Source organism: Rhinoderma darwinii, chromosome 4, assembly GCF_050947455.1.
Source record: "Rhinoderma darwinii isolate aRhiDar2 chromosome 4, aRhiDar2.hap1, whole genome shotgun sequence".
In the NCBI taxonomy this organism is placed as follows: domain Eukaryota; kingdom Metazoa; phylum Chordata; class Amphibia; order Anura; family Rhinodermatidae; genus Rhinoderma; species Rhinoderma darwinii.
Window position 1 is genome coordinate 346,277,064 of NC_134690.1, and position 72,089 is coordinate 346,349,152.

General features: G+C 43.2%; 1 protein-coding gene across 1 annotated transcript; it reads left to right on the forward strand.

Annotated features, from left to right (window-relative positions):
- The first annotated feature begins 18,645 nt into the window (after positions 1–18,645).
- Positions 18,646–37,551, forward strand: TTLL2 (tubulin tyrosine ligase like 2). The gene is made up of 2 exons (XM_075864468.1): positions 18,646–18,714; positions 34,988–37,551. The coding sequence occupies exon 2, from the start codon at positions 35,020–35,022 to the stop codon at positions 36,739–36,741; it is 1,722 nt and encodes a 573-aa protein (XP_075720583.1). The 5' UTR covers positions 18,646–18,714; positions 34,988–35,019; the 3' UTR covers positions 36,742–37,551.
- The last annotated feature ends 34,538 nt before the right edge of the window (positions 37,552–72,089 follow it).

Here is a 72,089-nt window from a genome sequence, read left to right on the forward strand (position 1 = left end):
ATCCTTACTTGTTGCAGCCGTTTTGCAAATATTGTATATCTTATCTGACTCAGTGGAGCTTGCTGAACATTTTGAGACCAGAATTGTGTAATTCGGCCACTGTTTTCTAATGCAGCCTGCTCAAGCAACAGATGCCGGGGCCTCAAATTTTAGGACGCTGCCGCGGTTGATCTGCGTCACTGACAAGAAGGAGGCCCAGAGAAGAGCCAAGAAGGAGGTGCAAGGTCCAAGACCCTTGGACTGGAGGCAGATGCAGCCAGGTTTAATACAGCTGGAAAGGAGAAGCGTGTAGACAGCAGCGGATAGGCTATATTACTAAAACTAGTATTCAATATAACACTGAGACTATGTGCCTTGCCCTCGGTGCATAACATCACTGGGCTGGATTAAATTTAGCTTTTCTGTGTTAAAAAACTTAGCCTGGCCATGGTTTGCAGCTCCCTGTTATATATCTACTTATGTCATTTGCTAAAACTTCTTAAAGAGACAGGAACATTTTAAAGTATACATATTGAACAAACACCTTTCCAAAGGTAAAGAATCTCCTTCCAAACGAGTCAATACATCCTCTACTATATGCTGATCTTCTTTAAAGTGACAGTACCGCTCCGGTCGGGCTACCCTACCTGGCAATTAGCAGTTGCGGTCTGATGCAGACCCAGACGCTAGAACCTCAATTTCACCCATTCACGAACCGCAACCAGCATGGCACGACCTTGTGGTGGATACAGTCTGCACCTCTGCCATCTTGCCACACCCAGGTATTTCACCGCCATACTATAACGCTTAGCTCTACAAATATTAGGGAAAAGCAACTCAGATGTCTATTTAATATGATCGGTGCCATCCAAGGCGATTACTGCCAGATAAAGCATTCAATCTGAACTAATTCAAGCCCGAATACCAGGGCTGAGCATGGGTCATGCTGTCTAATTCACAAAGGAAGAAAACCAGGCAGGGCTCATCCTCTTAGCATAGTTTACATGAGCACACCGCGAGCCACCAATATGGAAGCCAGCGGCTGACATCATGGTAGTGTCAATTCACAAGCGCCCTCTGAAACAGACCTGTCTGCAGATGTCCCTCCTGCAGGGTTTGCAAATATCAAAATGCTGTTTTCCACGGAACTGTCTAATGCCCCATGCACACGACCATGACCGTAATCACAGTCCGTGATTACAGGCACAGCCGGCCGCGGACAGCCACCCGCATTTGCGGGTCGTGCTCCCATATAAAGTATGGCAGCACGGTCCGTAAAAAGAAAAAAAAAGGACATATCCTATCTTTTGCGGAGCCTTTCAACAGCACGGATACCTTCCCCTAAATATACGGGAAGGTGTCCGTCGGTCATAGAAATTAATGGGTCCGTAATTACGGTTTCTAATTATGGACGAAAACTATGGTCGTGTGCATGGGGCCTAAGGCATTGGCAGACTTTACTAAAAATCCTCAAGATGTTGGCTCTCGTATCTCTGATCTAGGAGATAAATGAATGACATGGCGGATGCTCTGAAGGGGGATAAATTCCGCTTAGATGATCTGTCAGAGATTTGATATAATGTAGCTTAAGCTGGAAGATATTGAGAATAGAGCCCGTCAGGCTAATATACGTGCCCTAGGTATACCTGAAACAATCACAGCTCTGAAGGACACAGTCCGCAACCTTTTCCAGGCAATGCTACCATGTTCAGGATTGACTGCATCCACAGAGCTTTGGGGTGCCAAAAAAATCCTAACATAACAAGGGACATTATTCTTAAAGAGGCTCTGTCACCAGATTTTGCAACCCCTATCTGCTATTGCAGCAGATCGGCGCTGCAATGTAGATTACAGTAACGTTTTTATTTTAAAAAAACGAGCATTTTTGGCCAAGTTATGACCATTTTTGTATTTATGCAAATGAGGCTTGCAAAAGTCCAAGTGGGCGTGGCTAGAGTAAAAGTCCAAGTGGGCGTGTATTATGTGCGTACATCAGGGCGTTTTTACTACTTTTACTAGCTGGGCGTTCTGACGAGAAGTATCATCCACTTCTCTTCAGAACGCCCAGCTTCTGGCAGTGCAGACACAGCGTGTTCTCGAGAGATGACGCTGTGTCGTCACTCACTTCCTGCCCCAGGTCCTGTATCGTGTCGGACGAGCGAGGACACATCGGCACCAGAGGCTACAGTTGATTCTGCAGCAGCATCAGCGTTTGCAGGTAAGTAGCTACATCGACTTACCTGCAAACGCCGATGCTGCTGCAGAATCAACTGTAGCCTCTGGTGCCGATGTGTCCTCGCTCGTCCGACACGATGCAGGACCTGTGAGTGACGACACAGCGTGATCTCTCGAGAACACGGCTGTGTCTGCACTGCCAGAAGCTGGGCGTTCTGAAGAGAAGTGGATGATACTTCTCGTCAGAACGCCCAGCTAGTAAATGTAGTAAACACGCCCCGATGTACGCACATAATACACGCCCAGTTAGACTTTTACTTTAAACACGCCCACTTGGACTTTTGCAAGCCTCATTTGCATAAATACAAAAATGGTCATAACTTGGCCAAAAATGCTAGTTTTTGAAAAATAAAAACGTTACTGTAATCTACATTGCAGCGCCTATCTGCTGCAATAGCAGATAGGGGTTGCAAAATCTGGTGACAGAGCCTCTTTAAATTGAACTACCCTGAAATCCAAGACTAGCAGCTGCCATAAACCACAGGCCCTACCAGGTGTGGAACCATTTGTCCAATATTTCGCTGACCTGTCTCCGGCAACTCTGACTCAGAGTACCCCTGGAGTCTGATATGTTGTTGGTAACGGCTGATGTGGAGTCATTATATACAAGTATCAGACACCAGGATGGGGTGAATGCGGTCCGCTTCTTCTTGAGGATGAGCAACTGGGACAGCGAGACACAAAATTTGATTATTGAATTGTTAGAGTACATCCTTACTCACAATCTTTTTGTTTTCAAGGATACTTTCTATGTGCAAAAGCAAGGCACTGCGATGGGTGCGGCATGCGCTCCGTCATATGCGAACCTGTTCCTTGGATTTTGGGAGAGACAGGTTCTGCAAGGTGGCGGCGCGCATGCCGCCGACCATGTGCAGTGCTGGCTACGTTACATAGATGATGTACTCATCATCTGGCAGGGTACAGAGAAAGCATTGACCAACTTTATGCAAATGCTGAATGCTAATACATTCAACATTAAACTAACATATACCCTGGATAAAAATAGGGTAGATTTTTTGGATGTGACCATTGAGACAGCTATGGGGGGATTCCTACAAACAGACGTATATAGGAAGGAAACATCAGTCAACTCTCTCCTGCACGCCACTTCAGCGCACCCATATTCTACTACAATGGCTGTCCCAGTTGGTCAATTCTTGAGAATGAAGCGGATCTGCTCTTCTGAGGAAAAATTTGAGAAACAATCACAAGACCTCAGAGAAAGATTCCAAGCTAGGGGATATAGTAAAAGGAGCATAAAACAGGGATACAACCGGGCCAAAAAAACAGAACGAAAGAACCTTTTACACCCGATAGGTAGAAGAAAGAAAGATCAGTCGGATAACAACATTAGATTTATTTCCACTTTTAACAACCAGTGGCAAACAATGAGATCAATCTTAGAGAAACATTGGCTGATCTTACATACAGATCCTGTTTTCTCTAAAGTCTTACAGACTAATCCTCAGATGACGGCCAGGAGAAATAAAAATCTGAAAGATATACTAGTTAAAAGCCATTATGTACCTCTACAACTCAACCCCTTCTCCTCACGAGGTCCGATCCAGGGATGCTATCCCTGCGGTGAGTGTGTGGCATGTGCCAACATAATAAGGACAACCTCTTTTACTTCGGTAAAAAATGGACGCAAGTTCAATATCTTACACTACATATCATGCAGCACGACCCATGTTGTGTATTACGCAACATGTGGTTGTCCAAAAGTATATGTTGGCCTTACCTCCAGACAACTTAGGATCCGCGTCCGCGAGCATGTGAGGGACATCCGGGCTGCAGAAAGAATTGATGATCTGTCATTATTAAAAACGATACCCAAGCACTTTAAATCACATCATAGATGTGATCCTAAAACTTTTTTAGTGCGAGGCATTGACACGGTACATTGTGGTGTCAGAGGGGGCAATGCGATTAAAATTCTAGCACAAAAAGAGTGCCGATGGATTATTACCCTTGGTACTCTGACCCCCTTTGGTCTAAATGAAAATTTGAGCTTCTCTCCCTTCCTATAGATCATACTCTTCCACTAGAATCTCTTGCGGTTTTTAAGGCGATTTTATATTCATATTTTAATATCTATCTGTCCTACCTGTAAAATGTTACTAACTTTTTGTTCCCACGTCCACGTTTAGATCTGGTCGTATCCTGTATATGAGGACTGTTTGTTATCGGACGACCGTGAATGTACTTCAAACGACAAGAAGATTTTTCGATTAACTAATAGCAGACATCCGAATGTGAAATTAATAATGTGTACTCATACTACACATTAAGGTGCAAAGTAAGACGGTGGGATGATATCCCGGTCTCCCTCTGGGGATGAGGCCCCGAAAAACTGCCTCTCTATATCGACACTCATATCTGTATATCATACGTTCTTCGCAGTGTGTTGTATGTAAATTCCTTGTCACACTCTTTAGTATTTTCACTATACTGTCATATTAATTATTTTTAGTCATTTATGTAAATTTCATTTATTGGTGTGCACTTTGTATTTTTCTTTGTATTGTTTTGCATGTATTTCCCTTACTGCACTTATCAGTATTTCATTATACTGTCATATTAATTATTATCACCATTATTTAATCTTTATAAATTTATAAATATGAAAATTTCATCTACTAGTGTGCACTTTATACCTTTTCCCCCAATCCCCTCCCTTTCTCCCTCCCCCCTCGCTCCCTTCACCCTTATATCCGAGCGGTTTTGGTCCCGGTCGTTATGAATTGATTATCCGATGATTACCTGATAGATAAATAAATATTTTCATGTGCTTTATATATTAGTATGTCTCACATATATTTATGGAAACATGTATTCGCACTAACTTTCCTCTTTTGCATTTATTATTATTTTTATTATTCTTTATTTTATTTTATTTTATTTTATGCTCAGGAACTCTAAGAGTAAACTTAAGTAATTGAGGCAGATATGATTGCTTGTATAGGGATTATTCTCTGAATGTGCTGTTTAGAAGTACCTGGGGTTTGTACTGAGAGGAGTACCATCTAATTATAGATTAAACTCTGTGATAAAATACAGACCACATCGCTGGGGTTGCGCATGAGCAGAGATGCCGGGCGCGTGTCTCGGCCCCCTCTCGTCTAGACACCCACTGTGCACTTGCGCGATCTCCATGGAGACGCGTCTTTGGAGACGCGCGTGCGCAGTTTGGGAATGACGACTGGTGACCGAGATCCCGTGACTTCCGATGCAATCTCGCGCATGCGCCATGGACCAATGATGAGGTCTGACATCCGGAATTTCACTTCCTTTCCTTCTTTGCGACTCGGGACGCGGGGCAATATAAAAAGGCGGACAGGATAGAGCATAGATTATACCCCCTGAGGAAGCTGAGACAGCGAAACGCGTGTTGGGGTGGTGATTTTGCCTGCACGTGGACCACGAACTTTAGTGCTCTAACCATGGGTGAGTGGACTCTTTCCTGGCTTTATCTGGGGATCCAAGATGAATAGCTTTGCACACTCTGTACATCCTGCTTATGTATTGCAGGGACACTTGATGGTACTCCTTTCGGCTCTTGGGGATTTGTGTATAGTACATTTAAATTATATTGAGTTTTGATGTCTTTTTCCTCTTGAGCAACCTTTTGACCTCTTTTGAGGCTGTTTCAACTGTAGGATACATACAATTGAGGAAAGGGTTTTCTGACTTGAACCCCCTCTCCCTCCTTTTGGAGTGATACAGTTATAGTAGTGTGAGGTTTTAAAAATTAGTACCTGGCAGCTGCTATTACAATTATCTACTAGTTACCATCACACTACATACCTGTATCCTTCTGTGCTATTTACTGTCATACTTATGTCCCCATGGTTACATAATATGACTTGATATTGTATTTTACTTGCCAGTGACCCACGTGCCATTTCTTCTTTTTTAGAAAACCTCGCCATGTTTTTTATTAAGTGTTCGATATGTAAATTATATGTAATAAAATTCGTTTTTTGTACTTTACATATGGCTTTAAGGACTCTTTTTTCTCTAGTTATGCTATGAATCAGCGAGTCTGCTATTTTGTGATATTTTGGGGGTGCTTTACACCAATGTTGGCTGCACCTAACCAGTTACCTGTCCCTGTGAGACATTTGTTTATAGGTACAGAGCTAAGGCTCAAATCTGCTACAGGTAGGGGTTTCCCTTTCATATTGCTTGCAAAATACGTGATAAGGAGTATCTCATCAAGAGCTTGACGGGCAGCTGTGAAATTCTAAATTCGAGAGGGAATAGCTGCTCACACCATTGCAAGGCAAGAATCTCTGTCCCAGAGGCCGATACACTCCTGGCCCACTAAAGCTAAAGGTGAATCACCAACTGATGTACACTTGACTGTACTCTGTTGAACCCTGGATTAAACACGTTTAAAGTAGCTTGACTTCTCTAATACTCCAGTTCCCCTATGTGCCTTGAACGTTCTTTAGTTGCCCTATTATAAAAAAAAATCTCTGTGGTATAGCCTACATATGTTATTGATTTGAATGTGTCTTGGGTTTTTCTATATATTTCTCCCATACTATTCCATTCATGTGAGAGAGTTTTCACGCAGACTGTTTTCCTGGTTTATTGCCTTTTATTTGACATTCAAGATTTTCCTTAAGGTTATATACCTATAATATGTCTCCATAATTAGAAGTCTATTTTCCGTCAGTAGCTGATAGCATATACCCACTATAAGTTACCATAGCATTTACGCCCTTCAGGTCCCCTGGGAACATCTAATACAATCTGGCTTTGCTGCAAACATGCATTTCACATTACCCCCACACCTATGGCGTAGCAGGGTTTGTTGTCAGTTACTACTACCTGTCTTGCACACCCTGTTGATATTTTTGACAATGTTTTCCCTATTATTATTGTTTGTTAACACCGGTTTCTTTTATAGTATTATTGTTGACTTCTCTCGCTCACATGTACATGCCTACACTTGAGATGCTCTCCTGCTACGGATTCTAAACTCCCTTCCTCCATTTAATCGAGTATTCAACTTTCTTCTATACACACGTATTATGTTTAGAATAATCTCTCACAATGTCAGATGTTTTATTTTACCACAATAGGACGTATAGCCTTTCTGCAATATGATATATTAAAACTTGATATTATTTGCATCCAAGAATCACATTTCACTCCTTTCCTCTTGACCTAAATATTTTCATAGACGCTACACGGTGCTTCACCATGTTCCTTTGCAGTCCAAAAGCAGAGGAGTAGATATAATTATTAAGAATTCATTACAGATCCCTAGTGTTGGTATATTGATTTACTTGGTCACCATATTTGCCTTGTCACTTCATATGCTCCTAATGTACAACCAGTTACTTTTAAAAAAAATGCTGTGTGGAGTTGTGGAAATACTTCAGTTATACAAACTTATATTGTGCGGAAACAGAGCTTTTTGCTTACTGAACGTGATGGACTACTGGCGAGAATATAATGGCCCTACCAGAGGCTGCACCTATTTTTCGCTGGTACACCATCATTATATGAGGATAGACTGAATTCCAGCCTCCACACAGTTAGATCCTTTTCATTTAAATGCTGGACACGTCTCTTGTGCTTGGTCTGATCATTACCTTGTCTTAATAGAATTAAGTCTGTCAGGCCCTGCAAAATGCCCATACTGATGGCGGCTAAATAAATCCCTTCTAACTGACACATGAATTACAAAGCGCATTGCCTATATTTTGCAAGACTTTATTTTGTTTAATTTAGCATCAGCAGTAAATTGGACTGGCCATAAAACTATTATTCGTTGTACCATTATCGAAATTAATAGCCTCCTAATGCAAAAGTAATAATGGGCTAGGTAATGTCCAAATGGAACAACCTCCCTTTTATAGTACCAAGGCAGCTCTATGATAGATATTTATATACACAAGAAAACAGAGTCTAAAGCCAATTTTTAACACAAGGTATCACAAATTTTATTAATCATATATAAAACAAACATGTTAAAAAGGTATATGAGTGGAGGACTCTATGTAAATAAAAACACAGAAGCACCAAGAAAACCAGGTTAGATTTTGTTGTAATCCCTCTAGTGAGGGCAACTCACAGGGTAATATATTCTCTAAAATGTCATTGGATTAGTCTGTATGTTCATTATGGTACAGGACATAAACGTCCAGCAAATGCTTATTTGTATAGAACAACAGATATAACCTATAATCAAGTGAGTCAAAGGTCTTACCCATAAAAGTAGTCACTGGTAGCCTGGTGGTCTCTGTGTACTCCCCGACGCGCGTTTCGCGGTATCCGCTTCCCCTTGAGGCTAAATATTATAGGTTGGCAAAGGCAAATAAACTTGATAAGATGTTGGCTTCTAAGCTGAAAGCTCGCCTCCCCTTAAAGATTTGTTGGGACACTTATCCTCCAATCTCAAAACTGTTTATAATCAATTCCAAGCATTTTACCAAAAACTATACTCTCCCCTCAATTACTGCCTACCATGGATAAAACCTCTGTTCTTTCTCAATTACCCATTCCAGTATTAGAGCCTGCAAAAGCTGAATGAGGACATCTCGAGGAACTGGACTTGGTCATTAGCTCACTTAAAGACAAAAAGGTCTCAGGCCCTAAACGGCTTTCAGCCCCTTACTATAAAAAGTTCAGAGGTACCCTGTTCCCGCATATTAAAAAATTGTGTAACCATGTACTTCCGCTGGACATGCTCACTGCTTTACTATCATTTCAAAGCCCAATAAAGACCACAAACCCCCAGCTAAGTACCACCTTATATCGCTTCTCAATATTGACCTCAAAATATTCCCCTCTGTATTAGCCTTACGCCTTAAAGAGGCTCTGTCACCAGATTTTGCAACCCCTATCTGCTATTGCAGCAGATAGGCGCTGCAATGTAGATTACAGTAACGTTTTTATTTTTTAAAAACGAGCATTTTTGGCCAAGTTATGACCATTTTTGTAGTTATGCAAATGAGGCTTGCAAAAGTCCAAGTGGGTGTGTTTAAAAGTAAAAGTCCAAGTGGGCGTGTATTATGTGCGTACATCGGGCGTTTTTACTACTTTTACTAGCTGGGCGTTCTGAGGAGAAGTATCATCCACTTCTCTTCAGAACGCCCAGCTTCTGCCAGATCATGCTGTGACGTCACTCACAGGTCCTGCATCGTGTCAGACGAGCGAGGACACATCGGCACCAGAGGCTACAGTTGATTCTGCAGCAGAATCAGCGTTTGCAGGTAAGTAGCTACATCGACTTACCTGCAAACGCCGATGCTGCTGCAGAATCAACTGAAGCCTCTGGTGCCGATGTGTCCTCGCTCGTCTGACACGATGCAGGACCTGTGAGTGACGTCACAGCGTGATCTGGGAGAAGCTGGGCGTTCTGAAGAGAAGTGGATGATACTTCTCCTCAGAACGCCCAGCTAGTAAAAGTAGTAAAAACGCCCCGATGTACGCACATAATACACGCCCACTTGGACTTTTACTTTTAAACACACCCACTTGGACTTTTGCAAGCCTCATTTGCATAACTACAAAAATGGTCATAACTTGGCCAAAAATGCTCGTTTTTTAAAAATAAAAACGTTACTGTAATCTCCATTGCAGCGCCTATCTGCTGCAATAGCAGATAGGGGTTGCAAAATCTGGTGACAGAGCCTCTTTAATCAGTTTCTCCTGGTATTGGTACACTCGGACCAGGTGGGCTTTATTCCTAGTCAGCAAGCCCTACATAATGTCCATAAGCTCTGCAACATCATAACTTGGGCCAACTCAAATTCTTATTCCATTTCCTTTCTTGCCATTGACATACAGAAGGCCTTTGACAGCTTTCCCTGGTCCTATCTGTACCAAGTGTTGCAATCCAGGTATCCCTGGGGTCTTTTTACTGGCTCTCCAATCTATTTATTTCAAACCGGCTGCTTTTCTAAACGACTAACTGATTCTTCGTCCCCTATTGCCATACACAGAGGAACCAGACAAGGATGCTTGCCTTCCCCAGATCTATTCACCCTCGCAATTGAGCCATTGGCTATTTTTATACGCACAAATCTAAACATTTTTAGTGTGGCAATAGGGGACCGGGAATATAAAGTCAACTTGACAATGATATGCTCCTGAACATCACTAAACCACTGACAACTCTACTTAACCTCTCCTCAGTTCTATCATCTTTTGCTAGGCTTTCCAGTTTGAAAATAAATACCTCTATATTTAAAAATACTCTTCTGTAATGTCCCCTACCAGTAAACTGATAGAGCTGAATTTTGGTTTTAGGCTATGGGTCACTATATCCCTTATTTGGGCATTAACCTCTCTAAAACCATCAAGTGGAATTATCTTGCTCTTTTACCTAAAATGGCCAAAGACCCAGAGTCTTGGAACTATCCCACATTATCTTGGGTTGGTAGGATCCACACAGTGCCCAGGGTCCTCTACTACTTTAGAACCCTTCCAACTCCAACACCTGCAACTCAAAGTATTTATTTTCATTTGGGCAGGAAAAAGGACATGTATATCTAGAACAACCATGTGTTTATATAAACGGGTAGGCGTCGGGGATTCCGCTCGAGGAGCCCCTGATGTCACTGTCCATATATGGACAGTGATGTTAGGGGCTATGAAGGGGGATTCCGCTCCGAGAGGAGCCACTGACATCAAAGGCTTCTCCAAGACAGGAGTCCCCGGCCAGGAAGCTTGTGCTGCTCTGGCCCAGGACTCCATATTTGAATGCTGAAGCAGGGAGATGACGGTTCCTTGCTTCAGCATTGGACTCAACTGCATCTGCGTCCTAAGGATGCAGATACAGTTGAAACCGGGACATACCACAAGTGTAAAGGATCTGCCAGGCACAACTTCTGTGTATACGCCCATAGGTAATCAGTCTGCACCTGAGTCTATGTCTCTGAGACTGACTCCATCTTCCACCACTCAGAATGGCAGGCTTAGGAGCGGGAGAGCCTATCGCAGCCTGGCCAGACAGAGCTAGCTCCCGCCCTCTGTCTATTTATACCTGCCTTTCCTGTTCCTCCTTTGCTTGTGATTCTTCTCGTGTGGTTTCCTGGCCCAGCTACAGCTTCTGACTATTTGATCCTGCTCCATACTGACCCTGGCTTACTGACTACTCTCCTGCTCTGCGTTTGGTACCTCGTTCACTCCTGGTTTGACTCGGCTCGTTCATCACTCTTGTTGCTCACGGTGTTGCCGTGGGCAACTGCCCCATTTCCCTTAGCTTTGTGTACCCTTGTCTGTTTGTCTTGTGCACTTACTGAGCGTATGGACCGCCGCCCAGTTGTACCCCGTCGCCTAGGGCGGGTCGTTGCAAGTAGGCAGGGACAGAGTGGCGGGTAGATTAGGGCTCACTTGTCCGTTTCCCTACCCCCATCGTTACAACAAGTGTCACTTTGGAGTCTAGGCTTATTTATTTTGGTGGTGTGATTAAGACAGAGAAAAAAATACTAAATTTTTCTGTTCAAAATGTAACTAAAAATGTGTTCAAAATGTTGGCAACTATGAAGATCCACCCATACTTACCTTGCACTCTTCATCTGATGTGCACATGTTGGACTGACATTACTCACAATGAATGGACTAGAGAGCAGGCTGTGCTCTTGGATCTCTCTTAGATTCTGAATTGGAAAAAATGTAAAAGAGCAGTATGGGGATTTTTTGGCGGTATAAAATAAGACACTGTATGGAGATATGCCTGGTATGAGAACGAATCACAAGAGGAACACCAATCCACACGTGCGAGGTTTCATTCTATGATTCTTTGTTTTGGGTTTTTTCAAATTTCGTAGATACTGCCTTAGGAATCATTAACCCCTAAATGAAAAAGGCCTTAATGACCTGCTAAATTTGTCATTTTTTGCCTCTGCATTTCAGCAGCCTTAACTTTTTAATTTTTTCATTGACGTGGCTGTATGTGGTTGTTATGGCCGAGGTCACGGACCGCAACCTCCACTTATCTGCCTTCCACAGATCTTCCTCTTCCTGCCGGCATCTCCCTCCCTGGAGACGCTGGCACATGCGTCTGCTCTGTCCCGTAGTGCTCACTAGAGGGCACTTGCTGGTTTCCGGCCTTAAAGGGCCAGCGCGCGCTTATGTAAATAATGAATTTATTATTCCCAGATCACCCTGAACTATAAAAAGGGCCCTACCCTTCTGATCCTTGCCTGAGCGTTGTTTGTAATACCCATGTTAGTCTTAGCAAATGGTCCCTTAGTGTTATCCTGTTCCCGTTATTCCCATGCCCTGCTACCTGTATCCTGTATCCGGTGCTGTGTTATTGTTCCCTAGTCTGTTTAGTGACTTGGAGTCGTGTCCTACTAAACCCGTTGCCATCAACCATGTCCGGCAAAACCTACTGAAACCGTTGTCATCCACTACATCTGGCGCAACCTACTTCACCCATTGTCATCTGCCACGTCTGGCGCAACCTACTGCACCTGCTGTCATCTGCCACGTCTGGTGCAACCTGCTGCACCTACTATCATCTGTGCCAGAGCCCATGCCACCATCTGGACTATTTCAGGTACCATTGCGCTACGAACTTGTATAGACTTTTGCATAAACTGTGACTTGGCCAGCTACCTCTCCGCTACGACGTAGCGGCCTAGTGGGTCCACATACCCCTTGATTGTGACACTGGGCAGTTTTCCTATATTCACATCGTAAAAATAAATTATAACACATACACAGGTTTTTTTATGCAGTTTGGGGTAGAAAAAAAATCACTGTGTATGTTTTATAATTTATTTTTACGATGTGAATATAGGAAAAAACGATTTTCGTCATTGTTTTTTTTTTTTATCCCGTTCACCTTTCACGCTAAATAACCTGTTAAATTGATTCTTCAGGTTATTACGGTCATGTAGATACCTAATATGTGTAGCTTTTTTGTTTAGTATTGGCAATAAAATGTATTGTACGCAAAATAATTTTATCAAATAATCTTTTTTTTAATCCCACTAAGGGACAACTTTATTTATAACTCTATTTTTACTTATAATGTATTATACTCCTGTATGCTAATACATGATCTTCTGTGTCACTTTGACACAGGCTGCTATTAGGGCAGCACATAGTGTGCCCTAACAGCAGGCAGCGTCACCAGTGACGCGATTGAACAGGGGAGTCCCCTTTGATCATGCCACGGACACGGACCGTGGCGATCAAGGCGTTAAGCAGCTGGGGTCGGAATGTTTTCCGTCCCCAGCTACGTTCAGCAGGCTGTTCTAAGTTCAGGAGCTGTCAGTAACAGCTCCTGTTTAGAGGATGAGCGTTCACAGGAGCGCTCATCAGCCTCTCGTACAGCGATGCCAAAAGACGTCGCTGTAGATGAAGCACCTGCACCGCCTGCCATGAGAAGACAGAGGGTGGTCGTTAAGGGGTTAATCATGTTAGACTACCCGATTTATAAAGGAAAAGATGCAATGAAAAATTCAAGTGGCTATTTTTATTTACTTACCATTTTTTGCAGTATAAGAAAGTGCCACTAGATGGCCACAATGACCAAAATGTCAATATAGCAAGAACTTACAAGTTAGGCCCCATGCACCCGAACGTATTGTTGTGGCCGCAATTCACCCGCAAATCTGCGGGTGAATTGCGGCCTTATTCATTTCAATGCGCCCATGCACACAACCGTGGCTTCCACGGTCCGTGCATGGCCCAGGAGCCTGGACCGCAAAAAGAACGGACATGTCTTATTACCGCCGTGTTTTGCGGTCCATGCTCATACAAATTAATGCACGCGGCCATGTGCACGGCCCACAATTTTCGGCTGATAAGTTTCTAAGCCTCTGGACACATCTGTGCTATGGCTTTTGTTTATATAACAGAAGCCATATCGCTGTGCCGGATCCGTCGTATATGTCCTATGACTCCCCCTCTTGGAGTTCCGTCAAGGTTTTTCTCATTTTTGCGCTGGGTAGCGCTGCATGCTGCACTATTCTTGACATCAAAAGTGACGAAAAGCTCTCACTGAATTTTATAGCGCAGCTGTAAATATAGCCTAAGGTCTAGTTCACATCACGTTTTAGCCATTCGCTTTAACGTGTACGACAGGAGCTCCCGATGTACTGTACATGCAGAGTGTCCTTTTGGCCAACGTCAGGCTGTTTTTTTTTAGAGGATAAAATAGCGTAGTGGACTACGCTACTCCATTCTGAATAACATGCGGTATATGTTTTTTAAACATAGGAGCCTATGTGTGATGGATGCCACTGTATGGCATCTGTCAGAGGGACTGTATATGTTAAACGTCTTAGGGCCTGTTCACATCAGCGTTGGCTTTCCGTTCCGGGGTTCCGTCGGAGGTTTCCATCGGGTGAACACCGCAACGGAAAGTCAAGCTAAAACCACAGTTTCCGTCACCATTGATATCAATGGTGACGGAAACATTGCTAATGGTTTCCATTCGTCACCATTCCGGCAGGTTTCCATTTTTCCGACGGAATCAATAGCGCAGTCGACAGTGCTATTAATTCCGTCGGAAAAACGGAAACCTGCCGTAATGGTGACAAGCGGAAACAATTAGCAGTGTTTCCGTCACCATTGATATCAATGGTGATGCAAACGGAAGCTGTGGTTCCCGTTTGACTTTCCGTTGCGGGGTTTCCACGACGGAAGCCTCCGACGGAACCCCAGAACGGAAAGCGAACGGTGATGTGAACAGGCCCTAAGGCCTTAGCCTTTATAAACACAACAGGATTTCCCGGCCGGGTGACGGCCGTTCATAAATCGGCCGTCACCCGGCTGCATTAGGAACAATAGACCCCTAATGGGGCTATTCACACGACCGATTTTTTGACGGCCCGGGAAACCTGGACATTGAAGTCAGTGACTTCTCCTGGAAGGGGGGGTGGGTGCAACCTACAGGGGGCTGTGTGACATTACCTACAGGGGGCAGGGTGGCATTACCTACAGGGGGCAGGGTGGCATTGCCAACAGGGGGCTGGGTGGAATTACCAACAGGGGGCTGTGTGGCATTACCTACAGGGGGCTGTGTGTTATTACCTACAGGGGACTTGGTGGCATTACCTACAGGGGACTTGGTGGCATTGCATACAGGGAGCTGGGTGGCATTACCTACAAGGGGCATGGTGGCATTACCTACAGGGGGCAGGGGGGCATTACCTGCAGGGGGCTGGGTGGCATTACCTGCAGGGGGCTGGGTGGCATTACCTGCAGGGGGATGGGTGGCATTACCTGCAGGGGGCTGGGTGGCATTACCAACAGGGGGCTGGGTGGCATTACCTACAGGGTGCTGTGTGGCATTATCTACAGAGGGCTGTGTGTGGCAACAAATTTAAATGAAATTCATCCGATTTTAAAACGGACAGGGAAAAAAACGGATGCAAAATGGGTCAAAATCGGCCGTTAAAAACGGCAACTCGGCCCGGAACGGAATCGGAACGGATGCAAAACGGATACAAATACGCACACGGACGGATATGTAAATCTGCCACGCTCGTGTGAATGTAGCCTTAGGTCATAGCTAAAAGCACCAAACTGTTTGACGCAAAATATTGGTGTAAAGTAAATCAGCCATGATGTTGGTGCTGTAAGGAAGAGGGAATTGTTTAATATGTCTTTAATATTTCATGTGCACCATTTTAATAAATTTGTTGCAATTTGCAGCATTTTCACCATCTCAAATAATTATTTATTTTACAATGCAACTGATAAATCTTCCCCTATATGTATTATGCATAAAATATGTTATAAGATCATAAACAGCACTTTAGTTTTATCAACAGAATTGCTTGTGCTGCCAGGGGAATGTTAGGGTATGTGCACACGACCTCTTTTCAGACGTAATGGAGGTGTTTTACGCCTCGAATTACGCCTGAAAAGACAGCTCCAATACGTCGGCAAACATCTGCCCATTGCTTGCAATGGGTCTTACGATGTTCTGTGCAGACGAGCTGTCATTTTACACGTCGCTGTCAAAATACGGCGCGTAAAATTACAGCCGCGTCAAAGAAGTGCAGGACACTTCTTGGGACGTTTTTGGAGCAGTTTTCTCATAGACTCCAATGAAAACGCCACGAAAAACGCTGCAAAAAACGCGAGTTGCTCAAAAAACGTCTTAAAATCAAGAGCTGTTTTCCCTTGAAAACAGCTCCGTATTTTCAGACGTATTTTGTTAATCGTGTGAACATACCCTTACATTTCAGCATGGATGCCCTGAGTTCTTATTTGCAGGCCAAAGTCTTTGCACAACCTACAGCCTGCTAAAGGACATTTCTATTTTTGCAATTCTAAAATATTTAAAGGGGTTTTCCAACCTCTAAAAAAAACTTGCAAATGGATGTAAATTTATTTTAATATAATTATTTTTTACATTTAGGGGTGTTTCACATGCCATCGACCACCAGGTTTTCTCACCACGTCCTGTTGTCATTGCACAGCAATGATATGTTGTCAAGCACCATGTGACTGTGGTAGCCAATTATTGTTAGCAACGGTGACGTCCATAAGGATGACACATCACTGATCCGTCCAGCAATTTGCTGTCACAATTACTTGACAACAGATGATACATTTTGTAAACAGTAGCCAGAGTCAAGGGTTAATTTTGCCAAATACATTCTAACTGATGTTATATCATACACTATAAAGGGAAATACAAAATTAATCAGCACCAATTAAAATAATTAAATGGACATGTCGCTGCTAATCTGCTGTGACTGAAATGCTGTATTTGGGGGTACTATATCTTTAGAAACTAGTAATTGCACCCTATGGGTATGTTAACACAGGGCGGAATACGCTACGTAAAAGCACACAGCGACACCATAGGAAAATCCGAAAGGAAAATTGCACCAAATCGTGGTGCAGTTTTTTGGCCGTAATGTCCGCTGCAAAAAATAGCAATTAAAAAAAAAAGCCTCATTCTTACCTACTTACCCATAGGCATCACGACGCATCCCTCTGCCATCCTGCAGCCCGGCTTCCTGGGATGACGTTTCATCCGATGTGACCACTGCAGCCTGTGATTGGCTGCAGCACTCACATGGGATGTGTAACCGCGGTCGCAGACTTCTATCATCCTGCAGACATCTTCCTCCCAGAGATGCCAGCACATGCGGCCATCCTGTTCTACAGTGACCACTAGGGTGCGCACTCTAACTAATTCCCGGCCTTAATGGGCCAGATCACACACATGTTTTAGATTGACTGATTGCTCCCATGATCACCTTGGACTATAAGAAGGGCCCTGCCCCTTCCTTCACTGCCTGAGTGTTGTTGTGTTTACCCGTGTTAGTCTTTGCAAATGGTCCCTTAGTGTTTTCCAGTTCCCAGTGTTCCCGTTCCTGCTACCTGTATCCTGTATCCCGTGCTACCTTGCTCCTGTGCCGTAGAGAGTTGGAGTCGTGTTGTGTCGTACACTACGCTTGCTGTATTTCACCGTGCCTGGTGTCTGCCTGCTGCCAAGGTCCCATCCAAGCCTGCCATCACTACTGTCGGTATTGCCACAGGTACCTTTATTCGAACTATTGACTTTGCCTTGGTATTCTGTTTTGCCAGCTGCTATCCCGCTACGGCGGTACGGCCCAGTGGGTCTACACACCCATCATGACAGGATGAAACGTCATCCCTGGAGCCTGGGCTGGACACAAAAGCAGAGAGTTGTGGGTAAATATATACATATTTTTTCCGAGTTGCAATTTTTGCTGCGAAATCGCTGCTTTTCTGCCACAAAAAAAAACCCCAATATCTGCTATGTGTTTAGGTTTTACCTCCCCATTGAATGCAATTGAGAAAACACACAACAGAAAACCAGCGATTCCGCAGAATAAATTGACATGCCGCGGATTAAAAGACCGCACAGCAGATCAATTTCTGAATGGTTTTTCTGTGTTTTTTTTACACAGCGTGTAATACGCTGCAGATTTTCCGCAATGAAATCCGTGTTACGCTACCAGTGAATCCAGCCTTATGCATATGCAGTTACTACTTTGCTCTTGTACTGAAATCTCAGGGACTGTGACATACAGCAGCCTCTATGGACACACTACATAACAATGCTTCGACAGAAGCCACCGTATGGACATGCATGTGTCAGCAAACACAGCCCCTACATATAGCTGTGGCTGCCAATATCTCAGCTTCGTGACCGCATTGTAACTGCATATATAATACAAAGCGTCAGCAATTTTAATCCTTTGTCAACTAAATTGATAAATCAAAATAATAAGAAAAAGTCAGAGGAGCACTGCAGAGTCCATGAGATGCCGCCACCATGCAATCATTAGTCATATGATCATAATGTCTTAGCTTCTAAGCATTTCCTTTCACTTGAAAGGACCTTTGTCACTTGTGGTGACCGAACCTCTGTCTCATAGCAACCTTTCTGGAGTAGCGCAGGAGGGCGGCACTGTGCAGGCTGTCAGGGAGAATTTAAAGAGCTGCTACTTCCAAAGAGCTGATCACTTAGTGCCACGAGGAGGGACAGGAACCAAGACGCAAGGCCAAAGATTAAGAAGAATAGTTAAGGTGATTGCCCAATCTGCTTATCTTCTTGTATGCAGTCATAGATCTTGATAATAGAACTATGTTGAAATTTTGCCTAATAGCCATAATAAGGCTTTGTATTTTTTTAAGGGCATCCTATGTTTTATAAATATATTAGTATTGTCATTTTAACTACAATTTCCATGTTTTTGTTTCTTTGCTAGTTACAATTAATGTGCAATATTTTTCCTTTGTTAAGTTGGTCATAATGATATAGACACACAACATATATGCATGATAGATCCATTGAAGTCTATGGAGAGTCTGACACCATAGTGAAGAACTACAAGGTTCACAGCCAATTTAGGTCTTGTGCACATGGATGTATTATGGCTCTGAACAACATCTAATTGTATAGAGCAGTATTACGACACCCATATCAGTCTATGAGGCGTTACTGTTCCGCACTGCTTATGATTTAATACAAAGGCATGCTGATGGCAAAAAAAAAAAGTTGCAGCATGTTCCATCGGACGCTGTATTAGAAGCATTGCTTCTAGGTGAGAATATCTCTTTAAGATGATGCCTCACAGGGGAACCATATGGCGGCACATTAAGTGCTTATGGCTCCTTACAGTGCATAGAGCATTAAAGTCAGTGGAACAACAGCTTTAAAAAAAAAAACTTTTAAGAAAACCTTTTTCCATATGACCTATTAGGCAATTCTGAGTTAATAGAGGGGGTCTCATGTTCAGGATGTTCATCTTTTGCTGAGAGTGGAGAGCAGTTACAGAGAGCGTCTCTCGCTCTGTAGGACCTGTCCTGTGCAACCCATTTAAGGGGTTTATGAAAACCAATACAAGACTGAGTCTATAAGCTCAATAAAAATGTAACAATATATAAAAATGAATCCACACTGATTAACAAATAGGATCAACCCCCCAGGAATATCATATATCAATACTGTACAAAACATTCCATTGTCAATACATATATCATAAGGTTACTACTAAAGTACAGTATGTACAGGTAGTATAGGTGGAAAAATAAAAAGGCTAATTTGTTAGTGGCTAGCCTGTAGGCATACGAATAATAACAGTATTACTAAATAACATGATTCTTATTAAACTCCCGTTTTAATGGACAATATATTGCAATATATTGCCACATGTAAAGTGCTAAGTGCAAAAGTTAGTAAAGAACTCATCACAATCCCCCACAATAATTCATCACCATCACCACTACTAACCAGTCATTTCTAATTCCCTGGAATTGCGTCCTACCCCAATGCGCATTTTGGCAAGCGCCTTCGTCTGGGGATCGTCGATGGGACATTTTTTCTTTAATAATTCTTAGGCTTCATTCACATATGTCGGATTTGGCATGGATTTCATCCAAGGAAGAAATTACTTGGATATCTGCCGTGGATCATGTAGTAATTAAATTTTGTTTTGAAATATGCATATCCGACACGTGTGAGCAGACCCTTAGTGTGTGCAAGTCTAGAGGTAAAGACGATGGTACTTCAATGGTACTTCCATTTGCATAAACCGCACAAAAATATTTGTTGCCCATAATGTATACGTATTAGGCAAGTTACTCCCAGACAAATGGCAGAGAAATCAAATTTCCCACACCTTGTCTCCTCTGGAGTGTTGATATAATATAGGCAGGGACGTAGCTAGGGGGGGCAGGGAGGGCCCCGGGTTCAACTAAGAGGGAAGGCCGGGGGGCGCCAGGGCTGCACAGTGCATGACGGTGGCCTGCTGCCTCATTGAGAGGGCGTGGTGGCGCCACTGAAACCAGCCGCTGCCACCCCCTCCTGCACTTTAATTGTACCTGCCTCTTTCAACTATGCAAGTGGCGCGATTACTTCCTTGCGCCACTTGCATCGTTGAACACAAGCCGTGAAGACGTCATCGCGCCGCTTGCATCTATGAAAGGTGCTGATTGGCCCTATCAATCAGCGCCTTTCAACGAAGCAAGCGGCGCAAAGAAGTATTGGGGCCGCTTGCATTGTTGAAAGACGCAGGTACAATTAAAGTGCAGGAGGGGGTGGCGGCGGCTGGTTTTCAGTGGCGCTGATTGACAGGGCTGCGCGATGACGTCATCGTGCCGCTCGCGTCTATGAAAGGCACTGATTGGCAGGGCAGAATGACTTGCCCTGTCAATCAGATCCTTTCAACAACTCAAGCAACGCCGTTCAACCCCAGCAGACCTGCTCAGAAGAGAGCAGTTCTGCATTACCACATGATGGCGCGGGAATGGGATTAAGGTTAGCATGTTCATTTTTTATTTCTTTTTTTAATTCTAATAAAAATGTGAGTGGCATTATCTACAGGGAGGGCTCTATCTACAGGGGTCAGCTCTGTCTACAGGGGGGCTTAGATACAGGGGTGGGCTATATGTGGAGCACTATAGGGGGAGCTATATGTGAGGCACTATATACAGGGGTGGGCTATATGTGGAGCACAAATTATAGGGAGAGATATATGTGGAGCACTATCTACAGGGGTGGGCTATATGTTTTACACTATATACAGGAGTGGACTATATGTGGAACTCTATCTACAGGGGAAGCTATATGTAGGGCACTATATACAGGGGGGCTATATGTGGGGCACTATCTACAGGGGTGGGCTATATGTGGGGTGCTATATACAGGGGGTCTATATGTAGGGCACTATCTACGGGGGGGGGGCTATATGTGGGTACTATCTACAGTGGGCTATATGGGAGCAATATCTACAGGGGTGACTATGTGTGGGGCACTATCTACAGGGGCTCTATGGGGTCACTATCTACAGGGGATCTATGTAGGGCACTATCTACAGGGGACACGGTGTGTGTGTGTGTGTGTGTGTGTGTGTGTGTGTGTGTGTGTGTGTGTGTGGGACACAGTATATGGCGCTATTATATTTAGGGGCACATTGTCTGGCACAATGAAAACTTTATCTGCGTTTATAGGTGCACAAATATTTGAAAAGTGAGAAGCTGAAGACATCTGAGCGGCAAACTGCAGAAATTGGCTGTGGCCGGGAGAAGTCGTCATAGAGGTCTGGAGCGGATAGAGGAGAAAAGAGAAAAAGACAACTAGAATCTGACGTCACCTGTGAGTCACTTAATCTAAATGTTTATTCTGCCTCTAATCTGTACTGTAGTCACTGTATGATCTGCAGCGAGATGATGGGTGGTATGATTTTTTTTTGTGAAACTGCATCTCGCAACATATCCTTACCATTGTTCGGGCCATGCTGGGAGCTGTATACAATTTAGCGCAAACCTGTTCGGCAGGGTTTGCACTAAATTGAGCTGTATTTGTGCTGATGTTGTATTTATGTACTGAGCTTAGTTCTGGTGCTGTATTTATGTACTGAGCTTGGTTCTGGTACTGTATATATATATATATATATATAGACAGAGAGAGAGAGCTTGGTTCTGGTGCTGTATATGTGTATGAGCTTGGTTCTAGTGCTGTATACATATTGAGCTTGGTTCTGGTTCTGTATTTATGTACTGAGCTTGGTTCTGGTGTTGTATATATGTTCTGAGTGTAATGTCGGGGTAGGGACACAGACAGGTGAGCCCTAATCTACCCGCCACTCAGTCCCTGCCTACTTGCAACGGCCCGTCCTAGGCAACGGCGTACAACTGGACGACGGTCCCTACGCTCAATAAGGGCATGACAGACAAGGGTACACAGAAGCTAAGGGAAATGGGGCAGTTGCCCACGGCAACACAGTGAGCAACAAGAGTAGTGAACGGGCCGAGTCAAACCAGGAGTGTACGAGGTACAAATCGCAGAGCAGGAGCGTAGTCAGTAAAGCCAGGGTCAAAATGAAGCAAGGTCAATAATCATAGCAGGAGCAGCAGAGCCAGGAAACAGGAAAGAATCACAGGCACTGGAGGAGCAGGAAATGCAGTTATAAATAGACAGAGGGCGGGAGCTAGCTCCGTCTGGCCAGGCTGTGATAGGCTCTCCCACTCCTCAGCCTCCCAGCCTGACTGGTAGAAGATCGTGTCACTCTCTCAGATTTAGGAGCAGGTGCAGACTGATTACCCACGGGCGTCGACACAGAAGCTGTGTCTGGCAGATCCTTTACAGTACCCCCCCTATTAAGAGGGGCCACTGGACCCTTTCTAGGTGGACCTGGCTTATTGGGGAAGCGAAGATGGAACCTCCTGAGCAATACCCCAGCGTGAACATCCCGGGCGGGTACCCAAGTCCTCTCCTCAGGCCCGTATCCTCTCCAATGGACCAGGTACTGGAGGGAGCCTTGGACCATCCTGCTGTCCACAATCTTGGCCACCTCGAATTCTACCTCTTCAGGGGTGAGAACAGGGACCGGAGGTCTCCTCGAGGGAGCCAAGGACGGGGAGCAGCGTTTAAGGAGGGAGGCATGAAACACATCGTGTACTCGAAAAGACGGGGGTAACTCCAGTCGGAAGGAGACAGGGTTAAGGACTTCAATGACCTTGTACGGCCCTATATGTCTTCTATCTGCCTGAGTCTTTTGTATGCTCTGGGACGCCTCTAGGTTCTTCTGAACCTGGGCCAAGACTGTGCACAGTTCCTGATGAACGACATCTACCACGGGATTGTTGGAACTACCAGGTGAAACGGAGGAGAACCGTGGATTAAACCCAAAATTACAGAAAAAGGGGGAGACCCTGACGAGTTACTGACCCGGTTATTAAGGGAAAATTCGGCGAGGGGAATGAAGGAGACCCAATCATATTGACAGTCAGAGATAAAACACCTTAAATATTGTTCTAGAGACTGATTAGTCCTCTCAGTTTGGCCATTAGTTTCAGGATGGAAGGCCGAGGAGAAGGACAGATCAATCTCCAAGTTTTTACAGAAGGCTCTCCAAAACAATGAAACAAATTGTACCCCTCTGTCAGAAACAATATTGACAGGAACCCCATGGAGACGCAGGATGTGTTTGACAAACAAGGTAGCTAACGTCTTAGCATTGGGTAGTTTCTTGAGGGGCACAAAGTGGCACATCTTACTGAAACGGTCTACTACAACCCACACCACCAACTTGCCTTGAGATGGAGGCAAATCGGTGATAAAATCCATGGAAATATGGGTCCAAGGTCTCTGGGGAATGGGCAAAGAACATAGTAAGCCCGCTGGTCGGGACCTGGGAGTCTTGGACCTAGCACAAATTTCACAAGCGACGACGTAGGCCTTAACGTCTTTAAGCAACCCAGGCCACCAATAGTTTCTGGCAATGAGATGCTTGGTACCCAGGATGCCTGGATGGCCAGATAGAGCAGAGTCATGATTTTCCCTTAGTACCCTTAGCCGGAGTTGCAGGGGAACAAACAGCTTGTTCTCAGGAAGGTTCCCGGGAGCTGAAACTTGATCAGCCGCAATTTCGGAGACTAAGTCAGAATCAACAGAGGAAATGATTATACCTGGAGGCAAAACACAAGCAGGATCTTCCTCCGAAGGAGGGCTGGCCATGAAGCTACGCGACAGTGCATCAGCCTTAATATTTTTAGATCCAGCCCTATAGGTGACCAAAAAGTTGAATCTAGTAAAAAATAACGCCCATCGAGCTTGTCTCGGGTTTAGCCTCCGGGCAGATTCTAGGAAAACCAGATTCTTGTGGTCGGTAAGGACCGTTACCTGGTGCCTAGCCCCCTCCAGGAAGTGGCGCCACTCTTCAAATGCCAATTTAATGGCTAAGAGTTCGCGGTTGCCAATATCATAGTTACGCTCAGTGGGCGAGGACTTCCTGGAGAAGTAGGCACAGGGACGGAGATGGGTGAGGGACCTGGTACCCTGGGACAAGACAGCACCCACTCCCACCTCGGAGGCGTCAACCTCCACGATGAATGGCTCCATTTGGTTAGGCTGAATCAGCACAGGGGCCGAGATAAAGCACTTATTAAGGACCTCAAAAGCCTGGACCGCCTCTGGAGGCCAGTGGAGGAGGTCAGCACCTTTGCGAGTAAGATCCGTAAGAGGCTTAGCGATGACCGAGAAGTTAGCAATAAATCTCCTGTAATAATTAGCAAACCCCAGGAAGCACTGTAACGCCTTCAGGGAGGCAGGTTGGACCCATTCAGCCACAGCCTGAACCTTGGCAGGGTCCATGCGGAATTCATGAGGAGTGAGGATTTGACCCAAAAATGGTATCTCCTGCACCCCAAACACACATTTTTCGGTTTTAGCAAACAGTTTTCCCGAAGGGCCTGGAGCATCTTCCTGACATGCTCAATGTGGGAGGACCAGTCCTTGGAAAAAACAAGTATGTCATCAAGGTACACTACAAGAAATCCCCCCAGGTAGTCTCTCAAAATCTCATTTATGAAATTCTGGAAGACCGCGGGAGCATTACACAACCCAAAGGGCATGACGAGGTATTCAAAATGGCCTTCGGGCGTGTTAAACGCAGTCTTCCACTCATCCCCCTCTTTGATGCGGATAAGGCTATAAGCCCCCCGTAGATCAAACTTAGAGAACCATTGGGCCCCCTGAACCTGATTGAAGAGATCAGGAATCAAAGGAAGGGGATACTGGTTCCTTACAGTGACCTTATTCAAGTTTCGGCAGTCAATGCACGGCCTAAGACCACCATCCTTCTTCCCTTCGAAGAAGAAGCCAGCACCTACCGGAGAAGTAGAGGGGCGAATGTAACCCTTGGCCAGGCATTACTGGATATACTCTCTCATGGCTTCACGTTCGGGACAAGAGAGATTAAATATCCTACCCTTAGGGAGCTTAGCTCCTGGTACCAAATTGATTGCGCAATCGAATTCTCTATGAGGAGGTAACACTTCGGAGGCCTTTTTAGAAAAAACATCAGCGAAGTCCTGAATAAACTCAGGTAGAGTGTTCACCTCCTCTGGGAGAGAGATAAAATTAACAGAAAAACATGACATCATGCATTCATTACTCCATTTGGTAAGATCCCCAGTATTCCAGTTAAACGTGGGATTATGCATCTGCAACCAGGGAAGGCCTAAAACCAAATCGGACGATAATCCCTGCATCACCAGTACAGAGAACTGCTCCAAATGCATGGAGCCAACAAGGAGTTCAAAAACAGGGGTATGCTGTGTAAAATAACCATTAGCAAGAGGAGTGGTGTCGATACCCACTACCGGGACAGGTTTAGGCAAGTCAATCAATGGCATAGCTAGAGACATAGCAAATTCCACAGACATAATATTAGCAGAAGACCCTGAATCCACGAAGGCACTGCAGGTGGCAGACCTACCCTCAAAAGAGACCTGAAAGGGAAGCAAGATCTTATTAGGTTTTAATATATATGGTAAATACCTGTGCGCCCAAATGACCTCCCCGATGGTCACTTAGGCGCAGAAGTTCTTCCGGCTGCTTATTCTTACGCCTAGGACAGTTGTTCACTTGATGCTTGTCATCCCCACAGTAGAAGCAGAGACCATTCTTCCTGCGGAACTCTCTACGTTGTTGGGGAGACACGGAGGCCCCGAGTTGCATAGGTTCATCCGAGTTTTCCGTGGAAGAATGAAGCAACGGAACCTCGGGGGCAATCATGGGGGGGTCAGAGGGCACAGAAACGTTCCAGTCGTCGTTCCTTGAGACGTCGGTCAAGACGTACCGCTAAAGCCATAACCTGATCTAGGGAGTCAGAAGAGGGATAGCTAACTAACAGGTCTTTCAGGGCGTTCGACAGACCCAATCTAAACTGGCACCTCAAGGCAGAGTCATTCCACCGAGAAGCTACACACCACTTCCTAAAGTCAGAACAGTACTCCTCAACGGGTCTCTTACCCTGACGTAAGGTCACCAGCTGACTCTCGGCAAAGGCAGTCTTATCAGTCTCGTCATACATGAGCCCGAGAGCAGAAAAGAAAAGATCAACAAAGGAAAGTTCAGGGGCGTCAGGAGCCAAGGAGAAGGACCATTCTTGGGGCCCGTCCTGGAGCCGGGACATAATTATACCCACTCGCTGGCTCTCAGAACCTGAGGAGTGAGGCTTTAAACGGAAATAGAGCCTACAACTCTCCCGAAAGGAGAAAAAAGTCTTCCGGTCCCCTGAGAACCGGTCAGGCAACTTGAGGTGGGGTTCAAGAGGTGAGGTGGGGGGCACTACCAGGGTAGCATCATGCTGGTTGCCCTTCTGAGCCAGGGCTTGTACCTGTAGGGAGAGGCCCTGCATTTGCTGAGCCAGGGCCTCAAGGGGGTCCATAGTAATGTCAGGGACCAGGGTATAAAAGGTATATGGGCCTGTGATTATGTAATGTCGGGGTAGGGAGACAGACAGGTGAGTCCTAATCTACCCGCCACTCAGTCCCTGCCTACTTGCAACGGCCCGTCCTAGGCGACGGCGTACAACTGGGCGACGGTCCCTACGCTCAATAAGTGCATGACAGACAAACAGACAAGGGTACACAGAAGCTAAGGGAAATCGGGCAGTTGCCCACGGCAACACAGTGAGCAACAAGAGTAGTGAACGAGTCGAGTCAAACCAGGAGTGTACGAGGTACAAATCGCAGAGCAGGAGCGTAGTCAGTAAAGCCAGGGTCAAAATGAAGCAAGGTCAATAATCATAGCAGGAGCAGCAGAGCCAGGAAACAGGAAAGAATCACAGGCACTGGAGGAGCAGGAAATGCAGGTATAAATAGACAGAGGGCGGGAGCTAGCTCCGTCTTGCCAGGCTGTGATAGGCTCTCCCACTCCTCAGCCTCCCAGCCTGACTGGTAGAAGATCGTGTCACTCTCTCAGACTTAGGAGCAGGTGCAGACTGATTACCCACGGGCGTCGACACAGAAGCTGTGTCTGGCAGATCCTTTACACTGAGCTTGGTTCTGAGGCTGTATATATGTACAGAGCTTGGTTGTGGTGCTGTATATATGTATTGAGCTTGGTTCTGGTGTTGTACATAGAACTATATTGCTTGTAAAATGTACAAATGGTTTTATGCTCGAGTTACACAAAAAAAAATGAGGAAAACAAATGACACCTCATTGATTTATAGAGAAAACAAACATGGCGAGGGGGAAGGAGATGTCAGGAAAGAGGTTCGGGTGGGCGCCAAACTGAATCTTTGCCCTCGGTACCTAGCTACGCCTCTGATATAGGTGCCATTTATGATAACTCTGTTCTGTCAATGGAGAAATGAGAGTGGCTGTTATGATGGCCTATAGGCTTCCTCACAGTTTGATGGTCTTCTTTTGTCCCCATTGACATAATACAGGTATCATTTATGGCACGGGGAGATTGCCTGTGTCTGCTCTTCCATGTAAGCTGAAAAAACAGTTCAATTGAAAGGCAACGACATATTATGAGCTAAGGTTTACAATCTATGATAATTGCAGCATTATGAGGCTGGATAAATATGAGTGCATTAGCCCCCATACAATACATATAGTCAATACTGATCTTTTCAAAATGAAAAATTTGTTCATAATAGAAATGTGGTCGGAAAGACCCCAACAAAAGGCCTTGTTGGACTTTACATATGGTGTCATCAGCATGGGTGGGCTAAAAGGGACATCTATCTCGATCCGCCATTATTTTCTCTTTTGGATCTTAGTTTTAAGTGACAGCATTAGACTAACTTTAAAGTTAATTAAAGCATACTTTTTTCACATAACTTTTCAGAATAAGCTGTCATATTGTGTACATGAGGAATAACACTATTGATGGCCTTATTTGATATTCTGCATATTTTATTTGTATTCTGCCTTGTTTAGCCGTTTTCCCCTCTACAGGCTCTATCTCTAATTCTCAGTTTTTTCTGAGCTAGTGGACAGAGCCTAACTGCTCTCATGTCTTCCATACAGTGCACATATTGAAAAGGAGAAGCCTGCTCTACTATCTCTATCACATATATAAAAAGCAGCACCAACATGGAGGAGATTATACATCAGTACTGAGTTGTGTGACTGAGAATTCAGCTCTGGGGTGAGATATATCTCAGAAAAGGAAACTGCAGCACGTCTGTGTGTTTTTTTCTCACTCTGCTCCTGCTCCCCTCTCCAAAGACTTGTGCAGACAGCGTGTCTGCGTCTCCTCTCTCCATTCCTGTTTCCTCCTGCTGCTCCCCCATCCATACACTTCTATGGCAGCGTCTGTGTCTCTCTTTGCTCCGTCCTCTTGCTCCTCCCTCCTCTCTCCATAGACATCTATTGGCAGGCAGTGAAGAGACAAACCCCCACTTTCTGCAGTCCATCAATTCTGCTCTGTAACTTGGGACGAATTTTTGCTTGAAAACAGATGGTGGACAGCAGAATACAGTAAGAGAGACACCTAATGGCAGTAATTTCACACATAATTTACATGGTTAAAAAAAACATTTTAACAGTAAGTTACAAAGTCGATATATATCAGATATAGTATTGGATTAGCGTAAAATGTTTAAAAAGTTAGTGTCCATTCAAACCTAAGTTATTTTTGTATAATATTATAATATTATGATGTCTGACAGCAGTGCCATAGGTACCATATTACAGCCTTATACAACTCGGAGCCCCTATGCAATGGCCCTTAGGGTATGTTCACACGCAGTGATCAAAACACGGAGCTGTTTTCAAGGGAAAACAGCTCCTGATTTTCAGACGTTTTTTAAGCCACTCACGATTTTCGCAGCGTTTTTCGTGGCGTTTTTTATGGCCGTTTTTGGAGCTTTTTTCGGTAGAGTCAATGAAAAATGGCTCCAAAAACGTCCCAAGAAGTTACCTGCACTTCTTTTTTCACGGGCGTTTTTTTTACACGTAAAAAATGCCGCGAAAAACGCTCCATTGGAACATATGTTTGGAGGCGTTCTGCTTCCGATTTTTCAGCCATTTTTCGGCCGTTTCCGGCCGGAAAAATGGCCGAAAATAGGCCGTGTGAACATACCCTTAAAGTGCTAGTACCCTTCATTATTTTATCTCAGAAAAACCTATAATTTCTTTAATAAGTTTAAAATACATGCTATGTGGGGACAATGCCATGTTCAACCAGTGCCGATTTTAGGGTGCAAGTCTATTGCACCTGATGACATATATGCATTGTAAAGTCTACCTATTATTAATACAGTGGTTAAAGTGGCTCTGTCACCAGATTATAAGTGCCCTATCTCCTACATAATCTGATCGACGCTGTAATGTAGATAACAACAGTGGTTTTTATTTTGAAAAACTATAATTTTTGAGCAAGTTATGAGCAATTTTAGATTTATGCTAATTAGTTTCTTAATAGACGACTGGGCGTTTTTTACCTTTTGACCAAGTGGGCGTTGTAAAGAGAAGTGTATGACGCTGACCAATCAGCGTCATACACTTCTCTCCATTTATGTCCATTTGTACTCAGCACAGCGTGATCTCGTGAGATCACACTGTGCTGCCACATACACCCACATTAACTTTACTGAAGTGTCTTGAGAGTGAACAGACAGTGCCTCCAGTGCCTCCAGCCATGTCTATTCACACTCCCGACACTTCGGTAAAGTTTTTGTGGGACTTGCTGACACAGCACAGCGTGATCTCGCGAGATCATGCTGTGCTGTCATTCACAGCGTGATCTCGCGAGATCACGTTGTTGTGATTAAGTCCCACACAAACTTTACCGAAGTGTCAAAGCAGTAGCGTTGTGCCTATACTTGCACAACAGAACTAGGTGAGTAAACCAGCTCACTATGCACGGTTATCTATATACCTTCAAAACAGTATTACCTTAGAGGAGCGCCGTTTTCCTCTTCTCTTCCTTTTTTTCCTTTCACATTCCTTGGGAATAGGACTTGGTTGCAATTGCATTTTATGCAATCTCTATTCCTATATCACTGTTATTCTCCACTTGTGCTTACCATATGGCAGCCTGGTCTGAATGCCACAACAGTCACATAAAATGTTATGCTGTTGGGAAAAAATTCCAGTCACATAAATATGTTCATCCTATTTTAAAGGAATAATGTAACTTCATTGGAGCTAGTGACAATATCTTTGCACTCCATTTCAGTCTTTACATTAATAACCCAGGTTTCCAAGAACGCAGTGACCTTTTCAGTTTAAGAGACAATGGAGGTCACTCTGCTCTGACGTAAGTAGACATGACTAGGCGAGAAACTCCTTTTTAAATTCCAGTGACATTTGTAAAGGCAAAAGTCACCGCACTTGAGTGTATCGAAGGAAGTTCCTTATTAAGGTTTATGCGTTTTCTAGTTATGGCCCCAAACTATTTACATAACATAATTTATACTGGTAAGTCAACACACAGGTCTTATAATAGAGAAATGCACATTCATTGCTAGGAGTAGACTATTTGTTTATAGAAATCAAACAAGAATTGTTTCTGCCAGATGCATTGTCACTGCGCTAAAAGAACGAGATATGAAACAAACTTGTATATAATTATTATCAAATATAATGGAAATAATGGATATCAGCAAAAAGGTAGGGCAAATTATGTTTGATCGGGGTGAATTACCAGATAGTATGAAGGAGGCATTGATAATCTGGATTCTTAAGACAAATAAAGATCCTTTGGATATGGGTTCTTATAGGCCCATATCACTTCTCAATGCCGATTATAAGTTGATTCCTAGTGTATTGGCTGATAGATTGGCTGGGGTTTATGGTTCATTGATTTACCCCGATCAGACAGGCTTTTTGCCCGGTAGGACCACCTCTTGGAATTTGCGTAGATTATATTGGAATTTTTCGTGTCAGCCAGAAGAAGGGGGCGGTCTGGCTGTGGTTTCGCTTGATGTGGTTAAAGCCTTTGACCGGGTCGAGTGGACCTCCATCTCGACCGTCTTAATTAAGTTTGGTTTTGGTCTGAATTTTCGTTCATGGATTAGGGTGTTGTATGAGCGGGCTGGGGCAAGGATGGGGATAAATTGGTTGGCAATCTGAGAGATTCAATCTACATAGAGGGACAAGAATGGGACGTCCTATCTCATCCTTTTTTCTTGCCCTGGTAATGAAGCCAATGGCTCATGTTATAAGAATTAGATCTGACATTAAGGGTATAATGTATGGGTCTGTAAAGGAAAAAATTTGCTTATATACTGATGATATTTTGTTAATGTTGGGTGAGGCAAAGGACTTGCTGAATAAAGTGATTAAGATTATAAAAGAATTTGGGCAGTAATCAGGAGTAAGGATGAATTGGGAGAAATCTGCTTTTCTTTCTTTGGATGCTACTTCAGATACATTAGCAAATCTCCCCATGCCTTGCTTTACCGCATTTAAATATCTGGGTATAGAGATATTGTGGCGAGTAGAGGAGTTTGAGATATTAAACTTGATCCCTCTGTTAAAAATAATGAGAAATAAGGACAAGATATGGAGTAAACTGCCCATTTCAATGGCGGCCAAAATCTCATTGATAAAGATGATCTGGCTTCCACAAATACTGTATTATTTGCAGATTTCCCCTGTTTGGATTTATGATAAAGTGTTTATAACCTTAGATAGGATAATAAGAGAACTTGTATGGAAGGGGAAGCAAGCAAGAGCGAAATTACAGTTGCTAAAATTGCCGAACAATCAAGGGGGACTGGGATTACCAGACTTTAGATTATATTATATTATATGTCTCAACTGCAAGAATTGAGGGGAAGTAATGTAGGATTGTTAAAGAGTTCACTGAAGAAGCATCACATGTTATGTCACAAATCGTATGATATTTTTTCAGTTCTTGAAGCAAGGGTATTTACTAAAAATGTTGATAGTAAATTGATCATGGGGGTAATGGTACAGAAAATATGGGAGAAGGTAAAAGATATGTGTAATATTAGAGGATATTTTGGTTTTACACCAATTTGGAGTAATAATTGGGATGAATTAAACATTTTAGAGAATAAGGAGTTTTGGTGAAAACAGAATATATTATATCTCACAAGTATTGAGTGGTAATAGAATTAAAACCTTTGCTGAGGTGCAGCAAGAGTTTCACATTGAATCTAGATTTATTTTTTATTATATGCAGTTGAATCACGCTGTTAGTGTGCAGTTGGGATTGGTGGAATTTAGGAGAGAGTTTTCTCCCTTTTTTAATTATGTTACTTTGGCAGAAATTAGAAAGGGATTTATATCAAGAACATATGGCATGTTAAATACGATTAGAGCTGATGAGTATCTGGAGCCCAGTTTTATTAAGTGAAAGAAGGATTTGGGTGATTTGGAGGAAGAGCAATGTGTGAGAGCCTTGCGTTTGGCCCCTTTGGTATTCAGAAATCCGACACATAGAATTTCTCAATGGTATACAATACATATGTTGTACTATACCCCAAAGATTATGAGTACATTTTCCAAGGGGGAACCTTATAAATGTCCGAGGTGCCTTAGAATTAGAGCGAATATGATACATATGTTCCGGCGATATCCAAGATTAATAAGATACTGGGAACAAGTGGGTCAGGTTTTGGGAGCAGCTTTTGGGATCCCGTTTTCATTAAATATTGAAAATAGTATGTTGGGTACTGATACGGGACTGGAGGGAGAGTTACAACTGAAATTAGTTTGCTTGAAGAGTAATTGCCTCAAATTGGAAATCATTTAAGACCCCATGAAAGAAATTAATGAATATGGCAACGGTGTGTTATAAAGTGGAAAGTAATAAAACGAGAACTGCAGGTGATCCGTGGACCCCTTGAAGGGATTAGTTCAGTTTGTGAACATGTATTAAGTAATAGGGATGCTTTGTTTTTGGTTTTTTTCCACTCCTCCAGTGGGATATGGCCCATCCACGCTGGCATGGGGGGTTAATATAATGTTATACATATGTGTAATATGCATATAGGCATGAACGTTATACTATTGATGCAATGTTGGAGTTATGGAATATTTGCTGATATGTATACTATGTAAGTTTATTCTTATACATATGATGAAACAATAAAGAAAAAGAACAGGAATGGAAATCCAGCCAATACAAATAATTATACAATTATTTAGCCCATAAGACAATGAAAAACATTTTATACAAAGGTACATATAGCAACCCACAATAAGATTTACTGTAAGGTGTGTAAAAAGCACTCAAGCAAGATACGACCTGCCGGACTAAACAGACTATATATGATCGATATAGATGTTCCACAGAAATATGAATAGCCAATACAACAATGTGACATCTACTACAATGAAGTACCTACCCAACCGAAATTTCGGTCTGAAATCGGTAGAAGTCCAGTAGGGAGGGCTCACAAAAAAAACAAAAAACTGCTCCATGCGTATCGCCATAAAGGACCTAGCTTCCCCAGTGGTCCTCACAAGGCTATTTCAAAGAATCCAATACAATAGTCCCATAGTCCAATAGTCCCTGGAAGGAAAAAACACTGTTAAAGGGTTCGATGGAGCGCGACACAATTTTTTGGGTCTCTGATTTATACGATGTCTGAGACATTGCATGGGTACCATCTTACAGCCCAGTACAACTCAGAGCCCCTTGTGCAATGGCCCTTACATTGCTAGTACTCTTCACTATTTTATCTCAGTCAAGGTTATCCGACTTGGTAACATTCTTTTGGAATATCCTAAAACATAGAAAAAAGGCCTCAGCGGCGACGTGTTGTATTCCTGGCATCATGGCACCCATCGCTGACAGTTCAGCAATCGGCGTGGAAAAGAATAGATGAGTACTGATCCTTTCTTCTTTCTGTAGAACATTTGCAGCTGTTCCAAAACAATATTAACAAGTCGGATAACCCCTTTAAATAGTGTAAATAACTTTACACATTTCTGGCACGCCAATATTGTTATTTACCCTGAATCCAACATTTTGGAAATTTGGGCAGAGCCGGGACATGACAACTATGTAACACTGTCATGAGCTGACTGACATAGTGCATAATCCAGCATTTCCTGGGCAGACTCATCATGAACAGGGTTCTTGAATGTCATGCGGCTAATTTACTATAGCATAGGGCATCAGTAGATTCCTGAAATAGCCCACTCAAGTAAAACTTTGAGGGTAAGAGTTGGCTAAAGTTGTTCAGCTGACAACTTTCTCTCATGACTCCCAAATAAACACCATGGATAGGCTTACCATCTTATAAGGGGAATCAGAGGGACCTGGAGGGACCAGCCACGTGAACATTGGTTTGGAAAAGAGGATACTCCCTTCAATGCTACAGAATATATTATACTTTTTGTTTCAATGCAATGCTAGCTTTAACATTCACAATATTCTGTTCACAATGACGAGGCACAATAAAAGATACTGTACATGGGCTAATGCAACCAATCAGATCAAGTCTTTCATTTTCTAACCTGCATTGAAAAAAACAGAAGATGGGAATGTATTAGCCATGGTCAATATGGTTAACTGCTCCGTTTTTTTTTTGTTCATGATTTTACTGTTTCATTTGTTACTCTTTTGCAGATAACAGTTAATGGTGAAGTTTAAATGTCACTATGGCAGAGGGGGATGATGAAGACAACACATTGCAGGCTCTAGTTTTTCGTCTTCATGTCAGCGCTCCACGAGTTGTACGGGAAGTCTTACTGGAACGTGGATGGGAGGAATTTGACGAAGTGAAACAAAGTGAAACAGAGTGGAACCTGTACTGGAGAACTTCAGCATTCCAAACATCCGACCATGATAACATAAAGCCATGGCAACGGCTTAATCATCATCCCAGGACAGCACAGATGACGAAGAAAGACTGTTTGGCCAGACATTTAAAACGCATGAAAGGAATATATGGATCAACCTACTTTGAGTTTAGCCCTGTTGTATTTATTTTACCAAATGACTACACAAAGTTCTTAGCTGAATATACCAAAGAAAGACATGAGAAGAAGTCGAGTTATTGGATCTGTAAGCCAACTGACATGTCAAGAGGCAGGGGAATATTTATTTTTCAAGACATCAAGGACTTGGCTTATGACTGCACTGTCATTGTGCAGAAATACATCACAAATCCTTTACTAATATCTGGCTATAAATTTGATCTACGTATTTACGTGTGTGTAACATGTTTCTGTCCACTGACTATATACATCTACCAAGAAGGACTAGTCAGATTTGCAACAGAGAAGTTCAATCTCAGTTCACTTGATAATATATTTGCTCATCTAACTAACACCAGTATTAACAAATACAGCACGTCATACTCAGCAGAAAAGGAGAGAGTTGGAAGTGGGTGCAAATGGACACTTGGTCAGTTTCGATCCTATCTTCGCAGTTTAGAGGTTGATGAAGTGTTACTGTGGCAGAGAATATATAATATAGTGACCATGACCATATTATCCATTGCTCCATCCATACCCCAGTATCCTAACTGCTTTGAGCTTTTTGGTTTTGATATTCTCATTGATGATACATTGAAGCCATGGCTTTTAGAGGTGAATTATAGCCCTGCATTGTCTTTAGACTGCCCGAATGATGTAACTGTGAAAAAAAGTCTGATCAATGACATTATTGATCTACTCAACTACAAATCCTCCCATTTGCAAAGAGACAACAGCACACAAACCAGTACCATGTCAAATTTTTTACAACCGACTACCAAGCGAATATCACATGGATATCATAGCATTACGCAGCATTCTGCTGACTTAAAAAAAAGCAATTCAGTGAAAAAAAGTAACTTAAAAGAAAACTATGATCAACTTGAGGGTCCTAGAAGTGCTTATTGTCAAAATTATAGACTACACAACGATAGCGAAGAAACATTAGTCCAAAAGGATCTAAACGGGATATGTTGTAATTGCAATTTGATGGAAAACGCTTTACTAGGATCAAATGAAGTTATTGTGAACAGAGAAGTTGTGGCAAGTGGGAAGACAACATTGTGTCCTCGAAAGACATTGACTTCCAGACTACGAGAAAAGATTAATATGCCTAAAAGATTAGGTGCTTCATTAGTTTTGAGCACTTCAAGAGCCAAGGCAGGTGGAAACAATGTGGTGAAGACTGCACATTGGAGATCCACTGACTATCCTCGTTTTCCTTTATATTATATTTCAGATACAGACAAAATGCCACCTGCTCATGTAGGAGATTTTCTCCTCATCTTCCCCTTCAACCAAACTTCATTTCTTGCATCAAAAAACGGAGCAGATATCAAAATCATAATTCAAGAAATGTTTAAAGTAATGCAAAAAATTTCAACAAACATTAAGGTGGCCTGAATTTTGTGACACATTTTTGTTTACCAACACATTTTCTATAAGAGAGAGGCATCGCTCGAAGCTCATAGGCCCATATATTGAAAATAATTAATTCAAGCAATTCCACAGTCAATTGAGTTTCAGTTGTGTTAGCGTGAGGAATTTGCTAGATAAATTTCCATGAAGGAATAAGTGTAGCATACCCCCTGCAAATTCATGACATTATAACCACTGGACTGAATTACTTTTATGTCTCAGTGATCAAAAGCCCTTCTGACCATCATTATGTGAGTGAGGAGAAATATAAATAATGTTTTACAGGGGATTTAGATGTACTTTAGTCTTGGTATTGCCAGCTTAATGAGGGCACATTTTTTCATTAAATGGATTATTTTGTTTCGGCCTTAATTCTACAATGATTTTATTTTCCGTTGTTACTATAAAAAAGTTAAAGGCCTTTCATAATGAGTTGGTGAACAGCATGTTGTTTACTTACACGGCAATGCTGCCCCTATACACTATACATATATGAATATATAAAAATAATAGAGTAAGTCGTTTTCATTGTGGATATGACGGAATCAGTGGTCGACACAGACAGAAGGAGTCCTGTGCAAGAACATTATATGGGCCGCTTGCTCTTAGATAAATCGGCATAGAGCACTCCCTTATTTTTCAATTACAAATCCCAAGGAATGAAGTTCAATAGCTCAGTCCCTTACATGCAATGTAGTATACAGTAGGAAGCTATATTTAAGGAGAAAGAAAGTTCCCTTACCTACTGGACTCCTCTCTAACTGCACAGGTTGCACATATGGTATGTCCGCTCCTTGACGGAACTGTGCGGAGATTGTATTTCAACGTGGATCAATAAAGAAGTCATTTTAAGGAGAGAAGAGAGTTCTGGATTTTTTTCTAAGTTCCAATTATGGAATCCAGTGTTTGAGTACCTCTGTGCACAGTGCATTTTCCCTTAGCTGTGGCAGTACAAGTTGATCTGGTGCCCCAGGCGGAGATACAAAAGAACTGCACTGTTCTTTAATTGTCGATTTTCAGTGCGGAATCCGAAATACGTACATAATCTACTATCTGTGAAAATAGCCTCAGACTTCTCAGACTACCCGAAGCACACTCTATTTCACGGTCAGACAGTGTGCATCATATAGTCTGAGAAGCACTGAGTCAATTTTGGTACAACAAAGAGGGAATCCACAGCAGAGGGGCGCAACTGGAGGGCACCAGTTAGAATAGCTCCATATACTCCATCACATTATTAATTTTGTCCCTGAACCGGAGGGTCACTTTAAATTCCTATTTGTTGAACCGTAAAGGACCGTGGACTACCTGAAAATTACATAGCCCTTTTGGATCACCAGCCAAGAGGGGCCATATGGCGCATCTTACTCAACGTTCTTGAGATTAAGACTGTCATATGAAACATCAGTCTTAATAAATTTCCCCCTATGTTGCCACTACCGAGCTTTAGGGCGCATTAGCATGGGCCCTGAAGGTCAACACATGAAGTACCTATGGGTCTGTACAGTTGGTCCTATCTCACCCACAGAAGTTTGTAACTCCTTGGAACTCATATTTTCATAAGTAAATGTGAAAGGTCTATATAGTCCTTTTAAAATCAACAAACACATTTGTTTTATCACTACGTTTACTGCTACCTACACTTGGGTCCAGAATTATTTGGACAGTGACACAATCTTCGTGGTTTGGGCTCTGCATGCTACCACATTGGATTTGAAATGAAACAACTGAGATGCAATTGAAGTGTAGACTTTCAGGTTTAATTCAAGGGGTTGAACAAAAATATCCTGTGAATGGTATAGGAATTGCAAGCATTTTTCTACACAGCCTCCTCATTTCTGGGGCTCAAAAGTAATTGGACAAATTAACATTACCATAAATAAAATGTTTTTTTTTAATACTTTGTAGAGAATCCTTTGCAGGCAATGACTGCCTGAAGTCTGGAACACATGTCCATCTGTACTGTGAAGCGACGTCCAATCAAACTTTCTGCATTTAGTTGAATCTGAGCAGATAGTATATCCCTGAACACTTCAGAATTCATCCGGCTGCTTCTGTCTTCAGTCACATCATCAATAAACACCAGTGACCCAGTGCCTTTGGCAGCCATGCATGTCGTAGCGTCAATGGCCGCGGGCCGTCGGGTTTACACACCTCCCGACGCCCGTAGCATGGATCTGTGAGCGCTGGCCCCTTCTCCCTCCTAGGAGACGCCAGCGCTCACATCCGCTCCGGTCTGATGTGTCCCATAGGGTGCGCACGCACGCTCGTGCCTGCTCTTAAAGGGACACTGCATGCACATGAAAACGTTCATCATCATCATCAACTCACATGATTTCCTGGACTATACAAAGGTCCCTGCCCTTCTGATCCTTGCCTGAGCATTGTTCGTATATCCCAAGTCTGTCTTGCAAATGGTCCCTTAGTGTTTTCCCGTTCCAGTTGTTACCCGTGCCCTGTTACCCGTATCCTGTATCCCGTGCTGTGTTCTCGTTTCTGAGCCTCCTAGTGTTGGAGTCGTGTCCCACTGCACCTGCTGTAGTTTGCCACGTCCAGTGTCTTCCGCCACGTCCAGTGTGTTCTGCCACGTCGTGTCTTCTGCCACGTCTTGTACTGTCCGCCACGTCTGGCGCAACCTGCTGCACCTACCTCCATCTGTTCTGAAGCCACAGCCACTGTCTGAACTAGTTCAGGTACCCGTGTGTTACGAACTGCTATAGACTTTTGTATAGACTGTGACTAGGCCAGCTGCCTATCCGCTATGGCGGAGCCGCCTAGTGGGTCCACATACCCTGTGACCGTGACACATGCCCATGCCATCACACTGCCTCCACCATGATTTACAGAGGATGTGGTGTGCTTTGGATCATGAGCCGTTCCAAGCCTTCTCCATACTTTCTTCCTCCCATCATTCTGGTACAGGTTGATCTTCATTTCATCAGTCCAAAGAATGTGGTTCCAGAACTGGGCTGGCTTCTTTAGATGATGTTTGTCAAAGTCTAATCTGGCCTTTCTATTTTTGAGGCGAATTAATGGTTTGCACCTTGTGGTGAACCCTCTGTATATACTCTCATTACTCTTAGATACTGATACACCTACTTCCAGGAGAGTGTTCTTCACTTGGGTAGATCATCCACCTGTTGTCTTCCGTGGACGTCCAGGCATTTTGGAGTTCAAGAGATCACCTGTGCATTCTTTTTTTTCAAGAATGTACCAAACTGTTGATTTGGCAATCTCTCTTCTGGATTTCTTCATTTTTTTCAGATGGTCTGTTTCGCTTGCATTGAGAGCTCCTTTAACCTCATGTCGTCAGTTCACAGCAACAGCTTCCAAATGCAAATGATGGATTGACAAGGGAATAGCCCATGCAGCCCATTAAATAGCTTTTGAGATAATTGTCCAATTACCTTTGGTCCCTTGAAAAAGAGGCAGCTACATATTAAAGAGCTGTAATTCCTAAACCCTTCCTCAAATTAGGATGTGAATACCCTCAAATTAAAGTCTGCACTTTAAGTCCATATTTATTATATAACTGTATATTCAATATAAATAATATAAACTGTATTATTCCAGTCTTCTATGTGCTACCAAAAGTCCATAAAAGTTTACACAGTCCCCCTGGATGCCCGATCGTGGCATCCACGGATTCCATCTTATCACCACTGTCCATGCTACTAGAGAAAGCCCTCATCCCTGTAGTTAAGCAAACTAAGTCTTTTTTACTAGACACTACAGATTTTTTAAACTTAATCAGGGAAACCAAAACAATCAAGCCAACAGACTTCTTGGTGACTCTAGACGTTACCAATCTATATACCTCGATAGAACACAGCAAAGGTATGGCAGCAGTACTCACTAAGGCGGGACTAGATGCAAAGGTAGTTGACCTGTACATGGACCAACTAAAACTGGTTTTTCTTTTCCAAGATGACTTTTTCCTACAGATTCAAGGCACTGCGATGGGGCCTCATGTGGCCCCCCCATATGCAAATTGTTATATGTCGAGCTTTGAAGAAACATTCATATATCCTAACGACCTATTAAATAAACATGCCACAACATAGAAACGTTACATAGATGACATTTTTTGCATTGGCGGGGGCAGAGAAACTTTGGAGACTTTCTGCCATTACCTGAATAACATCTGGCCTGAACTTCAATTCACTGCACACATAGATTCTGGTCAAGTTAGCTTTTTAGATACACTTGTTATTAAGGACGCACAAGGTCACTTGAGCACTGACCTTTATATTAAAGATACAGATCGGAACAATTTACTGCTATACTCTAGCTTTCACCCTGCCACTACCATAAAATCACTACCCAGATCACAATACGACAGGCTGAATAGAATTGTGGATACGACAGGCCAGAAAATAGTTCGCATGGAGGAAATAACCAACAGCTTTTTACAAAGTGGTTATCCATCACACATACTCAGAGAGGCCCAACAACCCAGATATAGACCAAGGAGAGAAACTAATAAACAAATACCTTTCGTACACACCTATGATCAATTTACAGGTAAAATCCTCAACATTATCAGGGGACATTGGGAACTCCTTGGGAAAGCTTATCCCACAGTCGAGGAGTTTGGTAATCCCATACTCCCATGTAACAGACGCCCAAAAAACCTACGAGACAGGCTAATCAATGCTGATGAGGGGTCTGGTATATCTGTACCAAGACAGATATTTCTATGCACCCCTAAAAAGGGCACTTTTCCATGTCACTGCATGCAGTGCACACATGTTTTAACCCCTTAAGGACGCAGCCTAGTTTGGGCCTTAAGGCTCAGAGCCCATTTTTCAAATCTGACATATTTCACTTTATGTGGTAATAACGTCGGAATGCTTAAACCTATCCAAGCGATTCTGAGATTGTTTTCTCGTGACACTTTGGGCTTCATGTTCGTGGTAAAATTTGGTCGATATATTCAGTGTTTATTGGTGAAAAATTGCAAAATTTAGAGAAAATTTTGAAAAAATTGCATTTTTCAGAATTTAAATGCATCTGCTTGTAAAACAGACGGTTATACCACCCAAAATAGTTACTAGTTCACATTTCCCATATGTCTACTTTAGATTGGCATCGTTTTTTTAACATTCTTTTATTTTTCTTGGACGTTACAAGGCTTAGAACATAAACAGCAATTTCTCATATTTTTAAGAAAATTTCAAAAGCCTTTTTTTTAAGGTACCTCTTGAGTTCTGAAGTGGCTTTGAGGGGCCTATGTATTAGAAACCCCCATAAAACACCCCATTTTAAAAACTAGACCCCTCAAAGTATTCAAAACAGCATTTAGAAAGTTTTTTAACCCTTCAGGCATTTCACAGGAATTAAAGCAATGTGGAGGTGAAATTTGCAAATTTCATTTTTCTTGCTGAATTTCAATATTATTCCATTTTTTTCTGTAACACAGAAGATTTTACCAGAGAAATACTACTAAATATGTATTGTCCAGATTCTGCAGTTTTTAGAAATGTCCCACATGTGGCTCTAGTGCGCTCGTGGAATAAAACACAAGCCTCAGAAACAAAGGAGCACCTAGTGCATTTTGAGGCCTCTTTTTTATTAGAATATATTTTAGGCAGCATGCCAGGTTTGAAGAGGTGTTGAGGTATGAAAGCAATGGAAACCCACCAGAAGTGACCCCATTTTGGAAACTAGACCCCTCAAGGAATTCATTTATGGTTGTTGTTATCATTTTGACCACACCGTTTTTTCACAGCACCTATTTGAATTGGGCTGTGAAATTAAAAAAATGATATTTTTTCCATTAAGATGTAATTTTTGTTCAAAATTTCTTATTTTCACAAGGAATAAAACACCCCATTTTGTTGCCCAATTTGTCCTTAGTGCGGCAATACCCCATTTGTGGTGATAAACTGCCGTTTGGGCCCATGGGAGGACTCAGAAGGAAAGGAGCGCTATGTGTTTGTTGGAGTCCAGATTTTGCTGGATTGGTTTTCGGGTTCCATGTCGCATTTGCAGAGCCCCAGAGGTATGAAAGCAATGGAAACCCACCAGAAGTGACCCCATTTTGGAAACTAGACCCCTCAAGGAATTCATTTATGGTTGTTGTTATCATTTTGACCACACCGTTTTTTCACAGCACCTATTTGAATTGGGCTGTGAATTAAAAAAATGATATTTTTTTCCATTAAGATGTAATTTTTGTTCAAAATTTCTTATTTTCACAAGGAATAAAACACCCCATTTTGTTGCCCAATTTGTCCTGAGTGCGGCAATACCCCATTTGTGGTGATAAACTGATGTTTGGGCCCATGGCAGGACTCAGAAGGAAAGGACCACCATTTGGCCTACTGGAGCTTTTCTTGTGCTAAGTCATGTAGGCAGAAGCCCCTGAGGTACCAGTACAGTTAAAACCCCCGAGAAGTGACCCCATTTTAAAAACTACACCCCTTAAGACATTCATCTAGTGGTGTAGTGAGCATTTTGACCCCACAGTTATTGTGTAAAAGGTAATGCGCAGCAGATGGTGCAAAGTGAGATTTGCAATTTCCTATGCATATATGCCATTTCAGTGTCTGATATATTGTGCCCAGCATGTGCCACTGGAGACATACACCCCATAAATTGTAATGTGGGTTCTCCCGGGTACGGCAATACCCTACATGTGGCTGTTATTAGCTGACTGGGCACACGACAGGGCTCAGAAGGGAAGGACCACCATTTAGCCTACTGGAGCTTTTCTGGTGCTAAGTCATGTAGGCAGAACCCCTGAGGTACCAGTACAGTTGAAACCCCCGAGAAGTGACCCCATTTTAAAAACTACACCCCTTAAGACATTCATCTAGTGGTGTAGTGAGCATTTTGACCCCACAGTTATTGTGTAAAAGGTAATGCGCAGCAGATGGTGCAAAGTGAGATTTGCAATTTCCTATGCATATATGCCATTTCAGTGTCTGATATATTGTGCCCAGCATGTGCCACTGGAGACATACACCCCATAAATTGTAATGTGGGTTCTCCCGGGTACGGCAATACCCTACATGTGGCTGTTATTAGCTGCCTGGGCACACGACAGGGCTCAGAAGGGAAGGACCACCATTTAGCCTACTGGAGCTTTTCTGGTGCTAAGTCATGTAGGCAGAACCCCTGAGGTATCAGTACAGTTGAAACCCCCGAGAAGTGACCCCATTTTAAAAACTACACCCCTTAAGACATTCATCTAGTGGTGTAGTGAGCATTTTGACCCCACAGTTATTGTGTAAAAGGTAATGCGCAGCAGATGGTGCAAAGTGAGATTTGCAATTTCCTATGCATATATGCCATTTCAGTGTCTGATATATTGTGCCCAGCATGTGCCACTGGAGACATACACCCCATAAATTGTAATGTGGGTTCTCCCGGGTACGGCAATACCCTACATGTGGCTGTTATTAGCTGCCTGGGCACACGACAGGGCTCAGAAGGGAAGGACCACCATTTAGCCTACTGGAGCTTTTCTGGTGCTAAGTCATGTAGGCAGAACCCCTGAGGTACCAGTACAGTTGAAACCCCCGAGAAGTGACCCCATTTTAAAAACTACACCCCTTAAGACATTCATCTAGTGGTGTAGTGAGCATTTTGACCCCACAGTTATTGTGTAAAAGGTAATGCGCAGCAGATGGTGCAAAGTGAGATTTGCAATTTCCTATGCATATATGCCATTTCAGTGTCTGATATATTGTGCCCAGCATGTGCCACTGGAGACATACACCCCATAAATTGTAATGTGGGTTCTCCCGGGTACGGCAATACCCTACATGTGGCTGTTATTAGCTGCCTGGGCACACGACAGGGCTCAGAAGGGAAGGACCACCATTTAGCCTACTGGAGCTTTTCTGGTGCTAAGTCATGTAGGCAGAACCCCTGAGGTACCAGTACAGTTGAAACCCCCGAGAAGTGACCCCATTTTAAAAACTACACCCCTTAAGACATTCATCTAGTGGTGTAGTGAGCATTTTGACCCCACAGTTATTGTGTAAAAGGTAATGCGCAGCAGATGGTGCAAAGTGAGATTTGCAATTTCCTATGCATATATGCCATTTCAGTGTCTGATATATTGTGCCCAGCATGTGCCACTGGAGACATACACCCCATAAATTGTAATGTGGGTTCTCCCGGGTACGGCAATACCCTACATGTGGCTGTTATTAGCTGCCTGGGCACACGACAGGGCTCAGAAGGGAAGGACCACCATTTAGCCTACTGGAGCTTTTCTGGTGCTAAGTCATGTAGGCAGAACCCCTGAGGTACCAGTACAGTTGAAACCCCCGAGAAGTGACCCCATTTTAAAAACTACACCCCTTAAGACATTCATCTAGTGGTGTAGTGAGCATTTTGACCCCACAGTTATTGTGTAAAAGGTAATGCGCAGCAGATGGTGCAAAGTGAGATTTGCAATTTCCTATGCATATATGCCATTTCAGTGTCTGATATATTGTGCCCAGCATGTGCCACTGGAGACATACACCCCATAAATTGTAATGTGGGTTCTCCCGGGTACGGCAATACCCTACATGTGGCTGTTATTAGCTGCCTGGGCACACGACAGGGCTCAGAAGGGAAGGACCACCATTTAGCCTACTGGAGCTTTTCTGGTGCTAAGTCATGTAGGCAGAACCCCTGAGGTACCAGTACAGTTGAAACCCCCGAGAAGTGACCCCATTTTAAAAACTACACCCCTTAAGACATTCATCTAGTGGTGTAGTGAGCATTTTGACCCCACAGTTATTGTGTAAAAGGTAATGCGCAGCAGATGGTGCAAAGTGAGATTTGCAATTTCCTATGCATATATGCCATTTCAGTGTCTGATATATTGTGCCCAGCATGTGCCACTGGAGACATACACCCCATAAATTGTAATGTGGGTTCTCCCGGGTACGGCAATACCCTACATGTGGCTGTTATTAGCTGCCTGGGCACACGACAGGGCTCAGAAGGGAAGGACCACCATTTAGCCTACTGGAGCTTTTCTGGTGCTAAGTCATGTAGGCAGAACCCCTGAGGTACCAGTACAGTTGAAACCCCCGAGAAGTGACCCCATTTTAAAAACTACACCCCTTAAGACATTCATCTAGTGGTGTAGTGAGCATTTTGACCCCACAGTTATTGTGTAAAAGGTAATGCGCAGCAGATGGTGCAAAGTGAGATTTGCAATTTCCTATGCATATATGCCATTTCAGTGTCTGATATATTGTGCCCAGCATGTGCCACTGGAGACATACACCCCATAAATTGTAATGTGGGTTCTCCCGGGTACGGCAATACCCTACATGTGGCTGTTATTAGCTGCCTGGGCACACGACAGGGCTCAGAAGGGAAGGACCACCATTTAGCCTACTGGAGCTTTTCTGGTGCTAAGTCATGTAGGCAGAACCCCTGAGGTACCAGTACAGTTGAAACCCCCGAGAAGTGACCCCATTTTAAAAACTACACCCCTTAAGACATTCATCTAGTGGTGTAGTGAGCATTTTGACCCCACAGTTATTGTGTAAAAGGTAATGCGCAGCAGATGGTGCAAAGTGAGATTTGCAATTTCCTATGCATATATGCCATTTCAGTGTCTGATATATTGTGCCCAGCATGTGCCACTGGAGACATACACCCCATAAATTGTAATGTGGGTTCTCCCGGGTACGGCAATACCCTACATGTGGCTGTTATTAGCTGCCTGGGCACACGACAGGGCTCAGAAGGGAAGGACCACCATTTAGCCTACTGGAGCTTTTCTGGTGCTAAGTCATGTAGGCAGAACCCCTGAGGTACCAGTACAGTTGAAACCCCCGAGAAGTGAACCCATTTTAAAAACTACACCCCTTAAGACATTCATCTAGAGTGTAGTGAGCATTTTGACCCAACAGTTATTGTGTAAAAGGTAATGCGCAGTAGATGGTGCAAAGTGAGATTTGCAATTTCCTATACATATATGCCATTTCAGTGTCCGATATATTGTGCCCAGCATGTGCCACCGGAGACATACACCCCATAAATTGTAATGTGGGTTCTCCCGGGTACGGCAATACCCTACATGTGGCTGTTATTTGCTGCTTGGGCACATGGCAGGGCTCAAAAGGGAAAGATGAGGGGGATAAGCTGTGCGGAGTGCATCAGGGTAAATTAAAAATCAAGGGATGTATGGTAAATTTTAAAACAATCTTTCATACAGAGCCCTGGTTTTTCGGGACACGTGTCGCATTGGTATGTTGTGTCCTTCCTTATCCCCCTCTTATAGCACACTTTGCACCTCTTTTGACTTTTTCCCTTCTTGCCAGTTTGGGGAACTTCTCCTGGAAAGTGTTGCCCTGGTACGATGCGTGTGGCCTCGCTTCCAGAAGTACTGGGTGCCCCTCCTTCCTGGTCGCCAAAAATTAGGTTCTTTATAACCACCTCTTGAAATTCCAGGAAAGTTCCCCTCTGGCCTGCACATCGACGTAGCACGTACGCATTGTACAATGCCATCTGTATGATGTGCACGGCCAGCTTCTTATACCACACCCTCGATTTCCGCGTAGCGCTGTAGGGCTTCAGGACTTGATCTGACAAGTCCACCCCTCCCATGTACCTATTGTAGTCCAGGATGCAATCTGGTTTGGGGGTCTCTGTACTGGTACCTCGTACAGGTACATGGGTACTGGTGTGGCCATGTATTGTTGTCAATACAAGGACATCTCTCTTGTCCTTGTACTTGACACACAATATGTTGCTACTAGAATGTGCCCTGCTCTCACCCCTTCTGAGTGTTTGCCCAAGCAGTGTTTTAGGGAGGCCTCTAAGATTTTTTCTAGCAGTGCCGCATGCCGCAGTCCTTCTGGAAGCGAGGCACTTGAAGAGCGGGACGCTGGTATAAAAATTATCCAGGTAGAGGTGGTAACCCTGGTCCAGCAGTGGGTGCACCAAATCCCACACAATTTTTGCGTTAATTCCCAGTAAGGGGGGGCATTCTGGGGGCTGAATACTGCTGTCCTTCCCTTCATATATCCTGAATTTATATGTATACCCTGATGCACTCTCGCACAGCTTATACAACTTCACGCCATACCTTGCCCTCTTACTTGGCAGGTATTGGCGGAATTGAAGCCTCCCTTTAAAATGTACCAGGGACTCATCAATGGAAATACACTTCTCGGGGGTGTATGCTTGGGCAAACCGGGCACTGAAATGGTCTAATAGGGGTCTCAGTTTATATAAACGGTCAAAACTGGGGTCATCTCGGGGTGGGCACTGCTCATTATCGGCATAATGTAGGAAGCGAAGTATTGCCTCATAACGCATCCTGGACATGGCCATACGGTACATCGGGGTGTGGTATAGGATGTCCGTGCTCCAGTAGGTCCTAATGGATGGCTTTTTTAGAAGCCCCATGTTCAAGAGCAGTCCCCAGAACTTGCCCAACTCTGCTGCGTTTACAGGAGTCCACCTCTGGGATTGGGCATAAAATGAGTTGGGGTTCTTGGTGATATACTGTTGGGCATATAAATTAGTCTGGGTGACCATTAGCTCTATAAAGTTATCAGTGAAGAAGAACTTGAAAAAGTCCATCTCACTGAACCCTGCCGTGTTAAATTTGATGCCTGGGCTGCCCGTGTACTCAGGGATTTGGGGTTCATAATGGTCTGGTGTGGGCGTCCAAATGGGGTCACTTCGCTCAGGGGTATCACTTGTTGTGGGGTCACTTCTCTCAGGGATTTCTACTATGGTGGTGGTCCTGGGGCGTCTCCTAGGGGGTCCCTCCTCTTCATCGCTGGATGAGGAGGTAGACAAATAAAATAGTGTATCGCCATCCGACGAGTCTGTGTCGGAGGCCAGAAATGCATACGCCTCTTCAGCAGTAAATGTCCGTTGGGACATGCTTGTTGTGCGAAGACAAAATTTATATACTGCAAAAAAATAAATCCCTAACTGGGAGCAATAGGATAGCACAACTAGCACAAATGTGTGTTTTGTTTTTAGAGAGCAAGTGGACTTCCCTGACACTAAAGCTAACTAGGGCGAGGGTTCCTAACACTAAACCTAACTAAATTTTATGTGGACTTCCCTAACGCTAAACCTAACTACGGCGACGATTCCCTGACACTAAACCTATCTAGATTATTTCAAGCTTCCCTGACACTAAACCTAACTACGGTGACGGGTGCCTGACACTAAACCTATCTAATTATTCCGAGCTTCCCTGACGCTAAACCTAACTACGGTGATGGATCCCTAACGCTAAGCCTATCTACGGTGACCGATTCCTGACGCTAAATTCCCTGACACTATACCTAACTACGCTTTTTGACGGTTCCCTGACACTAACTAACCCTAATACTAAACTAACCAGTTAAATTTTCAAAATTGGCTAAACTAACTATTTTTTTTTGTTTCTTTTTTTTCTTTTTATATTTTTTTTTTGTTTTATGTTTTATATAGAAAAAAATGAAAAAAAAATCCCCAGGGACCAAGAAATGTGGTCCTGAAGACTGAAAAGTGGTCAGTGATAGGAGATCACTGACCAAAAAACGTGGGTAGAACTCAAAGAGGAAGGGAACAGGAGTGGGTAGTGGATGGGGTGGTGGGAAGCAAAAAAAACGTTGTTTTAGAAACTTTTTTTCACTTTTTTTCACTTCTTTTCTCTCTGACTCTCTGCTCACAACCGATCTCAACGCCTCGCTAACTCCAACAGGGCGTTCAGGGCGGTTGCAGCAGGATGTGAGGTCAGAGAGAGGAAGTGACGAGAATGATCGCTGCTATTGGCTAGTTACTCACTGACTAGCCAATAGCGGCGATCGGCGAGGCGGGACCATAGTAAATGGTCCCGGCCCATTATGCTGTGATAGCATGCTGTCAGAAACAGCAGCTATCACAGCTCAGGAACGCCGGGCTCGAGCACTGCTGTGCTGAATGAGACCGATCGCTGCTATTGGCTAGTTACTCACTGACTAGCCAATAGCGGCGATCGGCGAGGCGGGACCATAGTAAATGGTCCCGTCCCATTATGCCGTGATAGCCTGCTGTCAGAAACAGCAGCTATCACAGCGCATGAACGCGCCGGGCGCGCGCACCGCTGTTCTAACTGCAAGACGTACTATTACGGCATGGAGCGCGAACGATAGAGCTGCCATGACGTAATAGTACGTCAAGGAGCGGGAAGGGGCTAATACTAAACTAACCAGTTAAATTTTCAAAATTGGCTAAACTAACTATTTTTTTTTGTTTCTTTTTTTTCTTTTTATATTTTTTTTTTTGTTTTATGTTTTATATAGAAAAAAATGAAAAAAAAATCCCCAGGGACCAAGAAATGTGGTCCTGAAGACTGAAAAGTGGTCAGTGATAGGAGATCACTGACCAAAAAACGTGGGTAGAACTCAAAGAGGAAGGGAACAGGAGTGGGTAGTGGATGGGGTGGTGGGAAGCAAAAAAAACGTTGTTTTAGAAACTTTTTTTCACTTTTTTTCACTTCTTTTCTCTCTGACTCTCTGCTCACAACCGATCTCAACGCCTCGCTAACTCCAACAGGGCGTTCAGGGCGGTTGCAGCAGGATGTGAGGTCAGAGAGAGGAAGTGACGAGAATGATCGCTGCTATTGGCTAGTTACTCACTGACTAGCCAATAGCGGCGATCGGCGAGGCGGGACCATAGTAAATGGTCCCGGCCCATTATGCTGTGATAGCATGCTGTCAGAAACAGCAGCTATCACAGCTCAGGAACGCCGGGCTCGAGCACTGCTGTGCTGAATGAGACCGATCGCTGCTATTGGCTAGTTACTCACTGACTAGCCAATAGCGGCGATCGGCGAGGCGGGACCATAGTAAATGGTCCCGTCCCATTATGCCGTGATAGCCTGCTGTCAGAAACAGCAGCTATCACAGCGCATGAACGCGCCGGGCGCGCGCACCGCTGTTCTAACTGCAAGACGTACTATTACGGCATGGAGCGCGAACGATAGAGCTGCCATGATGTAATAGTACGTCAAGGAGCGGGAAGGGGTTAAAAGGAGATAAGGTCAGACATTCTCAGACGGGCCAAGGTTTCCCGATACACGAGTTCTTCTCCTGTGACAGCAACTACGTCGTATATTTGAGTAAATGCCCTTGTGGCCTAGTGTATGTGGGTGAAACACGTAAGGGACAGGATCTCCCAGCATAAGTCCACTATGCGTTGTAAAAATCTCCTGTTACCGTTACCAGCTCATTTCCATCAACAGAGACACACACTAGCGCAGCTTTTCTTTCAAATCCTAGAACAAGTCCCAGCATCAAGCAGGGGTGGAGATAGGATCAAAAGACTTAAAACTAGGGAGGCCTTCTGGATCCATCAACTACAATCATTAGAACCCCTAGGATCAAACAGAGAATATGAAAATCTCGAGCTTCATGTAAAACATGCTTGATATTGTGGACCGTATAGCATATCATATTCTGTGTGCTTATGGGAGGGTATAGATAAATATAGATGTTGGATCTTTGCATTATATTTCCTTAGCATGAACGTCGAAAAAAATTACCTCCGAGTCTTATAAACTGACCATTCCACTAGTAGTATAAGTATTAGTACAACATGAACTGTGTATCCTACATCTAGTATAAGCTTAAAATCTAATTACCATATCCGAATTTGCCTAGCTATGGTTCCACTTTGGACTTCTAGGCTATTGGTCCCATCACCATTTTTATCTCCGGAAATGGAGGAGTTAACAAAGCTAGATTGGGTTGTTCTGTCCTACAACTTTGATGGACATAATCTTTATCCCATCAGAGGGCACAGTGCAGTTACATCCTGCCCTAACTCTGATGGACATAATCTTTATCCCATCAGAGGGCACATACTCTGATGGACATAATCCTTATCCTATCAGAGGATATGCTGCAATCTCATCCTGTCCCAAACGTATGACGAGTCACACCTGGACTGACGCAATTGACGTCTAAACACCTGCTAGCGGTCAAATGACCAGATCCATATATAGCACACTGGTGCATACCTGGACAGCGCCATTACCTAACAGCGACCGAGGTCGCAAGCGTCGCATATCCTTATCCACGTAATCCGGTAAGCAGCATTTACGTCCAGGACCTAACTATGACTGATTATTACCCACTTTTGGGGCCAGCTCAGACTATACTGACTATATTGCGCTATCACCACATATAGTTACAGATTGTATGCACTAGAAAATCCTGACTTGCTAAAGGGGATGCGTGTTGTAGTTATACATAACTTTGGAATACTCTCTATACTCCTTGACTTTATTATTGACACACTGTTAATACTATGCCAGTTGGAGTATATTGTGTGGACCAATTTAGAGTTATCTACTCTTTTCGTTTAGTAGTATCATTCTATTCATTTCAGTAAATACTGACACCATATTGTAGGATATATAGTTCCATTTTTTTTCTTAATTCTCATTGCTTCATTACTAGTAACTATTTCAATATGTGCTCTGTACCAACGTCATATCACAGTTACTCTCTCCGTGTCTTCCTCTCCCATAAATGCATTTTGTACTATGTATTCTTCAAAATTATCCATACATTGTAAAACAGATCTAGCTATAGATAAACTTCTGTATACCAGTATGTGAACTTCGATTTATCTCCACCTAAGCCTAGGGGAGATTAATATTGAATGTATATATTTGTGGATTTGATCTTACTTTTTTTGTGTATATTATTTTTGTAGTGTCTGAAGAAGGTCGAATGTATAGACCGAAACAAACCTATTTTTGGATTACTACTTTTCGCTATATGTGAAATAAAATATCACTTATTGCATAATACCTTGGAGTGCTGAGTTCCCATTTTTTTATACGTTGGCGTGGAAGCCTACTCACGCACCCTTGAAACACGGAGTGCTGCGGGATCAAGAAAGTACGTGTATATTCAATATGTTTTGGTAAACAGCTAAAATGCCAAAACTCGTGTCACTGTCCAAATAATTGTGGACATAACTTTATTGCATTGGACAGCTAATATGCTGTACTTGGACATAGGGACAAAGGTCCACATTTATCAAACGTGGTGTCATTTCAGTCATTTCAGCCAATGTGTAAGTTAAAGCTAAACTGTTTTATTGAACTTTATTGCGACTAAATTCTGACTGCATACGCCACATTTGATAAGCCATAAACAGACATCATTGCCATTAGCAGGAGTTAACTACGACTGGCGTTTCATACGCTAGTCTTAGGGCTCTTCCACACGAGCGTGTAACTCGTCTGTGATGGCCGTTAAAACAACGGGTGTCACACGATCACATGTATTTCAATGGGGCCGTTCACACGGCCACTGTGTCAACGGAGCGTGTGAAGGTCATGGACAAATAGGACATGTCCTATTTTCTTGCGTTTTCACGCATCCCTCCATAGACTCTAGTCTGAGGGATCCGTGATAAAACGTCCCGCACGGGTGCACCTTGGACGTGAAAAACTTCAGTTTTTCACGTCCGTGGTTGCACCCGCTCGTCTGAATGTAGCCTTAATATAAAACGCGCCTGATTTATTATTAACCCCTTCCCGACATTTGACATAACTGTACATCGTAGAAGGGAAGGTGGAGTATGAAGCAGGCTCACAGGCTGAGCGCGCTCCATACTCCGCGGGTGTCGGCTGTAACATACACCCGTCACTTCACTGTAATAACTGAGATCAGAGATAACGGCGATTTCGGCCATTTAACCACTTAGGGGGTGCCGAGTGTTGTCATCTTTCTGCCATCATTCCAATGGTTGCCATTGGGTCTGCTATCTTCTTGCGCCTATTAAACCCTGGTAAAAAGGACGTATTGCAGTGTATTGTACCAGCGATCAAACAACACTTTTTCAAGTCCCCTTTTTAAGGCTCTGTTCACATCTGCGTCGGAGGCTCCATTAGGGCATGCCCACACGTGGCGGATTTCCTCCGCAACTGTCCGCATCAATGCCGCACAGAATCTACGTTGCAGATTCTGCTGCGGATCTGCCCAAAATGTGCAGTAAATTGATGCGGACTAGCTGATGCGGACTGCGGTAAAAGTGCTTCCCTTCTCTCTATCAGTGCAGGATAGAGAGAAGGGCCAGCACTTTCCCTAGTGAAAGTAAACGAATTTCATACTTACCGGCCGTTGTCTTGGTGACGCGTCCCTCTTTCGGCATCCAGCCCGACCTCCCTGGATGACGCGGCAGTCCATGTGACCGCTGCAGCCTGTGATTGGCTGCAGCCGTCACTTAGACTGAAACGTCATCCTGGGAAGCCGGACTGGAGACAGAAGCAGGGAGTTCTCGGTAAGTATGAACTTCTATTTTTTTGACAGGTTGCTGTATATTGGGATCGGTAGTCACTGTCCAGGGTGCAGAAACAGTTACTGCCGATCGCTTAACTCTTTCAGCACCCTGGACAGTGACTATTTACTGACGTCTCCTAGCAACGCTCCCGTAATTACGGGAGCCCCATTGACTTCCTCAGTCTGGCTGTAGACCTAGAAATACATAGGTCCAGCCAGAATGAAGAAATGTCATATCAAAAAAGCAAGACGCATCCGCAGCACACATAACATGTGCATGACATCTGCGGACTTCATTGCGGAATTTAGAATCTCCATTGAAGTCAATGGAGAAATTCCACCATGAGTCCGCAACCAGTCCGCCACAACTCCGCAACATCCCTTGCATGCTGCGGACACCAAATTCCGCACCGCAGCCTATGCTCCGCAGCGGAATTTTCAGCCTCGTCTAAACGAACCCTACTAAATAGAAGTGGAAGTCAATGGAGAAACGGCTCCGCTGCGGATTAACGCTGCGGAGTGTCCGCAGCGGAATTCAAGAGCAATTCCGCCACGTGTGGCTTTGCCCTTAGGGGCCTTCGTTGCAGATTCTGTCTTTGCCAGACAAAATTGTTGTGTTTTTTTGTAGAAGTAATCATAAAAAAAAAATTATATAAATTTGGTATTGGCATAAGCATACTGACCCGCAGTATATAGTTAACATGTCGTTTTCTTCGCATGGTGAATGCCGTAAAAAACAAAACCCAAAAAACAATGGAAGAATCACATATATTTTAAATTCCACACTACAACATAGTCACATATGGCTAGGTCAACAGAAAAATAAAACACTATTGCTTTGAAAGGCAGAGAGGTAAAAACTAAAATTAAAAACCGAAAAATGGCTGTAATAGTGAATGGGAGAAGGCTACTACTAGTTTGCCGGCAACAATACGAGCAGATAAGTAATGAATGGAAAGCGCCGCAGCCCCTTAAAAACAGCTGATTAGAGGGGGTGACGAGCGTTGGACCCCACTGGACAACACCCTTTAAATTATGTAGGGCGGCAGGAAAGTTTTAAAGAGGCTCTGTCACCACATTATAAGTGCCCTATCTCCTACATAAGGAGATCAGCGCTGTAATGTAGATGACAGCAGTGCTTTTTATTTAAATAAACTATCTATTTTTACCACTTTATTAGCGTTTTAGCTTTATGCTAATGAGTTTCTTAACCCCTTCCCGCTTCTGGATGTACTATTAGGTCATGGTAACCATAGCGTTCGCGCTCCATGACCTAATAGTACATCTTGGGAGTAACGGCCGTTTCGGCCATCCTCCCGACACGTACAGGAGCTGTGACAGCTGCTGTCTCGTACAGTATGTGCCGCAGCTCCTACAGCGGGGACCGATCGCTGTGTCCCTGCTGATTAACCCCTTAAAAGCTGCGTTCAATAGAGATCGCAGCTTTTTAGGGGTTAAGCTACCATCGCCGGCCTGCTACACGATAGCGGCCGGCGATGGTGACTATGGCAACCGGACACCAAACAATGGCGTCCGGCTATGCCATCGACGGAAGCCTAGTGGGTCCTGACGAAGTCAGGACCCACTATGCTTGCTGTCAGTGAGTAGCTGACAGCTCTAATACACTGCACTACGCATGTAGTGCAGTGTATTAGAATAGCGATCAGGGCCTCCTGCCCTCAAGTCCCCTAGTGGGACAAAGTAATAAAGTTAAAAAAAAGTTAAAAAAAGATGTGTCAAAATAAGAAAATAAAAGTTTTAAAAGTAATAAAAGTAAAATTCCCCCTTTTTCCCTTATCAGTCCTTTATTATTAATAAAAATAGATAAATAAACTATACATAATTGGTATCGCCGCGTCCGTAACGGCCTGAACTACAAAATTATTTCATTATTTATCCCGCACGGCGAACGCCGTAAAAGAAAATAATAATAAACTGTACCACAATCACAATTGTTTGGTCACTTCACCTCACAAAAAATGGAATAAAAAGAGATCAAAAAGTCGCATGTACTACAGTTCGTTACGCAAAAAAAAAGGCCTCGCACGGCTTTATTGATGGAAAAATAAAAAGGTTCTGGCTCTTAGAATAAGGTAACACAAAAAGTGAATGATTTTTTACAAAACGTATTTTATTGTGCAAACGCCATAAGACATAAAAAAAACTATAAACATCTGGTATCGCCGTAATCGTATCGCCACGCAGAATAAAGTGAATATGTCATTTATAGCGCACGGTGAACGCTGTAAAAAAAATAGAATTAAAAACAATAGTAGTATTGCTGTTTTTTAGTCACCACGCCACCTATAAATAGAATAAAAACTGATCAAAAAGCCGCATGCACCGCATGCACCTACAATGAATTTCCAAAATGGGGTCACTTTTGGGGGGTTTCCACTGTTTTGGCACCACAAGACCTCTTCAAACCTGACATGGTACCTAATAAAAAGGAGGCCTCAAAATCCACTAGGTGCTCCTTTTCGTCGAAGGCCGGTGCTTCAGTCAATTACCGTACTAGGGCTACATGTGGGATATTTCTCAAAATGGCAGAATCTGGGCAATAAGTATTAAGTTGCGTTTCTCTGGTAAAACCTTTTGTGTTATAGAAAAAAATGGTATAAAAAGGATTTTCTGACAAAAATAAATATGTAAATTTCACCTCTACTTTGCTCTAAATTCCTGTGAAACACCTAAAGGGTTTATAAACTTTCTAAATGCTGTTGTGAATACTTTGAGGGGGTCTAGTTTCTAAAATGGGGTGTTTCATAGGGGTGTTTAATATATAGGCCCCTCAAAGCAACTTCAGAACTGAACTGGGACCTAAAAAAAAAAAAAAAAAAAAAGAGGCAATACTTCGCTTCTCCTAATGAGCATTGCCTACTACAAGACGACCCCGGTTTTGACCGTTTGTATAAACGGAGTCCCCTATTAGACCGTTTCAGTGCCAGATTTTCCCAAGCATTCACCCCCGAGAATTGTATTTCTATTGATGAGTCCTTGGTACATTTTAAAAGGAGGCTTCAATTTCGCCAGTACCTGCCGGGTAGGAGGGCAAGGTATGGCGTGAAGATGTATAAGCTGTGTGAGAGTGCATCAGGGTATACCTACAAATTTAGGATATATGAAGGGAAGGACACCAGTGCTCAGCCCCCAGAATGCTCCCCCTTACTGGGAGTTAATGCAAAAATTGTGTGGGATTTGGTGCACCCACTGCTGGACCAGGGTTACCAACTCTACCTGGATAATTTTTTACCAGCGTTCCACTCTTCAACTGCCTCGCTTCCAGAAGTCCTGCGGCATGCGGCACTTCTAGAAGAAATCTGAGAGACCTCCCTAAGACTCTGCTTGGGCAAACACTCAGAAAGGGTGAGAGCAGGGCACAATCTAGCCGCAACATATGTGTCAAGTACAAGGACAAGGGAGATGTCACACCAGTACCCATGTACCTGTACGAGGTACCAGTACAGAGACCCCCAAACCAGACTGCATCCTGGACTACAATAGGTACATGGGAGGGGTGGACTTGTCAGATCAAGGCCTGAAGCTCTACAGCGCCATGCGGTGTGGTATAAGAAGCTGACCGTGCACATCATACAGATGGCATTGTACAATGCGTACATGCTACGTCGATGTGCAGGCCAGATGGGAACTTTCCTGGAATTTCAAGAGGTGGTTATCAAGAAACTAATTTTTAGGGACCAAGAAGGGGGGGCACCCAGTACTTCTGGAAGCGGGGCCACACGCATCGTACCAGGGCAACACTTTCCAGGAGAAGTTCCCCAAACTGGCAAGAAAGGAAAAAGTCAAAAGAGGTACAAAGTCTGCTATAAGAGGGGGATAAGGGAGGACCCAATATATCAATGTGACACGTGTCCCGAAAAACCGTATGAAAGAGTGCTTCAAAATGTATCATATATCCCTTGATTTTTAATCTACCCCAGTTTTACTTACCCTGATGCACTCCGCACATCTTATCCCCCTCATCTTTACCTTCTGAGTCCTGGCGTGTGCCTAGGCAGCTGATAACAGCCACATTAAGGGTATAGCCATACCCGTGAGAACCCACATCACAGTTTATGGGGTGTATGTCCCGGTAAAAATGCTCACTACACCTCTAGATGAATGCCTTAAGCGGTGTAGTTTTTAAAACTGGGTCACTTCTCAGAGGTTTCAACTGTCCTGGTACCTCAGGGGCTTCTGCATACATGACTTCACACCAGAAAATCCCCAGTAGAACAAATTGTGGTCGTTTACTTCTGAGCCCTCCCATGGGCCCAAACGTCAGTTCATCACCACAAATTGGCCATTGCCGCACTCAGGACAAATTGGGCAACAAAATGGGGTATTTTATTTCTTGCGAAAATAAGAAATTTTGAGCTAAAACTGTCAGTGATCATTACCATGTATATTGTTTGCAAAAATATTATCCTTACATATATATATATATATCAGTATATTACAAAAAGGAATCGAATCTATGGAACAATGGAGGCTGTATGAGGGACACGCCTATGGAAGACACCGCCCCTAGAATGCAAGAGGAGTGTACAGATGGACTTACAGCTGAATAGAGCCAATGGGGCTTAAGCACGTCCTACATCTCTAGGGAGGAAACTTTTGTGTTTCTTTGTTCAATCAAAATTTAGTCTTCACTTCCTACTTCACTGAGGGAGGATCTGTACCAACTTGTCTCCTGGTATATTTCTTCCACGCATGCCCTCAGATTACAACTTACGGAGGTGGTTATTCGGTGTGAAATAACAGGGAAAAGGAAGTTTGCCCTGACAATTGGCACCCAAACGTGGGGCCATACTCGAGGGGATCTCGGAATCCGGACAACCGACAATCACAGGGTGAAACAGACGACCTGGGACTGCCCACTGAAGGAGCCTGATCACCTCCACAATAACACGGTAAGTCTGTTGATTTTATAAATCTTTGACTTATCTGTGTTAGTGGACGGTCTAGTGGGAATCTGTAGAACCCTGGTCGGTTGCCTGGATTAGCTCGGGCGACAGGGGCGACATCCCTGCTGTGTGGTCACGTACCCGTAAGAAATTAGTCGCGCCCGACTAACCATCCTCTGGGTAATTAGGGACTAGATAGAAAATATAACCTGTTTTATACAGGGGCACGATAAGACATGTGATAAGTCGTGAGTAATATTCCAGCTAGATTTAATAAATTGCAGACTGGGAGATTGTAATATTTCAGCGAGACCTAGAGAGTTGCAGACTGTGAAATTGTAATATTTCCGGCTAGACCAAGAGAGTTGCAGACCGAAAATTGTTATATAAATTACGTTAAGAATATAGACGGTTAGAATGGATGGTTTACGGTCCATATTCAAATCATCAGGATCACCCTACCCGGACGATCCTATTCGTATGATTTGGTGAAGCGAATAGAAGTTGGAAATAAGAACGGCATTGTATGTTATATGTATTAGAAAACACAGGACCAGACGCCGCCCTGTAATGGCGGCAGTCCCTCATGTCGGGTGTGTCCTCATTGTGGGCAGAAAAGCCCCCCTCACAGCTGAACAATGTGCTTCCTGTGGGAGAGGCTGCCCCCCACCCCCTCATGAGGTCACGCCCGGCCCAACCAAATCAGTATGAAATGATAGCCTTGTTAATTTTGTCATTTCCCTCAGTAAAGAGCTGGTAGTAACACATGCTGTAGTGTTTTCTTCTATTCTAGATTCCGTCCCAGGGGTGCAGGACGCTGTGCACTGGTGAAAAGACACGTCATCATAATATAGAGATAGTGGCCGACAGATTGGACACTGTTACAGATGTGTGACACTTGGAGATTCATTGTATGGGAGAATTTTTGAAATTGATAAGATTGTGAGAACAGAAGCTGTGAGGAGTGAGTGCGTGACCCCCTCCTGTAGAATGCGATTGTGTGGGGGAGGGGGGCTGTGTGATGAGTGCAGTGTGAAAAGCAAACTGGTGTAAGCTTGTATATAGAGCGTGGACTGATGAGACAAGTGATTACAATATTGCACTGATTTTAGATCTATATTGTTTGCTCTTATTTTTAACAGCAGTAATGTCTAACAAAAGAAAATTCTTAGTGTTTTGTGTATGGGGTTAAAATCAGTTTCTTTTCTTTTTTTTGTGAAAGGAAAGTTTGTTATTTTTGCGCATGCGCTGTTGTCCAGTAACTTCACCAAGCGAGGAAAATATTACAGACCGCTGGATATGTCTGCAAAAAGATATAACAGTTACGCTGCATATTTGTGTTATGATGTGATAAGATTTAATGTTGGAATGTTTTGATGTTAATTCAGATATATTAAACTACAGATATTGTGAGACACCGGGTCTTGAAAATGTATGTGCTCCCACTGTTCCCTATTTTTATATACAGTTTATTGGTTTGCAGTAATTAATATTACCAGATATATTATTTTCCGTTTTATTGAATAACGAATTACAATTGTTTTGTTTTTGTTTTCACACATGAGGCACGTGCTATAGTGCTGCCTAAATGTTATTTTGGAAAATGTGAGATGTTTTACAGGTAAATGGTTGCAAGTCATTTTAAAGATAAAATAAGGCTGTTGTGTATTACAGGGGGTTAAACTAGTGCCCCCCAGATAGAGTGCCCAACCTTATTATGTTGAGATGTAGTTTTCAACCCTGCTACATTACTTTCGCAGAGTCCACAAAGGGGGGAATGGTGAAGGAACTGATCAGGTACAATTTTGGTTTGTTTTGAATTAATGAATTTGGTTCCAGGAGATCTACAAAATGTGTAAGAGACCATCCCCCTCCAGCAAATTTGCACAAGAGGCCGAGGTCACTCACAGATGAGTCTTTACAGATTTAGTAGGGAAGGAGGTGAAAATTATCTGAACATTGTTAATTTTCTGTAAAGATTTTAGTAATTTTTATTTGTTTTTGTATTAATCAAGTATTTACAAAACCTGATTAAAAGTGAGATTCTCACAGTGTTCTGGATTATCAGATGAGTGTGGAGAAGTGTATAACATTTGTTTTTATTTTAGAGAATGAAGACGCCACCCCTTTGAAATGTTCTATCTATATGTGACATGGGTTTCCAATGTAAATTTGTAATGTAGAAATATTTCATAATATACAGTATGTACAAGACAGGACACGAGGCACCAGGTAAATTATCCAGAAACCACTCTCACCTTCTTGTTCATCTCAAGGAGCAGAGCTGGAGGTGCTCGCTGAGGCTTGTAACCTGGCAGAAGGTAAGACGGCCGACATTTACACTGACTCTAGGTACGCTTTTGGCATCGCCCACAATTATGGGCCCATTGGTAGTAGGAACTTTATTGGATCATCGGATAAGCCAATTGAGAGAGCAAGAGAAGACAGACCTGACAACAAGAGTATGTGCGGCCAGGTGTCAGTAAATTGGCTTGTCCCTGGATACAATAATGCCACCACTAGGTTTGTAGCAGCCGGCATGATGTGCGCACGTCATGACATAGGTAAAACAGCAAAGGTACCTGTGAAAAGTGCAGCCCGGCCAGATTACCCGTCCCAGCGACTGCAGAACATACAACTCCCCGAGGTAGAAGTGTATGACAATGTGCTCGTGTGTGTAGACCTGTTCTCAGGGGGGCCTGAAGCCCGGCCGGTATCTTCCCCACTGCAGACGTTGTGTGTAGTGACAGGGGAACAGTGTTATCCCAAGTATTGAACTGGTGTTTGTACAATGATAAGATGTCAGCAGTTCTCCAGATGTTTTTCCAAAGTTAGTTTTGATAACGATATTCAAAAAGTGTTGTGGGAATATTAAATACTGAGGTTAAGTTTTATGTAAAGTTCTGGACCAGCCTTAGCATTGGACTATTGGAGGCGTCAGTATTATGTTTGTGTAAATGATAACTTCTCAGTGCAAGTAGATTCCCATTTGAAAATATTTTTGTTGTGAAAGGAAAATTTTAGAGCAGAGAATTCTGCGCAGTGTATATGTGTATTTATAGATATATAGATATATAAATATAAAGAGAAGAATCAGTTTGTATGTATCAGTTTTAGTTACTGCCCAGTGTGAACATTTAACATAAATCTGTTATTGTTAATGTTTTTCTTCAAATTAATTATCTGATTAAGATCAATTACTGATTATGCGATGGAAAGCTTGTTCTTCACAGGAAGTGTCCAACTGGGAGCGAAAGGCGTGAGAACCAGATTCTGACAGAATGTGGACGGATAAAGGCAGGTAAACCAGTAGCACCCAAGGCACTCTTGATGGCACTTGCATTGATGGTGTATGACCTCACATATGCCCCAAGACTGCAAGGATCCATGTGGTAAGATCTAATTGATATGTCCCAGGTTTTACAGCTGTTGCTGCTAAATTCTGTTAGAGCTGTTTGATTTGCCTACAGAACAGCCCTGGCAGACCGGTGCCAACCTTATCATACCCGCCTACCACGAAGAGAACCGACCTTGAGAGGCCTTCCCAGGTAAAACAAACCAGAGTAGGGGGGAAAAAAATTGGTTTGAGACACTTGTCAGATAAACATGTGGAATCTGTGTATATTTCTGTGAATAGGAGATGTTCCAGGTAATCAGCTGAGAACAAGGTACAAATCCTGCTGGAAAGTGTAACACCAAGTTCAAATACAATGTACCCAGTAATTACACATTCTCTAGGTGCCCTGTCCAGTGGAACAGAGAAGTTTTTCTTACGTGATGGTGTTTGTTTGATGTCATTTAAGGACCTGTCATTATTATTGTATGTACTTAGAACAACGTTTATAGTGTATGCGGATGATGTTATCACCAGATTAGCATTTATCTTAACAATTGACATGGTTTGGGTCCCCAGCAAGTGCCAGTAAACATGAGCTAAAAGACTTTTAATATGATGAACTACATCACTGAGATGCGGCAGGCGCAGCCTGAGCCAGTACAACGCGTTTGTCATGAACTGACGGCAGTGTCACAATTCTAAGCATCCGCCCAGACAAGTAACTTACCGGAGGAAGAGGACAGATGCGGAGGGTTTTTGGTAGTCACAATAAAACTCCACTACTCCGTCTATGTGGGATCTCACCCCAGGCTCACACCGTGAGGTGCTATGTACAGCCCGGTGACGTATACTAAAAGAGACGGTGTCTGACAGATGAGAAGTACCAGACCAAGTCCTGATGACATCAGCAAAGTAAAGTAAAGACCAAAGACCTGAGTGAATTCGTCGGCAGTATCAAGTGTTTTAATAAGTAAGTGACCAGGTGGAGGATAGTAATAAATCCCCCACTGGACACCACTATGCAGTCTGACTCCACAGAAGACAGGAGAAGAAGAGGACGATGATGTACAGGACTTGCAATGAACTGATGAGACCCAAAACCTGAGGGTGATAGCATGAGATTGGTGATAGCATTATATTATTAATTGAGGCCCTATTGTTTATATTGTCTAAGGTTTATAATTATAATGTATGTAAATATGCCACGGCACTGCAAATTACAATCGGAGGAGTTTTATGTGGAGGTGTGAGGTGAAGGTCACTGGTTGTTGTCACTCATATGTAAGAAGTACATGGCAGCAATGAGAGCCCGGAGGTTATGTTACCCGGGTGTCTTTAGGTTTGGGGAAGATGCTGCCTATGACCTGTTGTGTCTGCAGGGGTAAAAGTCCCATTAGGACAGTAAGTGACAGTGGGACAATTATTACCATAAAATGTAGACTGGATTAATTATATATATTACAACCAGCAGCGGTTTGTAAATTATACCAAGACAACCATCCTGTATCCTGAGGAGAATAGGGAAAGTTAGGACCACTCCGAAACCTTGGAAGTCCAGGTACAAAGGGGGGTTACTCATAAGGAGTAGCTCGTCTCAAGCTGGTGAAGAAATCCAAAACCCCTACCCGCCTAGCTCGAGTGGGCAGTAGTAGGTTAATAGGCAAGACTCAAGGATAGAGTAATAATATTTTTAGGGGGGGACTGTCAGGGATCATTACCATGTATATTGTTTGCAAAAATATTATCCTTACATATATATATATATCAGTATATTACACAAAGGAATCGAATCTATGGAACAATGGAGGCTGTATGAGGGACACGCCTATGGAAGACACCGCCCCTAGAATGCAAGAGGAGTGTACAGATGGACTTACAGCTGAATAGAGCCAATGGGGCTTAAGCACGTCCCACATCTCTAGGGAGGAAACTTTTGTGTTTCTTTGTTCAATAAAAATGTAGTCTTCACTTCCTACTTCACTGAGGGAGGATCTGTACCAACTTGACTCCTGGAATATTTCTTCCACGCATGCCCTCAGATTCCAACTGACAGAGGTGATTATTCAGTGTGAAATAACAGGGAAAAGGAAGTTTGCCCTGACAAAACGACATATTATTGGAAAAAAAAAATTTTTTTTTAATTCCCAGCTTAATTCAAATAAGTTCTGTGAAGAAACTATGGGGTCTAAATGGTCTCATTACCCATCAATTAATTCCTTGAGGGGTGTAGTTTGCAAAATTGGGTCACTTCTGGTGGGTTTCCATTGCTTTGATACCTCTGGGGCTCTGCAAATGCGACATGGCACCCGAAAACCAATCCAGCAAAATCTGCACTCTAAAGAACACACAGCGCTCCTTCCCTTCTGAGGCCACCCATGGGCCCAAACGGCAGTTTATCGCCACAAATGGGGTATTGCCGCACTCAGGAGAATTTGGGCAACAAAATGGGGTATTTTGTTCCCTGTGAAAATAAGAAATTTTTATCACAAATGACATCTTATTGATAAAAATGTCATTTTTTTTATTTCACAGCCCAATTCAAATACGTGCTGTGTAAAAACTGTGGGGTCAAAATGGTAACAACAACCATAAATTAATTCCTTGAGGGGTGTAGTTTCCGAAATGGGGTCACTTTTGTGGGATTCCTACTGTTTTGGCACCTCAACACCTCTTCAAACCTGGCATGCTGCCTAAAATATATTCTAATAAAAAAAGAGGCTTCAAAATGTACTAGGTCCTTCTTTGCTTCTGGGGCTTGTGTTTTAGTCCACGAGCGCACTAGAGACACATGTTGGACATTTCTAAAAACGACAGAATCTGGGCAACACATATTTAGTAGTGTTTCTCTGGTAAAACCTTCTGTGTTACAGAAAAAAATTTCATACAATTGAAATTCAGCAAGAAAAATTAAATTTGCAAATTTCACCTCTACTTTGCTTTAATTTCTGTGAAATGCCTAAAGGTTTAAATAAACTTTCTAAATGCTGTTTTGAATACTTTGAGGGGTCTAGTTTTCAAAATGGGGTGTTTTATGGGGGTTTCTAATACATAGGCCCCTCAAAGCCACTTCGGAACTGAACAGGTACCTTAAAAAAAAGGCTTTTGAAATTTTCTTAAAAATATGAGAAATTGCTGTTTATGTTCTAAGCCTTGTAACGTCCAAGAAAAATAAAAGAATGTTCAAAAAACGATGCCAATCTAAAGTAGACATATGGGAAATATGAATTAGTAACTATTTTGGGTGGTATAACCGTCTGTTTTATAAGCAAATGCATTTAAATTCTGAAAAATTCTATTTTTTATAAATTTTCTCTACATTTTGCAATTTTTCACCAATAAACACTGAATATATCGTCCAAATTTTACCACTAACATAAAGCCCAATGTGTCACGAGAAAACAATCTCAGAATCGCTTGGATAGGTTTAAGCATTCCGACGTTATTACCACATAAAGTGAAATATGTCAGATTTGAAAAATGGGCTCTGAGCGTTAAGGCTAAAACAAGGCTGCGTCCTTAAGGGGTTAATGCCCAACTGGGCATATTTTTACTTTAGACCAAGTGGGCGTTGTACAGGGGACTGTATGACGCTGACCAATCAGCATCATGTACTCCTCTCCATTCATTTACACAACGCATAGGGATCCTTTTAGATCGCTATGCGCTGTCTTATACTAACACATTAACAATACTGAAGTGTTTAGACAGTGAATAGACATTCCAAGGGATGTCTATTTACAATCTCTGCACTTCGTTACTGTTTCTATGGTAGTTACAGCAGAGGAAGCGTGATCTCGTTGTAACCTGTTTTACCGCGTAATCTCACGAGATTACGCTTCCTCTGCTGTAACTACCACAGACAGAGTAACGAAGTGCAGAGATTGTGAATAGACATCCCGTGGAATGTCTATTCACTGTCTAAACACTTCAGTATTGTTAATGTGTTAGTATAAGACAGCACATAGCGATCTAAAAGGATCCCTATGAGCTGACTAAATGAATGGAGAGGAGTGGATGATGCGCATTGGTCAGCGTCATAACCTCCCCTGTACAACGCCCACTTGTTCTAAAGTAAAAATACGCCCACTTGGGCATTAAGCAACTCATTAGCATAAATCTAAAACGCTAATAAAATGGTAAAAATAGATCTTTTTTTTTAATAAAAAGCACTGCTGTCACCTACATTATAGCGCTTTTCTCCTTATGTAGGAGATAGGGCACTTATAATATGGTGACAGAGCCTCTTTAAGGTTTATTTACAAAACACCAGCAAGCCCCTTTAACCCCTTGGCGACATGTCACGTACAGCCGCCAAGGGGAAGTATAGAGTGCGGGTGTCAGCTGTATGTAACATATAGCTGACACCCCAGTGCAACGGGTGAAATCAAAGATCACTTAGATTCCGCCCATTTAACTACTTAAATGCCACGGTTACTTGCAACCGTAGCATTTAAACCGTGAAAATAAGGGGGCGGTCCCCTCTGACGTGCCATCGGACCCCCCGACCGCGAACTGGGGGATCGTTGTTATGGCAGACTGGGGGCCTAATGGAGTATACCATGCAAGCGATCTAATGATCGCTGGTTCAAGTCCCCTAGGGAGACTAATAAAAAAATGAAAATACAGTTACATAAAGTTTTTATTAATATGCAAAAAAATATATATTAAAAGAAAACTGGTATCGCCGCGTCCGTTTTAGTCCGAACAATTACAATATAACGTTATTTAAGCCGCTTGGTAAACGCCGTAAAAAAACCATTAAAAAAAACACCCAAATTGCTGTTTTTTGGTCACCTTACCTCACAAAAAAAATAGAATAAAAAGTGATCAAAAAGTCGCATTACCCCAAAATGGTACCAATAGAAACTACAGCTCGTCCCACAAAAAATAAGCTATCACACCGCTAAATCGAGTGAAAAATAAAAGTTATGGCTCTCAGAAAGTGGCGGCACAAAACTATTTTGCTTTTTAACAACAAAAATTTCTTTATAAAAGTAGTATAACATAAAAGAAATATTATAAATTTGGTAACTCCGTAATCGTTTCAACCCTTAGAATAAAGTTAACATGAAACCAAAAAAACAAGGGTGGTTTCGCTATTTTTTTTTTTCCCATTCCACACACATTTTTTTTTTTTCAGTTTCCCAGTACATTATATGGCACATTAAATAATGGTGTGAAAAAAACCTCAACTTTTCTCACAAGAAACAAGCCCTCATACAGCTATGTCAACCAAAAAATATAAAAGTTATGGCTTTTGGAAGTCGGGGAAGAAAAAAACGAAAATCAGAAAAATGGCTGCGTCTCCAAGGGGTTAAATAGTTCCACACTACAATAACTCACACTGTGCATGTATATTAGAATCTGAGCTTGCTCCCAACAACTGCAAGCAAAAGATATACAAAATTAATTCGAACTAGTGGCATAACAAAAGCCAGACAATGTGGGCTTTATTTTCTCCCAGGCCATGCACACTCTCTCCTTTGTATGTTCATCTCTTTATATTTAGACCTTCATAAATTATTAATAATGGTTCCCTACAGCTTACAAATTAGTTGTAATGCATAATTTAAATAGTGTTAAAGTGACCATACATATATGTAACTGCAAACTACATTAAAGTTATAGATGCTGAAGATACATGAAATCCTACAGTATATACCTGTTATAAGAAGTGCAGTAAGAATTTTATTGGTTTCTAGTTAATGGAAGGGTTGGTGTATCAGAATACAGGGTTAGAGGCTATGGAGTTTGAGAGGAACCTGGCAACACTGGAAGAGCACCTTACAGCCTGCTTCCTGTTACCTGCAGCGAATATAAGGACTTGTGAGAGGGGATATATATTCTTTAGTATTTCTTTCAGGCAGAGGGGGCCTCATTCATGCCCCCAGTTGAATATGAAGGAGGGCACTTCAGATAATGTGTGTCAATTGGAGACTGATCAGCTGTAGGGACACAGCCCTTCGACAAGGGGAATCGTAACACTTTGTCAATGCTTGCAGAGAAAGGTGGTGTTCACTATAGGCAAGGCAGAGCGGTGGTGGGAAAGGGGAGCCCAAGGCCCTATGGTCTGCTTAATCCGCCACTGGCAATGTTAGCTTTTGACTTGGTCATGCAAGGTGTATGACCGGGAAATTGATGTTTAATTCCCCCGACGCAACGGTCGCAATGCAGCCACTCACTGCTCTCAGTGACAGCTCCAGGAGCCAATCAGGAGACCGCTTGAGCTGTCACTTAGGGCAGTGGGGCAGGCCTAGCAGCGTGCAGTTCAGGAAGACTTGCACATCATATGCCCGCCTCAGTGGCACTTACCACCGTGGTGCCAGGGGAATTAAATATCGATTTCTCGATTTATTTGCATGACTGAGACAAAAGATATGTTTACAATGCCCTTTCCCTCCCCTATAGTGTGTTGGCAGCAGTTTTGAGGCCTCAAAATAGTTGACAGATTCCGTTTAAAGGGTGTACAAAAGGCCTAGAGAACAAAATGATGGACAGGTGTCGGACTTGAGAAAGTTGCTTTATCCAGTGTAAGGCTGGAGCATACTGACAATGAAAGATATTAATTTTAAGGCTTGAGTAGCAGCCATACAGGTGAAAGTGACTTTGGCACAACGCGTTGTCTGCTTGGAGATTAAAAATAAATATTCTGAAGGAAATTCTACGAGCATTTGAGTCACTAGTGGGAATGATGTCTAAATATATTTGGGTGGGAAATCATGTTAATTCAATAAAGAGGGAAGAAATATAACAACATTCAGACAAGTTTGGCAGTAAGACTGAACCAGGAAAACTCCCGGCGCACACATCAAATGTATTCATAGACCCCCATTGACTTGATGGAGGTCAAAAGAGTGTCATTTTGACCTCTGTCAGGCTGGTATACCATTTTTATCAATGAATGGAATGGTCTGATGCGCTATTCCATACAGAGGTATTCCGCAAAACTCCATACCTCGTGGTATAAGTATTTTTACCTTGGGAGTCTATGGGCGATGAATGCCACAGTTTGCCTATACAGTGGCATCTGTCAGAGGTGTATGTCGGGAAATACTCCCGACGTAGGCCTCCGACGCACACTGCAAATGTAGTTTGAATGGACCCATAGGTCCCATGCACACAACCGTGCAGTATTTACGGTGAGTAAATACTGCACAGACTGGCTGCGGAGTGTCTTCTGCATATGCAGACAATGATCACAGTAAGGGTATGTTCGCACGAAGCAGCAAAATACGTCTGAAAATACGGAGCTGAAAGGCGAAAACAGCTCCTGATTTTCAGACGTTTTTGTAGCAACTCGCGTTTTTCGCTGCGTTTTTTATGGCCGTTTTTGGAGCTGTTTTTCAATGGAGTCAATGAAAAATGCCTCCAAAAACGTCCCAAGAAGTGTCCAGCACTTCTTTTGACGAGCCGTCATTTTACGCGCCGTATTTTGACAGCGACGCGTAAAATAAAGGCTCGTGGGAACAGAACATCGTAAAACCCATTGAAAGCAATGGGCAGATCTTTGGAGGCGTAATGGTGCCGTTTTTTCAGGTGTAATTCTAGGCGTAAAACGCCCGAATTACGTCTGAAAACGCTGCGTGTGAACATACCCTAATAAGTATAGGAGCACGGTTCTTAAATGCGAAAAATAGGACATGTTTATAGTTGGGGTCATTACGGACGCGGTGATACCAAATATGTGTAACTTTTGTACTTTATTTTGTTTGTTAATAATAAAGCAGTTTGTAAGGGAGAAAGTGGGTTTTTCATTTTTTTTTTCACTTTTTTTTTTTTTTTCACTTTCTATTAAACTTTTTTAAACTTTTTTACTATTCCCACTAGCGGACTTCACTATGCGATTATCCGATCGCATTTATAATACACTGCAATACTTCTGTATTGCAGTGTATTATGCCTGTCCGTGTAAAACGGACAGGCATCTGCTAGGCCATGCCTCTGGCATGACCTAGCAGGCATTCACTACAGGCAGACCTGGGGGCCTTTATTAGGCCCCCGGCTGCCATCGGAGACACAGACACTCGGCGATCTGCTGAGAGCAGGGAGATTTAACGGCTCCCTGCTCTGTTTATTTATTCTGATGCAGCGCTGTAAAAAGGCCTATGCATCGGAATAAAGCCTGTTAGTGGCCGCCGTGAAAACACTATGGGGCGGTCACTAATGGGTTAACATTAGTGATTAGAGTAGCCAGGATGTACATGAAAAATAAGAAGAAAGATAATTGAGTCAAGCATCAAGCGGAAGTTACCCATCTGAATTAGTAGGTCACAGATGCAGGTTTTGTTGAAATATAACCAGGACCTTATAAATGAATGGAGTAGGCTTTAGTTTTTGTCATAAAGAAATGAATCTGAATATTTTCTAGGTAAAGGTATCAAGGGTTAGGCCCTGTTCACAAGGTGGGATTTTTGCGGCGCAATCCGCCGCAAAATTACGCCTTCCATTCATTCCAATAGGAGTCAGACACTGTTTTTTTAAGCTAGCGGGAAAAAGAAGTGTCCTGCTCGATCTTCTGGTGGATTCTGCCCGAACCTCCCATTGGAGTCAATGGGAAAAGGAATCTTTGCGTCGACGGCAGGAAGAATTCGGCGGCGGATTTTGCGACAGGTCCAGCCACGCAAAACCCGCCGTGTGAACAGAGTTTTAGTGAGATTGTGGATGTATGGTTGTAATGTGTGGTTACTGGAGTGGCTTCCCCGCTGGCTTAGTGTTTAGTGCTATTGCCTTGAAGTTCTGGTTTAAAATCCAACCAAGGACAACATCTGCTTGTAGTTTGTCATTCTCAATGGTGTTTGTATGGGTTTCCTCTGGGTCCTCTGGTTTCCTCCTAAAAACGTACAGATAGGGAATTTAGATAGTGCGCCCCGATGGGGACAGTGAGTGAGGACAACCTCTGTACAGTACTGCAGAATACAACTGCAATTACAGTGGCACACTAAGGGTATGTTCACACGTGCACGTCCGTTACGGCCGAAATTACGGGGCTGTTTTCAGGAGAAAACAGCCCCATCATTTCAGCCGTAACGGCATGTGCAGGCGCTTGAACGCCGCGTCCATTACGGACGTAATTGGCGCTGCTTTTCATTGGAGTCAATGAATAACGGCTCCAATTACGTCCCAAGAAGTGACAGGACACTTCTTTGGCGCGGGCATCTATTTACGCGCCGTCTTTTGACAGCGACGCGTAAATATATGCCTCGTGTGAACAGACAAACGTCAGCCCATTGCTTTCAGTGGGCAGATGTTTGTCAACGCATTCAAGCCGTAATTTCGGACATAATTCCAGGCGTAAAACACCCGAATTACGTCCGTAATTTGGCCCGTTGAACATACCCTTAGCGTTATGGTTACTATCTCTTTGAGAGGCATCATATGCTTAATGGTTACAATATTTAGATGACGTACACACGAAGTGGTGACATTTCTTAAAGTGTAGCTAAATGTTCCACAAACTTCTGACATGTCATAGTGACATGTCAGAAGTTTGTATTGGTGGGGGTCTGAGCACGGAGACCTCCACCAATCGCTGGAACGAAGCAGCTGAAGAGTTCGTGTGAGCACTCAGCTGCTTCGTGTCTGTTCGGCTTTTTCCGGAAAACCGATGTATCGGAGTACGGGCTCATAGACTTTCTATTGAGTCGTACACCGATTCATTTATTTCCGGAAAAGCCGAACAGAAACTAAGCAGCTGAGCGCTCACACAAACTCTTCAGCTGCTTTTGGTGGGCGTCTCCGTGCTCGGACCCCCACCAATACAAACTTCTGACATGTCACTATGACATGTCAGAAGTTTGTCGAACGTTTAGCTACACTTTAACGTTGCAAAATGACCAAACA

Coding starts and splice junctions, on each gene's coding strand:
- TTLL2 (XM_075864468.1), top strand. CDS start 35,020: ATGGCAGAGGGGGATGATGAAGACAACACATTGCAGGCTCTAGTTTTT.